Below are 72,089 nucleotides of genomic sequence, written 5' to 3' on the forward strand. Positions count from 1 at the left end.
TTCTTCTTCAAATTGGCACGGCCGTGCTATATATGGCACGGCCGTGCAGCTTCCTGGCACGACCGTGCTAAAAATAACACGGCCGTGCTGAATATGCTCTAGCACGGGGCTCATACTGAAGCTGACACGGGCACGGGCAACATCTGGCACGGCCGTGCTAATGGCCTGCACGGCCGTGCGGGTGCGTGGATACTGACACGGCCGTGCTATTGGCTTGCACGGCCGTGCTGCCTTGCCTGGGGTTGCTTGCTTATAGGCCAGCACGGGTGTGCCTATGGTAACACGGCCGTGCTGCCTGTGCTATGTAATCAATGCACGGCACTTGAACTTCCTTAACTCCTCGGACTCCGGTCAAGGCTAGCTCGGTTACGCATCAAGGGCTCGGGATCCGATTAAACTCGGTTGATATTACCTGAAAACTCATCAAAAACAAACTGAAAACCCGTGAAGCACGTAATATGGGGAACGTAAGCATAACAAGGTAATAATCGGCCAAAGCGGCCCCAAATACATCCAAAATCATCCTAAAATATGCTCTAAAGCGCGCCCTAAAGTGCGCTTGTCAAAACCCCCCAAGCTACACTTTTGCTAGTCCTCGAGCAAAAACCAAGGGATACACACACACAGGATCAAATAAACTATTGCCATTACATATAAATCCAATTTAGCACGGAATGAAGTCAATGGATCCTACTTAGAACAACCATGCACGGAATGAAAACTCACTCAAACAAGCAACGAGACACACAATCCAAGGTATCGTTGATCAAAATGCAAACAAAACCTAAACCAAGCATAGAGAACAAAGAAGTCATGCTTCCCTCTAAACCCAACCAAACCGGCCACGTCCTCCCCTTTTGCTTCAAATCACCACCCTAATTGGCCCCTCGTGATTCCTCGAAGGAACCGGAAAAAGTGATATTTTGAGGAAATAACAAAGGTATCCCGACATCTCGATTACGCATAATCTTTCCATAGGGTTGAAAGGTATCTCCCTCCACCGTTTGAGAACCGAACACCTCTAAAGTCTAAGGGTCTTAAAAGGGTTGTAATGTATTGGCAATGGGTAAGGTAGGTGAAAACAATTTAAAAAAGTGGGGTTAATTCCTAAATGAAGCGCAAGAATCACAATTCTCAAAAACAATTGTTCAAAAGATGTAATTCACTTTCCACAATCTCATTGATTCACATTCTTACACATCCCAAATTATCCATATAATACACACTCAAATGACCTCTTTCAAACTTCAAAACTTTATTTATGTGTCCTTGCCTTTTTCACAATCCGGACGGCTTTTCTCTTCTTCTTTTTTTTTCTTTTCTTTCTCTTTTTTTTTTATTGATGGCAAAAATGACTTTCACATTACATATTTACAATTAGGCTCACTTTCACACCTGCTCAAACCAACTATCAAACTTTATTTCTTGATTAGTAAACAATAAGCTCAACAAACCTATCTAGGTAAACACTTCACAACTAAGGGTTGGTAAAACATTGGCCATCGGGTTTGTAACACGGTTAACCAAGAATGGAATTAAAGCTCAACATGGTTAGCAAGTAAGATGATGTAAAAAGAAAATCAATTTGTAACAAAACAAAAGGAACAAAATAAGAAAAATGAAAAAGGTGCCCTCTTCCTCCCTTAAAAGTGTCAAGTCGGTCTCGGGAGCTACTAGTCAACACAAAGATCGAAAAATGCGTAATCAAGGATCCAAATATGCCACTCAACAAGAATGATGAAGGCTAGAACAAATAAACCTCACGGGATCTAACAAATAAAGCAACTACCAATCAAGGGGGTCAAATCCACAACCGGGAAGCGACTCCATCTTACCACAGCCCAAAGGCATAGAGTTTCACATGACAAAAGTGTTCTATTTCTACCCTTCGCCTAGACTCGTCCACATTGATCAACAATAGACTCGAACTGTGTATTCATCACTGGCTTAAGTGGAAATAGACATTCCATACACATTCATTCACATTTCGAATCCAACATGAACAATATTCCAAAATTTTATGCAATTAGACAAGTTTATCACGATCCAAAATTATAGGAAAAGACTATGAGGCAAATCATATAAACTAGACTACACATTCTCATAACAGAAGCTTTTCCTATATTGCACACATATATAAACAACTAAGTAATCTAAACAAGCTAAATGGCTCATAAAGAGGCATGAAAATCACATAATAATCCCAATAGACAAACAAGTGATCAATTGATATCAACATCAATGATCCCAGGTTCTTTAGAACCGATCAAACATCCTCGAACCATTCAACTTCTTCCTAAACTAAACTATCCTAAGCACACAAAAAAAGAAAAGATCTCACCAAATTTGCTTCCCGGGAGCTCCAATTAACGGCCATAACATCGTTCTTCAAACTCATGCCGCGTCTCGAATGTTCCCAATCTGCAAAAAGGAAAGACATACTAGCAAACAAGTTAAGGTTAGTCCAGGAAAGCAGTAAATCTTTTTTTTTTTTTTTTTTTTTTTTTTGTTTTAGAATGAATACAAGTAAGACTCCCCCCCCAAGCTAGAATCAAACATTGTCCTCAATGTTTATACATCAAGGACTTACAATAGTAAGGAGAGGGAGGTAACTAAAGGGAAAGGGAAAGGGATCATGAGCTAGGCCCGCCCGGGCCATAAGGGAAACGGGAGGCCATATCATCAACACTCCTCTTCAGGTCTCTGAAGGCGGAGGTCATATCCTCGTTCGACCGGCGCAAATCCGCTACCTCGAGCTTCAAGTCTTCCATTCCTTGGCGGACCCAGGCGAAGTCTTGCGCCGAGATCTGTTGGGCCGCATCCGGGCCACCCTCCTCGTCATAATCATCATCATCAGCATCGTCACCTCCTTGGCCCCCGTGGGCCTGCTCATCCCCCTGGTGAGGCTGGGGATTGCGGTCTACATACTCCGTGCCTCCGTCCTCGTGCCAGGCGAAGTCGGGGTCGAAGATCCAGTTGTCTTTGTTGTAAACCACCGTCCTCTCCGGATCGGGCAAGTAGGCGTATGGCTTGCCTGCTACGAGCCACAAATAGCAATCCGGCTGGGATGTCCCTTCAAGCCACTACATGGCTCTCAAGGTGCGCATATCAAGCCTCGTAGTGCCTGGGATAGCCTGCAATTCAGAAAAAATCAATCCCATTATATTGCGCAAGAATGGTGATCATGCCACCGATAGTAATATCACCCCTACCCCGGGCTACACCGTCGAGGTGGTCTAGTAACCACGCTCCATGTCTAGACGCCCGTCCCCACGGGTGAGGTGCCAAATAAACTGTAACTCCCTAATGGAGACTACACCCGAACTATCTCCTCTAGCAAAGATAGTAGAGGAGAAGGTCCTGTGGGACAACCGAAAGGCGGGATTGACGATGGAAGTCGCCTTATCCCTACGGGGATCTCTATCCATTTTCCCCGTGATTTTCCGCCAAAACAACCCGGAGTTGTAGTGTTTTGAGTGGCCATCCTTAGGACCATATTTCAGGTCGGATGTCCACCCAAAGGCGGCATTAACTTGGGCCACCGACATTTGAATGGTGCCCGAGTTCATTAGTTGAAAGGACAAGTACCGGGGTGAGTTATTCTCATCCCGATGCACGTACAAAGAAGACAAAAATTCGAGGGCAAGCCTCTTGTAAGTGAGAGCATGCATGGTAAGGAAAGAATCAAAATTGGTAAATGAAAATAGTTGAACCATGTCGCTTTCGATCCCTAGAGCCCTAGCGGCTAAAGGGTCGTAGAACTTGGTAGGCCGGATCGGTCGGTGGGATAATCCTACAAATTTGTCCAAAAAGGACGGGTTATTAAAAACAATACCCATGGTGTCCACCGTGGGTGGAACCATGGATGAGGATGCATCGTCCCGACCCGGTCTCCTAGTCGATGTCTTTGTTCTAGGCATGTTTGATTCAAGAAATTAAGCACAATATACCAATTAACAAGCAAGAAACTATCCTAGCATGCAATGTACTACCCTAACACTACTAGTTCACCCAAACTTGCAACAATAAAGCACAATTCAACAACAAATATTCAATAAAACGAATGAAATTGGACAAAAATTGCGAAAATCAATGAGTTTAAGAACGAATTCACCGAGGACTCCACGAAGTGGAGTTGTGGAGAGCTCAAAGAGTGCCGAATTTTGCGTCCAATCACTTGAAAAATTCTCCAATGCAAGGAGGGTGCCGAGATTTTGAAAGAAGAATATGGGGAATTAGGGTTTGATTTGAGGAATTGAGGGAGGAGGTTGGGGGTTTGGGTTAGTTTAGAGAGAAAAAGGGTAGGAAAGAGTGTTAGAGAGTTGGGAAATAATGAGAGAGTTTGAGTGAAATCGTGTTTAAAAAACACGAAAAACTATCCGGAACCCGCGCTGCACGGCCGTGCTATAATTGGCACGACCGTGCTGAGGTTTGGCACGGCCGTGCCGAATTTGGCACGGCCGTGTTGGCTTGGCAGGCTTTTTGCGAAATTGAGTTTCAGATGGCACGGCCGTGCTAAAATTGGCACGACCGTGCTATTACTTGACACGGCCGTGCTGAAAATGGCACGGCCGTGCTAGAATGTCAGTGGGCTTTTGAGGTTTGGCACGGCCGTGCAGATTGTGGCACGGCCGTGCTGGATTCTGGCACGGCCGTGCTGTCTGACGGCACGACCGTGCTGTCTGCTGCAGTCTGCAGGTTTTCTTTTCCTTCAAGGCACGCATCACTCTCTTCATTCCGACTTCTAACCAATCTTCTACCTGCACAAAAACACACAAGAGCACACAAAACTCACACAAATTAGGAGCTAAACCAACTACAAAACAAAAGAAACTACTCTAGTAAAATCAAGAAAATCGGGTTGCCTCCCGGAAGCGCTAAGTTTAACGTCGATAGCTTGACGCAACACATGAATTACAGGTTACCCATAATCAATACTTGCCATTGCAGTGGAGATAAGCTCATCATTCTCATTCTTGACAATAGTCACCGCCCCTTTCTTAGGTACTACAAACACAGGGGAAACCCTTCCTTGATGTGTTGGAAGGGGTTTAAGCTTTACCTTTGGTGCTTCATTAGCCTCCTTTGCAGTGGCCACATCTAATGCATCTAGAAATTGCTCCTCCATGTCCCTGTTTTCCTTGTTCTCATTCAACTCAAAATCATGATTAGTATAGAATAATTCGTTACGCATATCAGAGACAATGGAATCAACAGTGTCAACCATCATGCAATTATCAGAATTAGAACAAGGATAATTCATAGTTTTATTTAAATCAAAATCTAAAACCTCCTTTCTTACTTTCAATGAAATCTTGGCACCCTTTACATCAATAAGGGCCCCCGAAGTAGCTAGGAAAGGACGTCCTAGAATTATAGGTATATGAACATCCTCATCCATATCTAGGACCACAAAGTCAACAGGTATGACAAACTTCCCCACCCTTAGGGGAACATCTTCCACTTTACCCTTTGGAAATTTGATCGATCGATCGGCTAATTGAAGGGATATGTTAGTGGGAAGAAGTTCTCCTATATTTAATCGTTGATAAACAAAATATGGCATGAGACTAACACTAGCTCCAAGATCACACAAAGCATTATCAATATTCATTTTGTTTATAGCACAAGGGATTGAAAAGCTACCCGGATCTCCTAACTTAGGAGGCATTTTGTTCATTATTATAGCACTACAGTGTTCAGTGAGGTTAACAGTTTCTACCCCTTCACAGTTTCTTCTACCACTCAATATATCTTTTAAAAACCAAGCATAGTTAGGAATTTTCTTGATAGCATCAGTGAATGGTATAGAAAGGTGGACTTGCTTCAAAGTATCTAAAAACTTACCGAATTGAACATCCAACTTATGTCTCACAAACTTATGGGGGTAAGGAAGTTTTTGCAATAGATTGGGTTCTTTGACTTGTGTTACTTCCTTTTCATTTAAGACCTCTACAGTTTTATCATTCTCTCCGGTCCTCTCCTCCTCACTCTCTATAACAGTATCAGTGGTAGGTGTAGTCACATATTGACTCCTAGGGGGTACTACTTCATCGCTCCCCCTCAATGTCTTTCCACTCCTAGTGGTGATAGCATTTACAGAGTTTTTAGGGTCAATACCTTAAGGTGGGAGTTTTGACACTCCAACCCCATCCTTTATAGCACTAGCCAACTGAGAAATCTGGGTTTCAAGCATTTTATTATGTGTCATCACTTCATTAAACTTTTTATCACTGGTGGCCATGAAAGTGTTGAACATTTTGGTCTGTGCTTCCATCATCTCCTCCAAACTAGTCCTTTGCGATGGTCCTTGAGCATTGTAGTTGTCATTAGAGGCTCGGGAGCCACGCGCATTAGACTGTTGGGGATTTTGATTTTGGAAGTTGTTCCTGTTACCATTGTTATTCCAATTTCCCTTGTTATTGGCATTCATGTTCTGATTGTATTGCCCTTGATTACCTGCATTTTGTTGGTAATTATTTTGATTACCAAAATTACCATGTTGATTATAAGACCCTTGGGGATTTTGGTCCCTTTGGTTCCTGTTTCCCCACTGGTTTTGCTGTTGGTAGTCAGAATTATTACCCTGTTGATTATAATTGTTCCCTCTTTGATTAGGTAGTAAATATCTGTTATTGTCATTCCTAGGTCTATTATCATAAGACAAGGCATTGACTTGTTCATTATCACACTCATTACCATCATTATAGTTGGATTGAAATTGGGAATCTACGTTACAGGCAGAGGTATCATGGTCATAAGACCCACAGTTTTCACAGAATATACATCCAGCAGGCATATTATTAGAGTTAGAGTGCATACCTGCTCCCTTAGAATAGGATGGAAGATTTTGATGTGGTGGAGCGTTGAGCTTCTCTTTGATAATTGACATTTCCTTACCTAGATTTACAATTTGCGATGTCAAATTCCCGATTGCATTAAGATGGTCTACCGAATAGACCGCTCCTCCACTCTTGCTCATGGCCTCTCGCTCTCCATCTTGCCAATCCATGTGGTGTCGTACCACATCTTCTATGATATCAATGACTTCTTCTTCGGTTTTGTTCATAATGGGGCCACCTGCTCCCGCATCCAAACTGGTCTTCCCTTGAGGACTCAATCCTCCATAGAAAATCTGTAAAACTTGATATGTTGGGATTCCGTGGTGTGGGCACTCTCTTTGATACTCCTTGTACCTTTCCCATGCTTCGTAGATTGACTCCCCACTCCTTTGCCAAAATCCCTGGATCAAAGCTCTAGCATCAGCCGTCTTCTTTTGGGAATAAAATCTTCCCAAGAATGCTGTCGTGACATCATCCCAAGTGTGTAGAGAGTTCGGCTTCACCTCCTTCTCTAACCATTCGAGAGCTCTCCCAATAAGTGAAAAGGGGAAAAGCTTCAATCTCACGAACTCTTGATTCACCCCATTAACCTTGATGGTATTGCAGTACTTCTCAAATTCGTTCAAATGAGCCAAAGGGCTCTCATGCTTGGCACCACTAAACTGCCTTCTCTCGATGAGGGTGATCATAGCCGGCCGGATCTCGAAATCATTGGCCTCAGTAGTGGGTGGAGCAATCCCACTTGAAGCTCTATACGCCCCAGGAGTTCCCAACTCCTTAAGGGGTCGTGGTGCTGGCCGATTGGGTTGGCGCGGTATGTATGCCATTGGAACCTGTTGTGTGTTGTGTTCCTTTCCTTGAGAGTTTGATGACGTCAATCGAGATTTACGATTGCTCTTCAAAGTTCTTTCGATTTCTGGATCGAAGGGTATTAATTCTCTCTGTTTAGACCTGCGCATACACACTAACCAAACCAATTAAATAGCAGGGCTACAAGTGTAGCCAAAAGGGAAAAATATTTTTGTGCTTTTTTATGATGAACTAGACTCAAGAAATCAAAAAGCAATTAACAAACACCGTTCCCCGGCGACGGCGCCATTTTGACAAGGGTTAAATCGGTCGCTACAATCTAACTCTCAATCAAACAATACTTATACGAACACCCTATAACCAAGTACAATGGAAAATAAAGGTTCGGTCCACGAGGAACGAGAGTAATTGCAAATCAATCTTAAACCTAAGCTAGTTCGAAATCAATGGAAAATGGTGTTCTAAAATAATACTAATAAGATGGAATAAATCAATAAACTAAGACACTAGGGAGAGCGGGAATCCGCCTAACCATTGGTAACTAAGCAACAAGGAATCACAGAGACAAACGGGATATGCAAAGACTATAAGTCTGATCAATATCATGTGATAGGAAGACAACGGGAAATACTAAGCTTGGATTTCTCATGCACTTAACATTACTCGATACATAATCAAACCACATTCAATAATGAAATACTCAATTCACAATCTCTTGTTCAAATCAAGAATATCATGCAATCAAATTCAAGATTTTAGGTTAGCTACTCCTATTATAATGAATTAACATGCAATCGCATATAATCAATTTAATCACAATCCGTTTATCAAAATCAATCCTCAATTACATAGATTACCTAGGCCGGGTTTCATCCCGAAACCCTAGCTAGGAGACTACTCACACATATTCATAATCAAAGCAATAATGAATTCCAAAAGCATAATAGATATAAACATGAATTCTGATTAAGGAATAATAAAGCTTGATTAATAAACAAGAATGAATAATACCAATTGTATTGATGCGAATCAATGGAAAAGTTCAGAACTTTGATATCCGTCGTCAATGAATAATACAAAGAATCTTCGCAAATCTTGCTTCAAATCAATCCAAGAAAACTAAAATCTCTAGAAATATCTCTAAGAAAACTAATGAATCTCTAATACTAAGAACGTTCTCCAATAACTCTCTACAAAGGCTCTCAAAACTATCTCTAAAACTGTCTTTGGAATCCTCTTAAAGTTGGGCCTTATATACGTCTTCTAATGCGGAGAAGTCAAGCGCGCAGTTAACCCTGGATCAGCACGGCCGTGCTGTATTTGGCACGGCCGTGCTAGCTTGTCAGTAAGTAAACCAGATTTCTTCTTCAAATTGGCACGGCCGTGCTATATATGGTACGACCGTGCAGCTTCCTGGCACGGCCGTGCTAAAAATAACACGGTCGTGCTGAATATGCTCTAGCACGGGGCTCATACTGAAGCTGACACGGGCACGGGCAACATCTGGCACGGCCGTGCTAATGGCCTGCACGGCCGTGCGGGTGCGTGGATACTGACACGGCCGTGCTATTGGCTTGCACGGCCGTGCTGCCTTGCCTGGGGTTGCTTGCTTATAGGCCAGCACGAGTGTGCCTATGGTAACACGGCCGTGCTGCCTGTGCTATGTAAGCAATGCACGGCACTTGAACTTCCTTAACTCCTCGAACTCCGGTCAAGGCTAGCTCGGTTACGCATCAAGGGCTCGGGATCCGATTAAACTCGGTTGATATTACCTGAAAACACATCAAAAACAAACCGAAAACCCGTGAAGCACGTAATATGGGGAACGTAAGCATAACAAGGTAATAATCGGCCAAAGCGGCCCCAAATACATCCAAAATCATCCTAAAATATGCTCTAAAGCGCGCCCTAAAGTGCGCTTGTCATTTAGTAATCTACATCACTTATTCAAAGATAGGCCGTATTTGGACCAAAAAATTCTATTCTTTCCCCTACAAACTCTTCAAAATGTCCAATTTAATTCGTTTGTGTGCTTTAAATTTTTTTTATCCCATTTTAATTTATTTAATTTATATTCCATCCCCTTTTTATTTCGCTAAATATACTCAAAGATAGTTGATATATTGATCTTGTAAAGCAACTTCGGAGCTATAATTAATTATGAAAAACAGGATGTCCCGTTTAGCAAAGAGGTGTGTTTGTTGAAGCAAAAGGAGTTCATTGAATTTTTGGGTATGAGATTAGTTGATGAGCACGAGTAATATTTAGGAGTTCCTTATAGGACCTTATTTTTACTAATCTAATCTGTTTTGAACTTATTTTTCATAAATAAACCACTTAGTGGCCTGGATGATGCCCTGTGTTTGTTTCTCCTATTTTATTTTATTTTTTTTTTAAATTTTGGTTGGAAGATAGTGGATATATGTAGGGAATATTTCAAGCATTATCCCAAACTTGAATCTCACTGTGATCATACACTAAAGTACGGTGACGTCCAAAGGGAAAGAAGATAGAGCAAAAGAGTCGCCAACAAGTTTTAGGAACTTGTAAACCGTTCACAGGGTGAAGGTTACACCCCTTAACGATCCTAGAGATCGTTAACTCCAATAGGTCTGGAACCATGACTGGTAGTTCGGGGATGAAGGTACAAATCTAACCTAAAAGAGATTGAACCTGCCCTAATAATAGGACTCTAATTTATTCTGATCGTATTCATGTGCGCTTTCTGACTAACATGCAATCAATAGGATTAAACCTAAACCTGTTTATCTATGTTGGTTGAATATTAATGCACAAATAAATCTATTATTGGCGATCACTTGAATTATAATCATATTAACCTTCAACAAGATTATTAACTATCTTATTAAGAGTGATTACAAATACCAATTCTCTTTAAACATGGATAAAAGGTGTGATCAAGCAATATCAATAAATATATCAAGCAACATAATAATAATCATAACAATAATCATAACAATCATTATCATAATCATGTTAAAGCATAATATTAATAGCAAGATCCTAGACATGATACTAACAAGATTAATAACAAACCCTAGCATGTCACTAAACATATAAAAATCAAAGCTTTAGCCCTAACATGATACTAACATGATATTAGGAAAGAAAATAGAAGGAATCATAGAAATCATAATCGACATTATATTCTTTACCCTAAACATGATACTAGGAAACATTCTTTTAATCATTCTTGATATTAGAAATTACCCTAAACATGATACTAGGAAGATCAAAATGTCCTAACATGACACTAGAAATCATAACAACCTAGACATGATTTCTAAGAACCATAAAATCAATAAATCAATTAAAGCACTTACTTGGATGCCTCGTATCTCTTTCTAATAACAAAATACACACGTTAGTAACTTCAAGGAAAATAATAATAAAACAATTAAATTAAATAATTGAAATAAAGATTAGGGACCAAACCCTTAGAAATATCAAACCTTTCACGTCTAGGGTGAAGGCAACTTCGAACTTGGCTAGGTGTGTCTAGTGTTAATGTATGAGGAATTGTCTTTGTAAAAGGGTTGGTTTAGAAAGAGAGAGAGAATCAAGAAATTCTTGATGAGAGTAGGTGAGAAAAAAGAATTATAAAGAATTAGAATTGATGATTGAAAAAGGGGAGATATGAACTCTATTTATAAAGAAAAATGAGAGTCGAAGAATAAGAAAAGAATCCGAATTCGAATCGAAATAAAACTCGATGGACAGTAGTTTTTGCGGATTTTGTTTTTATCATATCTTTTGATCTAGAAGTCTAAATAAGGCATATAATATGTCGTTGGAAATATCTTTAAGTCTACTTTCTAAAAAAATTAAAATCAGATCAAAATCTTTTGTAGATAAAAATATATGGCCGAAATAGTAGGACAATGTCAGTTTTGGATAGAGTTTCATATCTCATTCATATCTTTTTCGTTATAGCTCGGATTTAATATTATAATATATCATTGGAAAGATAATTTAAAGATCTATCCAAACATATAAAATTTAGATAAAGATTATGAGGCACAAAAATAATATCTAACTGCCTTTGAACATCTTTAAATTCGAATAGAATTAGGATTTATGAAAAAGGAAAGTTTTAAAAAGGAAAAATTGCCCGGAATAATCCGACCTTTCCCTCATCCGCCCAAAATAATCCCACCTTTCGATTATTTTTAAATAATCCGACCTTTGTATATCATCCGCTTTAAATGGTCCCTACCGGTCATCTAACTTGTTATTACAAGTTACCATACACGTGTCAGTCTCTAATTTGTCAAAAAAAATTAAAATTTTTTTTGTTTAAAAATAGAAATAAAAAAAAATAGAAAAAAAAATTATAAATCTAAAAAAAAAAAACCAAAACCCAGATTCCGGCAACCCCAACCACCGGTTCCATACCCAATTTCGGCAACATCTCGTTTTCCCATCCCAATTCCGGCCACCAACGCCCTTCCCTTTCTCAAATCCGCCCAAACCCTTCCTCTCCCTCCCCGTTTCCGGCCCACTCGACCCCAGAAGCAGCCCACAAAACCACCAAAGCTGCGCTACTGAACTGCTGCTGCTCCCCTTTTCGCAAGCGCACCACCCACAAACCCGCTTCAAACGAACCACAATCAGTCGCACCACCCACCATAGCCGCGTCAACAACTACTAGAAGGCACCACAAATCAGCTGCTTCAAACGCCCTATAATTAGCTTCATAATCGCAAAGCCATCATAGCAACCCTCATAGGGGAGGGGGACGGTTTTGGTGGGATAAAATTGGGTAGAGGTGGAGGTTTCGGTGGGTGGGTGGGTTGGGTAAGGGAGGTGGTTTCGGTGGAGGGTTTGCCGGAGAGGGTGACTATTTTTGTTTGTTTTTTTTTTAAAGTTTTCAATAATTTTTTGATTATTTTTTTTATTTAGTTTTTTTTTTGGCCATTCACATATTGACACGTGTGCAACAAACCCCAAGTCACAAATGGTAACTTGTTTAGCCGGTTTCAAGTCACTTGGGACCATTAAGAGCGGATTGAATATAAAGGTCGGATTATTAAAAAATAATCAAAAGGTGGGATTATTTTGGGCGGATGAGGCAAAAGTCGGATTATTGGGGGCAATTTTTCCTTTTAAAAAAGGAAAGTTTTTATTTAACTCAAATTCTTTAATCTTATCTTTTCAAAAGGATAATTAAGATCTTTTAGAAACTTATAGAAGCTTCTAATTAATCCTAATTATTTTAGGAATAGGATTAAACCTTTGGACCCTCCACATGATCATTGGGTCGTAGGTAAAATCCGGTTTGGGCCCAGTTTAGTATTTTGGCCATAACTTCCTCATTATTCATCGGAATTGGGCTTATAATATATCGTTGGAAAGGTCTTTTCAAACTCCATCAAAATACACTATTATTGGACCCTTATCATGGACCAAACTAAATTGGAATGCACGTTTTTCATAAATAAGGTAAGAAAAGAAATATTTTTCAAAAATAGAAAGAAGAGATATTTTAATAAAAACATCCTCATCACTAGAATTTTCACACTTTCACTTTGTTCGATAATCAAATAATGTGAAAGGTATTCATCACTGGGTTTGGTTTTGGGGAGACACATTTGGGTGTCTACAGAAGCCCTCACTTTAACTGAGTTTGGAGAAACGCAAGTTTCGAAAACAAAAGTCAAAGTAGCGATAGGGAAAGAGAATGATTCAGAACGTTCTACGATCCTAAACTATTCTTGTAACGCCGATACCTGCAAACTAGCGTTAGTTAAAAAGATAAGAGAGTTAAGAAACAAGTATCTTGCACCGTCGAGCACACGTTTCTGAAGGTAACCGATTTGTTGTTGCGTTTGTCGTTGAGAAAACCTTCCACAATCTATGGAACGCCATCTTGATGTTTTGATGTTCACTCATCTATGAACAATAGAGCTTTTTTTGGAAGAAATATCCACGCGTCTCTGAACAAAAGAGCTTATTTTGAATGATATGTCCACGCGTCTCTAAACAAAGAGCTTTTGAATGATATGTCCACGCGTCTCTGAACAAAGAGCTTTTGAATGATATGTCCACGCGTCTCTGAACAAAGAGCTTTTGAATGATATGTCCACGCGTCTCAAAACAAAGAGCTTTTGAATGATATGTCCACGCGTCTCTGAACAAAGAGCTTTTGAATGATATGCCCACACGTCTCTGAACAAAAGAGCTTTGATGATATGCCCACGCGTCTCTGAGCAAAAGAGCTTTGATTATATGTCCACACGTCTCTGAACAAAAGAGCTTTGATGATATGTCCACGCGTCTCTGAACAAAAGACTTTGATATGTCCACGCGTCTCTAAACAAAAGATCTTGATGATATGTCCACGCGTCTCTGAACAAAAGAGCTTTGATGATATGTCCACGCGTCTCTGAACAAAAGAGCTTTGATGATATGTCCACGAGTCTCTGAACAAAAGAGCTCCGCGTCTCTGAATAAAAGAGCTTGAAAGAAATGTCCACGCGTTTCTGAACAAAAGAGCTTGAAAGGATTTTCCACGCGTCTTTGAACAATAGAGTTTTGATACTTGAATGTTTGTTGCGATAATATTCCGAAGAAAACTTCTGAAGACCAAAGCTTGTCGGTCTTTAAAGCTCGCTTGAACTTTGCTTCCTCTGTGCCAGTACGTTGGCGCTTTTGCTGCTTGTGAACGATTATGTCCGTGTCTCTGCTGTTTATGAACCAATACGTCGGTGTCTCTGTTATTTATGAACCAGTACGTCGGTGTCTCCGCGATGAGCCAATGCTTAGGCGCTTTAAGCTAAGTGAGACGATCTTTCGTCAGGTCGATCACTTATTGTGATTGTAATCAAGCCGACTACTTAATCATGTCAAATTGCTTATAGGGGCTAACTGGCGTACCAAGGAACCCGAAATTGCTTAAAGAGGTTGAAATAACTACTCTGAGTGGTTGAGCTCTGTCGCCGCTGCAATGCCTCTGGCGCCGTGATTTGGCTCTGTCGCCAGGCGCTGAAATCTGTTGCCAGACGCTAGATGTCGTTGTCTGGCACTGGAGTCGGGTCTTCCCTATTCTGCTCTTGCTGCTGCTGGGATGCACCTGTATTTATCTTTGACTTTAGGACTTTGCCAATTTCTTTAATTATTTCAGGGTTGACCTAAAGTTTAATGTCACTTGACTCATTGACTTGACACGACTCAAGGAATAAACTTGACTCGCTGTGATTGACTCGAGGTTGACTCGACTCGAAGTGAAATGACACGCGTGACTCATGACCCGTGTGTGCATTTTATTGTGATCGTGCGACTCGAAAATGCAAAAAAGCAAAAATTTTCTGTCATTTTTGTGGAGGGTACCGACTTTCTCCTGAAAAAGAAAGAAGCGAAGTTTTTGAAGGTGCATGTTGAATGAGCTTAGTCAAATGTCATTTGATACTATCTCTCAAGGTGCAAGGATTAACCCATCCTAGGCTATCTCAATTTTTGACTCAATGATGAAAGCATTTGGGTAACTTAGGCACGGAGGCTAAGCACTTCATACTTTGTGATACAATGATAAGTGATGTTGATATGACAAGGCATGCTTCAACGTTGTGTTAAGATTCCATGACAAAGGGTTCCTAAGGGAAGGTATATTTGGTCATGTATCTGTGATGTGTGTGAAAGTGATTCTAAAGTTAGGCCGCAAGAGCTAAATGTGTGGAAAAAAAATATTGAAAAGAGTCAAATGCTGGTGACTCTTAGGCTGGGTTGGCTAATGATGTAGGGATCAAGCCTCCAAGTCTAGCTCTAAGTGAAAAGGGATGAGCATAGGAGACCCCTTGATATGATCATTGTGTGAGTGTGGGAATGTGAATATGAATGCATTTTTATTACGGCCGCACCTCGACGTGAGGTTGCCTACGTATCCGTTAGGAATTAGGCCGAACGTAGCTCTAGCCGAACCTCGCACAAGTGTGTGTATACCTCAAAAAGGTCTTTTTAAGGGTTGTAACGTGGTTAGGCTAAAGGTTGAAGAAGAAGGGGATAAAAGGCTCAAGACCCTAGATAAGCCCCCAAGGTGTGCAACCTTGCTTTTTAATTTTTATATTTTTATGCTTGAGGCTTTCTACTCTTTTTTTAGCTCTCTTTTCCCTTTTTTTGCTTTAGCATTTTTTTTATTTTTATAAGTTTGGGAAATCCTAATCATGCGGTCTATCACTCACTTGGCCTTCATGTTTCTCAGGAACGGTACCAAGCACTCGATAAGAGACGCAATCTGAGACGTGTTCATATCAAAGACATTGGAACACTTGCCCTTTTGTACACTTTTATTATTATTATTTATTTATTTATTGCTATTTTAATCTTTTGAAGTCACTCAAGCCTTTTGAAGTTACATAAGTTACACACCATCCCATCCCAAGGTTAGGTAGATGTAGGTTGAAAAAATGAAGGGTCTATCGTTAGACGAGGCTCAAAGTGGTTTATCAAGAAAGTATTGCACATTTGAAGGTGAAAGGTGATATGATGTAGATACAAGGGGTGCCTCAAATCATTGGTATACCTTGTTCTTAGTTCGACAATGATTTTTTATTTTTTTTAATGCAATGCAACACAATGATCATATGCAAGGAAATAAATGCTCATTTTATTTAAAAAGTGAAAGGTAAAAATCAAAGTCTAAGAAATAAATTCAAGGAGGATGAAGGGTGCCTATGCTAGACTTATTGGGGAAAGGGTTTGAAAAAAATAAGAAGAAAGCATGAAATCTTGGTGAGAATCTTGCCTTATGCATGTGTTTCATCATTACCCTCATTTTTTTATTTGTCAATCACATGACTCAAACTCGATTCAACATGCAGGATGGAAGAAGGGAGGAATAATGAAGGTTGTGATATGGAGGGATCATGTAGAAAATGGAAAGGTGATGTAGGGGGAGAGATGTGAAAAATTAGGAGTAGAATGTACCCCCTACTCAAATGACGGAAAAGACCGACTCATGCATGAACCTAAGACATGGTCATGTTGACATATACTCAAAGTGTGTGATAAGACTAGTGACTAGTGAGTTTAGTGACATGTTAAGATTTGTGTCATGACCATGTGGCTAGAATATATGACTAGACTCGAACAAAGACTAAGTTAAGACCTCACGTATATGCATTAAATTGGACAGCCTATGGTATTTTAGTCATACCTTTTGATCTGTGACTCTAATTGGGATGAAACCAACGCCAAATTAAATATAAAACTCGGGGCTACAGATCCTTATGTTGTAAGACTAGTAGTTCTTCCTAGAACTCCGGCTATGACCAAAACAAGTTAACGCTTGTGCAGTATACGGGAATAAAAATCCGGGTTGACTTAAAGGGACTATGACTCGATTTTAGACATATTTATTAGCTCAAATTAATTAATTAAACAAAGTCCTTTATTCATTAATTATTTTATTAAGACTTTATTTACAAACACAAGTCAAACCAAACGGTTAGGAAAATCACATAGAGTATGCACAAGCAAAGAATGCACAAGTAGTCAAGTAGTCATAATATGATGCAATGAGTTTGCAACCTAACCAGAGCTCTAGTTCTCTAAAGTTCGAGATATGGGTTAGTCAAAAAGGGTCCATGGTTAATTGTCCGGATGCACTGCGCAGAAGCCTAACCGTGAAGGGTTGGCGCGAGTGGATGGGACACCGCGAGTTAAAAACTCGCTTCCATGGTTTGGTGAATTCAACATTCTCGGATGTACCCTTTGTTGCACAGAGCGTTCAATCAGGTAGATGGAGCATGAATTACCAGAGGGTTATGTCCATATGTAGAAAACATATGGGTTTCAGAAAAGTGAGAAAAACTCAATCAGGAAATAGGATCGAGCAAACAGTGCTAAAAACTGGTCAAAATTAGAATGCATATTTCTTGCTCGGTATTGGAAGAACTTGGCGCCAGCAAACAGAGGCCGGCGCCAACGATTTGGCTTTAGCGCCAGGCGAAAACTTTTGTCGCCAGGTGCTAAAGTCAAATCAGTGGCTCTAGACTCTGTTTCCAGACACTAGTTCCTACATGCCTCAGCAGCTTTCTGTGCTCGATAAAATATTCCAATTTCGCGCAGCATTATTTCGATTCTAGTTGTGAAAGATATTCCTCAAATTTCCTACGTGTAAAAATCCTATGTTTTAACTCATTACGGATGGTCTTTCCAATGAGATCTTTTTTATGCATATGACAATAATGGTAATCAAAATTACACACATGAAATACTTAGAACTTTTCGAGTCTCATCCACTCATTCTAAATCATTGCCAAAATAAATTTCAGGAATTAAAATAGAAAACCTCCCCAGTGGAATCGCCAAAGACTGTAGGGAATATTTCAAGCATTATCCCAAACTCGAACCCCACTTTGATCATACACTAAAGTACGGTGACGTCCAAAGGGAAAGAAGATAGAGCAAAAGAGTCGCCAACAAGTTTTAGGAACTTGTAAACCGTTCACAGGGTGAAGGTTACACCCCTTAACGATCCTAGAGATCGTTAACTCCAATAGGTCTGGAACCATGACTGGTAGTTCGGGGATGAAGGTACAAATCTAACCTAAAATAGATTGAACCTGCCCTAATAATAGGACTCTACTTTATTCTGATCGTATTCATGTGCGCTTTCTGACTAACATGCAATCAATAGGATTAAACCTAAACCTGTTTATCTATGTTGGTTGAATATTAATGCACAAATAAATCTATTATTGGCGATCACTTGAATTATAATCATATTAACCTTCAACAAGATTATTAACTATCTTATTAAGAGTGATTACAAATACCAATTCTCTTTAAACATGCATAAAAGGTGTGATCAAGCAATAACAATAAATATATCAAGAAACATAATAATAATCATAACAATCATTATCAAAATCATGTTAAAGCATTATATTAATAGCAAGATCCTAGACATGATACTAATATGATATTAGGAAAGAAAATAAAAGGCATCATAGAAATCATAATTGACATAATATTCTTTACCCTAAAAATGATACTAGGAAACATTCTTTTAATCATTCTTGATATTAGAAATTACCCTAAACATGATACTAGGAAGATCAAAACGTCCTAACATGACACTAGAAATCTTAACAACCTAGACATGATTTCTAAGAACCATAAAATCAATAAATCAATTAAAGCACTTACTTGGACGCCTCGTATCTCTTTCTAATAACAAAATACACACGTTAGTAACTTCAAGGAAAATAATAATAAAACAATTAAATTGAATAATTGAAATAAAGATTAGGGACCAAACCCTCAAAAATATCAAACCTTTCACGTCTAGGGCGAAGAAAATTTTGAACTTGGCTTTGTGTGTCTAGTGCTAATGTATGAGGAATTGTCTTTGTAAAAGGGTTGGTTTAGAAAGAGAGAGAGAGAATCAAGAAATTCTTGATAAGAGTTGGTGAGAAAAAAGAATTAGAAAGAATAAGAATTTATGATTGAAAAAGGGGAGATATGACCTCTATTTATAGAGAAAAAAGAGAGTCAAAGAATAAGAAAAGAATCCGAATTCGAATCGATATAAAACTCGATGGACAACAGTTTTTGCGGATTTTGTTTTTATCATATCTTTTGATCTAGAAGTCCAAATAAGGCATATAATATGTCGTTGGAAAGCTCTTGAAGTCTACTTTCCAACCCAATTAGAATAAGATTAAAATCTTTTGTAGATAAAAAGGTATGGCCGAAATAGTAGGACAATGTTAGTTTTGGATAGAGTTTCATATCTCATTCATATCTTTTTCTTATAGCTCGGATTTAATATTATAATATATCATTGGAAAGATAATTTAAAGATCTATCCAGCCATATAAAATTTGGATAAATATTATGAGGCACAAAAATAATATCTAACTTCCTTTGAACATCTTTAAATTCGAATAGAATCAGGATTTAAGAAAAAGGAAAATTTTAAAAAGGGAAAGTTTTTATTTAACTTAAATTCTTTAATCTTATCTTTTCAAAAGGATAATTAAGATCTTTTAGAAACTTATAGAAGCTTCTAATTTATCCTAATTAGTTTAGGAATAGGATTAAACCTTTGGACCCTCCACATGATAATTGGGTCGTAGGAAAAATCTGGTTTGGGCCCAATTTAGTATTTTGGCCATAACTTCCTCATTATTCATCGGAATTGGGCTTATAATATATCGTTGGAAAGGTATTTTCAAACTCCATCCAAATACACTATTATTGGACCCTTATCATGGACCAAACTAAACAAGAATGCACATTTTTCATAAATAAGGTAAGAAAAGAAATATTTTCAAAAAACAGAAAGAAGAGATGTTTTAATAAAAACATCTTCATCAATAGACTTTTCACACTTTCGCTTTGTTCGATAATCAAATGACGTGAAAGGTATTCATCACTGGGTTTGGTTTTGGGGAGACACATTTGGGTGTCTACAATATCACTTAAATATTTTTATCATATTTTTTTAAAAAAAATTATTATACATTAATGTTTGTATAGTACTTTTTCACATCTAAAAGATATTTTAATATGATATGAAAAGTTTATATAAATAAATGAAATTAATTATAAGAATCGTTTGAAGTATTTTTATTTTTTCTTGTAATGTTTGTTTCTCATTATTTGCATGAATTTCATTTATCTTGTAAAACATTAATCTTACTTTAAATGTTGTTAAACATACCAATCATGACATTCTTCATATTCAATTACATGAAACTTAATTAGCATATACTACATCTGATTTTTTTTAGTCGCAACTTTGAAATATTTTATATCTCTCAAATAATTCCCCAAAGTTACCACTAAAAAAAGATCGGAGGTAGTATTTGTTTTCAACTACCTCTAGCATATGTAGTGATAATGAAGAATTTTACACGAATCTCAAGAGTTTTGAGTGAATTTTTTATATCAACATGACTATAAAGCAAATAATGGAATATCATATTGAAATATAGCAAATCCTACATAATACACAATCATTAAACTAAAATGCAAATAATAGCATAAAAAACATATAGGTCATAATTAATTTGGGGTGATTTATTGTGTACATGTAAAATTAAGCATGCAAAATGCATCTATTGCATGCCAAATAAGATATAGGAAACAAATTCGTACTAACACAATCAGACCTAGTAGAATGTTTCTCCAAGACTCCAAGAGGTATGACCATTTAGTGTATCATTTCCTTGGTCTGATTTATAAGGAAGAATTTATTGAATACATATCGGTTACAAATTGAAGGGGTCAAAACAATTTAAAAATATTGTAATTGTTATAACTCTTCTTCTATCAAATTAAGCCCAACATAAATATAACCAGTTACAAAACTTAATTTGGGTGATGAAAATTGATCGATTGAATTAATTAATTTTTTTGAAACAATTGGTTTAATTAATTTTTTGAAACAATTGATTTAATTAATTTATTATATAATTTAATGTACACATGTTTATCATGTACATGTAATCTATTATGTGCTAATTTGATGATGACGTGGATAAATAAGAAAAAAAAAAGTGACACATGGCGATATGACACTCCTTGCCTTTGAGTTTAGTAATAATACTAGCATAGCACCCGTGCGGTGCACGACTTACAAATCTTATGACTTATATTCATTTCACAAAATTTTAAGATAAAACGATTTAATGAGTAATGATGAATTTACTTACATAGATGTCTTAATTATGCATTTTTAACCTCTTAAAATAATGATATCTACTTTAAAGACAAATTTTTTATTATTAAATTGAATGTAAAGTTTTTAAATATAATTCTACTCAATCAATGAACTGCTGATAATCAATCCCTACATTAAGTCATTTTTTTTCTCATTTCTACTTAATTCACTGATTTTTAAAAATGATTAAACTTTGTCCACTAACTCAATGTATACAAGACTTTTTTTGTGTGACTGACACGGCTGAAACACGCCAAAACATGAGTAACCCATGACCAAGTAATTAACCCCAAACTGACTGAGTGACCCTTGACCGATCGAATAACCCCTGACCAAGTAATCCCTGACCGACTGTAGGCGTCGTTCGAAGTGCGCCTACGTTAAAAGCATGTGTGAATATGCTTAGCACTCATAGGAAGTGGGAATTGACATATACGATTAGGGACAACAATTAGGGACAAAGCAAAGTAGGGAGCCTCCAACAATTTTTTAAGGAACTTGTAAACCGTTCACGGATCATAAAAGGCAACCACGAATAAGGGACAACGATAGGCAACAACGATTGACCCGTGAAGGTTACACCCCATTCATAATCCATGAGATTACTAACTCCATATGGTTCGGAACCACGAAAGGAGGATCGGGGATGATGGTACGAAGTGAGTCATGGAGTCACATTCGCCCGTATTGGCCTCTACTCGATTCTTATAGTGAAAATTGATTCCTGCGATCTCAAAGGCATACAAACAAAAATTCAATTTGCTCCAATCTATTATTAAGCTAAATTGGTTGAATATTAATGCAACACATAATTCTAAAAAATTAGTGTTAACTTGAATTAATAACAAGATTAAAAAGGAACCTAAACCGGTTGTCCAAATTATCTTATTAGGCGTGATTTTCAATTACATATTGCCTTTAAACATAAAATATGGTGATCATAATAATAATAGAATAAACATTAATATTGGAAGCAATTCAACAATAATAACGTTAGTCAAATCAATTAATAAATTAACCTAATCATGATACTAGCAATATAAAATAATATAAGTAATTAAATTAATCAATTACTCACATTCCGTGCGCTCCTTTATTGCTACATCATGAATAAATTGTTAGTAACTTCAATAAAAAAATATCAATCAAATGAAAATTAAATTAAATAAATATAGATTTATTTGGTCCAAACCCTCAATTATTTGTACCTTTCACGCCTTGGTTTAAGGACAAAACCTCGGGTATTGTATGAACTCCTTGGAGTGGTTAAGGAAGTATGATGTAATTAGGAATATAGGTTTGAGGCTTAGAATATGAGAGAAAGAGAAGAGAATGGTTTTTGGTGTAAAAGAGAGAAAGAGAGAAGGATTTGATGCCCCGAACTGTAGAAAGGGGGGTCGTATTTATAGGGAAATGAGCAGAGGGAACACACGGAACCTTAAAAAGATAAAAAACCCTAAAAATTAACACCGCGACACGGCAGAGAACACCATGACACAGTGCCAGGCACCGTCAGATGGGTGAAATTCTGTGACACGGTGGAACAGTGTGACGCGGGACAGAAACAATCCTACAGAGGATAAAACGCGTTTAGGGATTACGCGGAGAAAACACGGAGCAATCCCATGTCACTGGAAGTGCACCGTGACACGGGAAGACATGCCGTGACACGGTGGAGTTTTTGCCCAGATTCTTAAGCGCGCGGGAAAGAAAAGCGGAAAAGACACGGGAAAGTGCCGTGTCACGATGAAAAATCCCGTGTCATGGTACCATAACTCGTGCCACGTCATCATCTCCCGTGACACGGAGAATTTTCGCGTGAAAAGTATGCGAAAATAAGCATGAGAATTCCCATGTCACGGCAACAAAACCACTGTGACACATTAATGTAGACACCTAAAAATGTCTCCCCAAAACCAAACCCGTTGATGAACACCTTTCACCGCCATTATTGGTCGAGTTGAGTATTTAATCTTTGGAGTGCTTAAATCCATGTTCTATCCAATATATTTCATGAACCAATCCAATTTCTAGCTCATTTCCCTAAACCATAACCTATTTTTCACTTTTCGTGTCCACATCGCAAAACCGAGAGAAACTGATTTTATGGCTATAAAATTTTGATCCAATTATTATTTTTTTGGATAGGCCTTTAAATAAGCTTTCCAACCATATATCATAAGCCCAATTCCGAGCTATAACGAAAAAGATATGAGCAAAACATTAAACTCGGCCTAAAACCGATACCCTTCCACTAAAACGGCCATATCTTAAAATATAAATATCATTTTGACTTGATTATAATTTGGTTGGAAAGTAGACTTGATAATATTTCCAATGATATATTATATGCCTTATTCCGAATTACGGATCAAAAGTTATGATTATTTTAAGAACGGGTAAAAAACTTAAATTACCGCGCAGCAGCAAAAATGCCTTGACGCGGCAAAAGCTGACGTGTCACGGGGCTTATTCCCGTGACACGTGCCCATTTTTGTAATTACACACAATTTTATTCCGTGTCACGGATTTTTCACCGTGTCATGCTTCAATTTCCCGTGTCACGGTGCCCATTCCGTGTAATTTCCGCGTACTTTTTACACCGTGACACGGCATACTGCGCTGTGCCACGGTGAACAATGCCGTGTCACGGTATTTCTTCCCGTGTCACGGTGCACATCCCGTGCCACGGGATTGCTCCGTGTTTTCTCCGCGTAATCCCTAAATGCGTTTTCACTTCCCGTAACCTAATTATTTCCCGCGTCACTCAGTTTTTCCCCGTGTCACGGGATCTTCCCCCGTCTGACGGTGCCTGTCACCATGTCACGGTGCTCTTTGCCGTGAAACGGTATTATTTTTTAGGGTTTTTATCTTTTTAGGGTTCCGCGTGTTCCCTCTGCTCATTTTCCCTCTAAATAGGACCCCCCTTTCTGCAGTTCGGGGCACCAATAATCATTCTCTCTCACCTTACACCAAAAATCATTTTCTTCTCCCTCTTTAACCTAATTTATAGCCTCCTTATTCTTCCATAATAATTCCCCTAAGCACTCCAAGGAGTCTATACTTAACCCGAGGTTCCGTCCTTAAACCAAGGCGTGAAAGGTACAAATAACTGAAGGTTTGGACCAAATCAACTCTACTTTTTATTTAATTTAATTTCCATTTACTTTATATTTTTTTATTGAAGTTACTAACAGTTTATTCATGATGTAGCAATTTAAAGGAACGTGCTGAATGTAAATAATTAATTAAATTAATTACTCTTATTTTATTTTTATATTGCTAGTATCATGATTAGGTTATTTTATATTTGATTTGACTAACACTATTATTGATGTTATTCTATTATTATTTTGATCACCATATTGCTCTCAATATTGATGTTATTCTATTATTATTTTGATCACCATATTGCATGTTAAAGGGAATATGTAATTGAAAACCATGCCTAATAAGATAATTTGGACAACCGGTTTAGGTTCCTTTTTAATCTTGTTGTTTAATCAAGTGATCACAATATTTTAGAATTATGTGTTGCATTAATATTAAACCAATTTAGCATAATAATGGTTTGGAGCAAATTGAATCTTTGTTTGCATGCCTTTGAAATCGCAGGAATCACTTTTCACTATAAGAATCGAGTAGAGGCCAAATTTACGGTAGGCTGCTTCTTCGCAATCAGTCCTAGATGACTGATCTGGGCTCTGCTCGCCCGTCTACGCTCCGACCCAAAAAGCCGGGGTCCCCGGCCAGAACCACACGTGCAAGTTTCCCTGCATGTGGCTCGTCCGTGCTTTCCGAGACGCTGCCACTGGCAGTTGAATCATGTCATTTAGGTGATTGATTCCACCGAAATAAAAAGTATCCAACCTATATCCCATCTGGGCAATCTAAAAGCATCTTCTTTTTTGAGAGTTGTAAGATAAGCTAGGAAAGCGGTCCCCGGAGCGTAGGGCCGATCCCCGTGTGCTGGAGGGACGCGTAGTGGATAGAAATAGAATAAGGGGCTTTGAAGCCCAATGCTGGGCTACCCCCGAAGTTTCAAATGCCCGCGACAAGAAATGAATCAAATTTTTAGGATGACTGACCGTTCTGCTGTAAAAGCAACCTAAGCAGTGGTTGGCTAAGCCGTAACGCTGTCAAAGAAGTCTCGATTATCAGACCTAATCCGCCTTTCCGTGCCCTGAGAGTCTCTTCAGCCTAAAGCTTACATCCACCCTCACCCTCTTTAAAAGGCCGGCGGAAAGAGTGCTCTGCTCATCTTTCTTACGGCAGGCAAAGCCCAAAGGCTGCTATCCCAATAGGCCAGCGAGCGGAACGCCCCGACGACAGCCTTTCTTTTCCAAAGGAAAGTTTCAGTCTGGCCCGGCGGGTTTGCCTAGTGGAGAACGAAGAAAAATTCTGGACGGGCGAATGTGACTCCATGACTCACTTCGTACCATCATCCCTGATCCTCCTTTCGTGGTTCCGAACCATATGGAGTTAGTAATCTCATGGATTATGAATGGGGTGTAACCTTCACGGGTCAATTTTTATTGCCTTCATTTTCCCTTTATTCGTGGTTTCCTTTTATGATCCGTGAACGGTTTACATGTTCCTTAAAAACTTGTTGGCGGCTCCCTACTTTGCTTTGTCCCTAATCGTATGTCAATTCCCACTTCCTATGAGTGCCAAGCATATTCACAACATGCTTTTAACGTAGGCGCACTTCAAACGACGCCTACAGTTAAGAATTCCTATGTCACGGTACCAGGCCCCGTGCCACGTCACTTTTCCCCGTGATGCGGTGGTTTTGTTGCCTGCGCGACGATTCCAATTTTTTATGCGTTTTTAAAATTGCAATAACTTTTGATCTGTAACTCGGAATAAGGAATATAATATATCATTGGAAATCTTATCAATTATACTTTCCAACCCAATTATAATCAGGTCAAAATCATTTGTAGAGTTTACAGTATGGCCGTTTCAGTGGAAGGGTGTCGGTTTTAGGCCAAGTTTAGTGTTTTGCTCATATCTTTTTCGTTATAACTTGGAATTGGGATTATGATATATGGTTGGAAAGCTTATTTCAATTCATATCCAACTAAATAATAATTGGATCAAAATTATATATCCATAAAATCAGTTCAGCTCGATTTTTTGATGTGTATACGAAAAGTGGAAAATAGGTTATGGTTTAGGGAAATGAGCTAGGAAATGGATTGGTTTATGAAATGTATCGGATAGAACATGGATTTAAGCACTTCAAAGATTAAATACTCAACCCGACCAATAATGGTGGTGAAAGGTGTTCATCATCGAGTTTGGTTTTGGAGAGACATTTTTAGGTGTGTACACCAACCGAGTAACCTCTGACCAAAACATCTCGGCAACACGGTGTAGCCAACCAGATATGAAACTTTGTAAACTCAATATATGCTTGGAAAAATAATTTCTATTAGCAAAAAACATGATCATTGTACTAATATTGTATTTCGTAAGTCACAAATAATGTCATTTTTTTTCTCTATGGCCTCTAAAACACTTGAAATTTAACATGTAACTTCTAAAATAGGATTTTTTTATATTCACATATAGCATGAATATAGTCATATATTTTTAAAGACATTTGATATATATGTTTTTCATAATTTTTTGTATGAGGTCTGATGTACCATGCGACAGGGGTTACTCGAGTTGTCGGGGATACTCAAGTTACTCGGCCATGGGTTACTCGAGTTACTCCTGACCGAGTAACTCCTCAAGTAACCCTGACCGAGTAACTCCTCAAGTTACCCCTGATCGAGTAACCCCTCGAGTAATCAATGACCGAACCCCTCAAGTAACCCCTGACTAAGTAACCCCTAACTCCTTAAATAACCTTTAACAAAATTACTCGAGTATGTAAGCCGTGACCGAACTCCTTAAATAATCCTAACCTAGTAACTCGAGTAACCCCTGACCGAGTAACTCATGACTGAGTAACCCGTGACCGAGTAACCCCTCAAGCAACCCTAGAACCGAGTGAACCCCTCGAGTAACCTCTGTCCGAACCCCTTAAGTAACCCTGACCGAGTGACTCGAGTAACCCCTGAGTGAATAACTCGGGTAACTTCTAACAAACTGACTCGGGTAACCCCTGCCACATGGTGTGGCCTGCTGCACTAAAAAGTTGTTGTAGTTTTATTATTTATGTAAATATTAGTTCTCATATTTTTCTTTCTCTCGTGGAGAATAAAAAATATGAAATTATCTTGTCTCATCACCTACTATAAAAAATATGAAATTATCTTGTCTCATCACCTACTAAATTTTATCACATGATGAATCAACCTCATCACCACACACATATTGCATCTTCCACATCCAAATATTTGCACATTTAAAAAACTGAAAAGCCAGTGCTTAATTAGTATACTTTTTTTTCAAAAATTGTAACCTTTAGCTACATATGACCTTATAAGGATGCGTAGGCTTGCCCTTAATTATTTGATTACTTCACAATAATAATAATAATAATAATAATAATAATAAATAATAATAATAATAATAAATAATAATAATAATAATATTATATGTATTATTATTATTATTATTATTTATTATTATTATTATTATTATTATTATTATAATATATAATCACTTGATATTTTTATTGCACATACAAGTATATAATAGTGAAAAAAAATATTATATGTACACAGTTATAAGAGAAGTAAAAAAAAATGCATATTACTCTTACATATCACTCGTGACGACACAAAATGTGCAACGCATTTTCTATGTGACTGGCACATCGTGTGGCTGTTTGTAAAAAGCAATAGTAACACCTATGACACCGACAAGTTAACCCCTGTTTTACTAACATATTTAGAGTAGCCCCTTATTAACTTATTGAGTAACTCTTAAATAATTAACAAATAAAGTATCCCCTACAACACTCACAGTGTAACCACTATAACACATACTAATAAGTAGGCCCTATATTTTCCTCAAAAAAAAAAAAAGTAAGCCCTATATCATTAATTGAGTGACCCCTATAACACTAACTAAGTAACATTGATGAATAACTAACACAATCAAACTTTGCATACATCTCGATGCAACAATTTTACTTAGTTTTTATGTAATTTATATCAATAAAAATTATATTCTTTTTAATTATTAAACCTTATATCAAAAATGATAAAATATGAATTTATTACATTTATAAAAAAAAAGGTAAAATAAATAAACTACAATCAATTCTAATATCATAGATAGTGAAAAAAATTCTAACGTGTCAATTATGATAGAAAGAATGGAGTAATAATTAGTGTCGAACTCTATATTTAAAAATGAGAATTATAGTTTATATAGAATTATATATGAATCAACTTTTTAACAATTTGTAGATGTTATGCATGAGTGTGTTGGGACTTTAGTTGTGGAATAAATGGTTTATTTATAGGTTTAGCAAAAGTTTAAAATTTTGTTATAATAATTTAGAGATTTCGCATTTAGGAGTTTTGTAACAAAATATTGTAGCAAATCAATTATATATAGCATGTATAATTTTTTTAACAAAATATTATAGCAAATGAATTATATATAGCATGTATAATTTTTTTAAAAAAAAATTAATTATGATATACCTAAAATCATATGGTAGAAAATTAGTAAAGTCATTATAATTGTATCACAATTTACATTTATCTTTTTAAAGAACACACAATCTACATATTTATAAGCTTTTTACGGATCACAACATGTCTAATTGTTTAAACATAAGCTAGAAAGCACATTATTATGAAGTTTGATCTTATTATATTAAAATTGTTATAACTTTTCAATATATCAACTTTTGTAAAAATAAATTAATGCACAATTATAAAAAAAAAAAAAAAAAATAATGGTCAAAATAGTGAATTGGAGATCATTTAAATGTAACACTTAACAAAGTGGAGGTAGCTACTCCGTATTATATTTTTTAAATAAGATACATAATTTATAAACATTAGTATATCTACATTTAATATATAATCAAATATATCTTTTACTAATCCGTAATATAAACTTGATTTAAATATAAAAGATATGAATGGAGAGGCCAGAGTGAGATCCATGAAGAAACTTGAAAAAGTCATATCCCAGAAGTATAGTCTCAAGTTGAACTTTTAAGGATAAATAATTGGTTGAGTTGAGTTTCATAATATTAGCGAGGTTGACAACATAGCACAATTAGCTTCAACATCATTAGGAATGGTGTTTGTAGACATAGGAATAATGTGGGGAGGAAAAAAAATTAGATTGAACGAATAATCTACTCTAATATAGCTATACGTGTGCTAATAAGGAAACCTAAAATATAATGTACGGAGTACAGAATAACAAAATATACTCTCCTTGAATTAAGCAATCTAATGTAAAAATGATATGGATTAAATATATGCTGTCCATGAATAATATTAATTGAGAAACAATATGAAGAAAGTCAAGATATTATCTCTGAATATCTTTAATAATAGGATCTTTGACAATTATACATTTTATCAAAATAAAAAAAAATAAAAAAAAAACCTAAAACAGGGATATGTGGCAGCCATGAAGCTAGTGTACCCTCTTTTAGTATAATATATAGATAGATAGATTGATGAAATTACGGTGAACAAACACCATGGCCTTAATCTACACTTATGTGAGTCACAAGCCTATAACAATAACGATGATAGTAAAACTATTAAAGATTTAGACATTGACAATAATAAAATAAATTAGGTACCGTTCTAAATTAATTATTCAACGTAAAAAAAAATTCATAAACTTGACTTTATAATTATTATTGTTATTAGATTAAGGCTCGTGCCATGCACAGTAAGTCTAATTTTTTTTAAAAAATTAATTATATCCAACAAATAAAATTTGATAAAATATACAAATATATAGAAATTATAATGTCATAATATATATATATATATATATAATATATATATATATATATATATATATATATATATATATATATATATATATATATAGGCAAAGCAACAAATTATCTAAAAAAATGGATTTTTTTTAGTCTACCCGAACTCGAGAATTTTTCAGGCGGGGCTTGATCAGGTCTAGTGGCCATATTAGTGGATATTTATTTATAAATTACTTTTTAATAAACATCAAAAATCAATCAAACAGCAAACTAAAATCTCCACTAAAATTATTTGCAAAAGTGCAAACATACACAAAATTACAAATAATATGTTACCATTATATCTAAAAAATCATTTGTTAAACACAACATTTATTTTACAGTTGTATATCATTTTGTGATTATATGTATGTATAATAGCAAATTTCATAAACAAAATTATAATTAACTTGAATATATAGTTGTAGGGAATATTTCAAGCATCCCACACTTGAGCCCCACTGTGATCATATACTTAAGTATGGTGGCGTTCAAAGGGAAGGAAGCTAGAGCAAAAGAGTCGCCAACAACTGTTCACATGGTGAAGGTTACACCCCTTCATGATCCATGAGATTGCTAACTCCATAGTTGTTTTGAACCATGACTGGATATTCGGGGATGAAGGTATGAATTCAACCAAATAGAGATTGAATCTGCCCGAAAAATAGGTCTCTACTTTATTCTTCTCATATTCATGTGCGCTTTCTGACTAACATACAATCAATAATATATTAACCCTAAAGTTGTTTAATCTATGTTGGTTGAATATTAATGCACAAGCAGGACTACTATTTGCGATCCACTTGAACTATAATCATATTAGCCTAAACAAGATTATTAATTATCTTATTAAGCGTGATTACAAGTACAAATTCCCTTTAAACATGTATAAAAGGCGTGATCAAGCAATAACAATAATATATATCAAGCACCATAATAATAACAATAATGATCATCATAATAATAATATGGACATTTTGTGAGAAACTACCTAATAAAGCCTAAATTTTTTAAGAAACTACCGAATAAAAAAAATGTTGTAAGAAACTAACAAATAAAAGATAAATGTTGTAATACAATACCTTTGACCAAAATTCCACCGTTGACTTAATTTTAGGATGTTGGTCTACCCTAGAACACCCCCAAAACCACCGTGAGGGTTGGTTTTCAAGGTGATAAGGTTATTTTTGGGGTGGTTGGAGGATATTTCGAGTTGGTGAGGGTAGATTAGTGCTTCGGGATGGTGGTTTTAGGGTTAGAGGTGGTGGTTTTGGTGTTTAAAGGTTGTTTAGATGCGGGAGACGATTTCAAGCAAGTTGTGTTAGTTTTGGGAATGAAAGCGATGGTTTTGGGATGGTTTTGAGGCCGATCAACAATGAAAATTCGGTGTATGTAGTATTTTACAACATTTTACCTTTTCTAAGGTATTTTTTTACAACATTTTACCTTTATTAGGTAGTTTATTACAACATTTTTTTTATTAGGTAGTTTATCACAAAATATTAGTTTTAGGTAGTTTTTGACAAAAAGCCCTATATATCAATAAAGCAGAATAATATTAGCAAGATCCTAGGCATGATACTAACAAGATTAATAACAAATCCTAGCATTCCACTAAACAATAAATATCAAAAGCTTCAACCTTAACATGATACTAACATGATATTAAAAAAGCATAGGAAGAACCCTAAACATGATACTAGAAATCATAATGATATCCTAACATGGTATTAGGAATTAAAATAATTAAAGTATGATTTCTATATCAAAAGAATAACAATTAAATTACTTACTTAGATGCCTCGTCTCTCTTTCTAATAAAAAAAATACACGCGTTAGTAACTTCAAAGAAAATATTAAATCAAACAACTAATTTAAATAATTGAAATAGAGATTCAGGACCAAACCCTCAGAAATTATCAACCTTTCACATCTAGGGAGAAGGCAAATTCGAAATTGGCTAGATGTGTCTAGAACTAATGTATGCAGAATTTTGTAAAATGGAAGGTTTAGAAAAAGAATAGAGAGGGAGTAAGCTTCTAGCTTTTAGAGATAGAGAATAGAGATTGTTGATTGATGGTGATTTGAAAACGGAGGCCAAGGACCCTATTTATAGAAAAAATAGTCCGGAAATCGAAAGAAAAGAGATCGAGTTCCATTCGGAATAAAAGACCTCCTGTCGCCAGACGATAGGGACCAGCGCCAGGCGACAGGCAACAGCGCCAGGCGACAGACTCTGTCAACTTGCGACAGACTCCATCATTTGACGCTATTTAAAAAATAAAACGCGCTTTGCACGGAATCCTTTTCCTAGTATAATTAAGTAATTAAAATCCGCGTTAAACAGTTTTAAGATCAGATTTATCATAAAACACTTTTTTTTATTCCAAATAAAACTCTTTAAAATAACAATTATTAATCCTAATTCCATTAGAATTTTAAAAGAAATTTCTAGATTATTCTAGAAGACTAAAGTCAATCCTAATAACTTTAGAAATAATAATTAATAGGCCCTCCTCTAGATCATTGGGCCACATATAAAATTTATCATTTCGGCCCCAATTAGTATTTTGGCCATAGTTTCCTCATTATCCATCGGAATTGGGCTTATAATATATCGTTGGAAAGCTCTTTTCGAGCCCAATCCAACTACATTACTATTGGACCCTTACCATTGATGAAACTAAATTGGACTGGCTATTTTCATAAATAGAGCACATTTTCAAAAAAAACATAAAGAGAGATATTTAACCGCATCACTAGACACCTGAAGTGATACGTGTCACATCCTGGTATAAGACAAGTGTTGAAGCATAAAGGTTTTGATGATGAGGAACTTAAACTAAAGCAAACTTGACTAATAAAGGTTTTCAAGTGTTTGATTAGTTTAGGTGAAGTTGATCATAGTGATGGAAGAAGTAGCTGGAACTAAGAAGACATGAAGAGATCTTTATCAAAGAAGTTAAACAAATTAGAAGAAGATTTATCTAACAAGAACTAGTTCTCTAACAAGAACTGAGTTCCCTAACAGGAACTTGAAGACAGCAAGCTTAAGTTCTTTGGCGGAATTTAATAAGCTTGGAGCTTAAGTAATCTACCTGAACAAAGGCGCGGCGCATCAATTATTTTAGTTAAGGGTTTTATCTTCTAGATTATTGTTAATATGTTAAGTAGGTTATTGCACGAAATTTATTAGAGGCGTGACAAGTTGGCTTGGTAAATAAAATAATACGGAAAGTAATAAAAGATAGATTTTAGGAAAAGATTTTCTAAAATGTTTTATTTCCTTTAAATCGGGTTGTTAAAAAGATAATTATTTTTAACAAAATAACTTTTTATCTTTATTTTCCGAAAAAGATTTTATTCACTTGATTTACATAATACCGTGTTTTAAAGATAAGTTAAGTTAACTTATTTATCTGTTAGGAAACCTACTTACTATACGAGTGTTACTTGTATAAATAGTGGAGAGTAAAATGGTTTTAGGATTTTGTGAGTTTATGCGTGAAGAAATCATTGTGCTATAATTGAGTAAGTTTACCAAGCTTCTAACTTGTCATATTAGTTTCGAATTTCGTGCATTGCTTACCTATCATACTTGGTGTCGTACACTTGTATTAGGTTGAGTTATTTGGGTGAGTTTATTGTTTATTTTACACACAGTTTTGTAAGCTTCTTGGTGAGGCTGAGAGTTTTGTACTTTGGCAGTACATGTAGTACTTTGGTGGTACTAGTGAATCTAAGTGTGGTGCTAAGGTTGGGTAGGATAGGGTCCTATCAAGTAGCAAGTCCAGTGAGGATCTTGTGAAACTAAAGGTCCGTGTCTAATAGGTTGTAACTTGGTGTTTGCCCTATTATAGTAAAGTTTGTGTGTTTGAAATCCCTAAGGCAGGGTCGAGGTTTTACTTCCAGTTGGGCCCTGGAAGGTTTCCTCGTAAAATCTGTGTGTGCTAGCAAGTTCCTATATGCATTGTTTATTAATCCGCAAAAAGTAGTCATTAGGAACTTAATACAATTCACCCCGCCTCTTGTATTAATCGTCTCAACTAACAATTGGTATCAGAGCAAGTTTCTCACGTGTAAGCAAATAACTTTGCTAAGTAAGTTCCTGGAGAGATGAATTATAAGGAGAAACTTGAAGAAGGGTATTCCACCCAACGTCCACCCATGTTCAATGGTAAGTTTTACACCTATTGGAAGAACAAGATGGAGATCTTTATCAAAGCTGAAAATTACCAGGTTTGGCGTGTTATTGAAACTGGTGATTTTGAAATAACTGCAACCAATGACAAGAACGAGGTAGTTGCTAAACTTATTTCTGATTATTATAAGGAAGACTATCAGAAACTTGAATTAATTGCTTTAGCTGTAATGTATTTGCACTGTGGACTTGGACCTCATGAACATAATCGTATCATGGGATGCAAGTCTGCTAAACAAATTTGGGATCTACTAGAGGTAACTCATGAAGGTACCAATGAGGTAAAACGTTCTAAAATTGATTTATTGATGTCTAGATATGAAAGGTTTGAAATGCAATCAAAGGAATCAATAGAGGAAATGTTTACTAGGTTCAATGATATTATTAATGAATTGAACTCCCTTGGCAGACACATTCCTATTGATGAACAGGCTAGGAAGATCTTAAGAAGCCTACCACAAGATGAATGATGGAGATCCAAGGTTATTGCCATGCAAGAAGCCAAGGACTTCACGAAGTTTAACATGGAATAACTAGCTGGATCATTGATGACTCATGAACTTCACCTGAGTTCCAACTCTGAAAGTTCCAAGAACAAGAGTCTTGCTCTTAAGGCTCAAGACTCAGAAGAGTCGAAAGCTGATGAGGAAGAAATGGCAATTCTAGTTAGAAAATTCAAAAGGATGATGAACTACAAGAAGTTTTATAGGAACAAGAAGTATGCAAGTTCCAGAAACACAACTTGTTTTAAATGTGGGTCTAAAGATCACTTCATCAAAGATTGTCTTCTACTAGACGGTGAGAAAGTAAAGACAAAGGGCAAGGAGCAATCCAAAGAGTCAAGAGTTTATAAGCCTTTCTTCACCAAGGACAATGTGAAGAAAGCCATGATAGCTTCGTGGGGAGATTCAGATTCAGATTCTGAGGAAGATCAACTGTCAGAAGAAGCTGCACATCTATGCTTGATGGCAAAAACTGATGAAAAGGCAAAACTGAAGGAACTAGAATCTGAGGTATGGTTTTCTCAAAAAGAACTTAGACATTTCTCTAAAGAAAACTTAATATTTGTTGTTTTAGAAATTCAAGAAGAATTGAAAGAATTGCACAGAGCTAAACAATAAAGTGATGAAGCTTTGGTAACTTATAAAGAAAACAATGAGTGGGTCGATAATATGAAATTTGAAATTCAATATAGATTCTTTAGTCTGTTTGATGACAACAATTATTTGAAAGAAACTATAGACAGGTTGAAACATGATAATATAATGTTAAATGTGGAACTATCCTTGATGAAACTCTGTCTTGAAACTCCTGATTCTGAAGTTCCTCCAATTGCTCAATATCCGAATTTTGAAAAACTAAAATCTGATTTGGAAGATATAAAAGCGGATAGGGCAAGACTTGAGGGGGAACTTGAGAAAGCCAGGAAAGGTAAACAACCTATAGACTACAGAGTTCCAGATTGGATCACTAAAGCCCAAACCAAGAGAACAGAAGGTTTGGGTTTCAAAAAGAAGTCCAAAAGGAAAGGAAGTATTTTGTCCTGCATAGTAGTATTGTTTGTTATTTCTGTGGCAAAACTAGACACAAACAGGTTAAGTGTCTATAGGGAATATTTCAAGCATTAATCCCTAGCTTGAACCCCACTGTGATCATACACTAAAGTATGTGGCGTCCAAAGGGAAAGAAGATAGAGCAAAAGAGTCGCCAACAAGTTTTAGGAACTTGTAAACCGTTCACGAGCTGAAGGTTACACCCCTTAACGATCCAGGAGATCGTTAACTCCAATAGGTCTGGAACCATGACTGGTAGTTCGGGGATGAAGGTACAAATCCAACCTAAAAGAGATTGAACCTGCCCTAATAATATGCCTCTACTTTATTTTGATCGTATTCATGTACGCTTTCTAACTAACGTGCAATCAATAGGATTAACCCTAAACCTGTTCATCTGTGTTGGTTAAATATAATGCATAAATAAAACTATTATTGGCGATCACTTGAATTATAATCAAATTAACCCTAACAATTATAATTATAATAAATAATAATAATAATATTCATAATCATCATAAATTATAACAATTATAATCATATTTAAAATAATCACGTTAAAGCATAATAATAATAGCAAGATCCTAGGAATGATACCAACAAGATTGATAACAAGCCCTAGCATGTCACTAACCATATAAAAATCAAAGCTTTAACCCTAACATGATACTAACATCATAAATATTAGAAAAGAAAATAAAAGGCATCATACTTTTAATCATACTTGGTATTAAAGTCACCCTAAACATGATACTAGGAAGATCAAAACGCCCTAACATGACACTAGGAATCATAATAACAACCTAGACATGATTTCTATATCATAATAACAATGTAAACAATTAAAGCACTTACTTTGATGCCTCGCACCTCTTTCTAATAACAAAATACACTCGTTAGTAACTTCAAGGAAAATAAAAAAACAAACAACAATTAAATTAAATAATTGAAAAAGAGATTTGGGACCAAACCCTCATAAATTAAACCTTTCACGTCTAGGGCGAAGGCAACTTCAAACTATCCTAGGTGTGTCTAGTGCTAATGTATGAGGAATTTTATTTGTAAAAGGGTTGGTTTAGAAAGAGAGAGAGAATCAAGAATTTCTAAAGAAAATTAAAAAGAATAAGAATTGATGATAATTGATGAAAACTGATGATGAAAACGGAGTTTTTAGAATGCTATTTATAAAGAAAATTAGCTAAAAAGATAAAATATCAAAAAAGAGTTCTGACGAGTAAAACCAGGTTAGCGCCAGACGCTGACATTAGCGCCAGGCGCTAACGCTAGCGCCAGGCGCCAAGCTTAACGTCAGGCGCTAAGGCTGGCGTTTGACGCTGACTAAGTTTTTGACGCGTTTTCTTAAAACCAGATAGAAATTTCCGTACAGGAGGATAAAATCGTATTTTCCTCAAAAATGTTCTTTTATTCTAATTAAAACTCTAAAAACTCAACAAAAGTCAATTTATCAATGCTAATTGAATTAGGAATGAAAAGAACCTTCTAGAAGAATCTAGAAGACTAAAACCGTTCCTAATTGCATTAGGAATGATACATCCATATTAGGCTCTTTTCTAGATCATTGGGCCGCAAATGAGGGTCAAACCGGGCCTAGTTCAGTAAATTGGCCATAACTTCCTCAATATTCATCGGAATTGGGCTTATAATATATCGTTGGAAAGCTCTTTTCAAACCCTATCCAACTAAACTACTATTGGACCCATATCATGGATCAACCAAACTGTACTGGCTGTTTTCTAAAAATAGGTTTTAAAAAACAAAGAGAAGAGAAAATAAATTAAAACTATCCGCAACACTAAACTTTCCACACTTTCACTTCATTCGATTATGATTTGACGTGAAAGGTACTTATCACCGGGTTTGATTTTTGGGAGACACAAATGGGTGTCTACAGAAGCCCCCACTTTGACTGAGTTTGGAGAAACGCAAGTTTCGAAAACAAAAGTCAAAGTATCGATAGGGACGGAGAATTATTCAGAACGTTTTGCGATCCTAAATCACTCTTGCAACGCCGATACCTGCAAACTAGCGTTAGTTAAACAGAAAAGAGAGTTAAGAAACGCGTATCTTGTACCGTCGAGCACACGTCTCTGAAAGTAACCGATTTGTTGCTGTATTACTGTTTTGATGACCTCCTGCAAGCTAGAGAATGCCATCCCTCTTGAAAATTGCTATGCTTGTAACTGCTTCCAATTCTGCCATGATAATCTTCCGCAAACCAGGGAACACTATCGAAGATTGCTTCGCTTGAAACGATCCTCTTCCACTTTATGACCATCTTCCACATCTTAGGGAACACGATCGAAGACAACTTCGCTTGAAATTACCTTCAGTTGTTTGTGACAACTCTCCACAATCTAGGGAACGCCATCTTGTTGTTTCAATGTTCACTCGTCTCTGAACAAAGAGCTTTTGGATATGTTCACACGTCTCTGAACAAAGAGCTTTTGAATGATATACCCACGCGTCTCTGGAGCAAAAGAGCTTGATGATATGTCCACGCGTCTCTAAACAAAGAGCATGATAATAGGATGCCCACGCGTGTCTGAGCAAAAGAGCTTGAAAGAAATGTTCACGCGTCACTGAACAAAAGAGCTTGATAATATGTCCACGCGTCTCTGAACAAAGAGCTTTTGAATAATATGTCCACGCGTCTCTAAACAATAGAGCTTTTGAATAATATGTCCACGCGTCTCTGAACAAAGAGCTTAAATACTTGAATGTTTGTTGCGATAATATTCCGAAGAAAAATTTCCGAAGACCAACGCTTGTCGATTTCTAAAGCTTGCTTGAACTTTGCTTCCGTTATGCCAGTACGTCGACGATTTGCTACTTGTGAACAATTATGTAGGTGTCTCTGCTGTTTATGAACCAGTATGTCGGTGTCTCTGCGATGAGCCAATGCTTAGGCGCTTTAAGCTAAGTGAGACGATCTTTCATCGGGTCGATCACTTATTGCGATTGTAATCAAACCGACTACTTAATCATGTCAAATTGCTTATAGGGGCTAACTGGCGTACCAAGGAACCCGAAATTGCTGTATGAGGTCAAAATCACCTTTCTGAGAGGCTTCGAGCTTTGTCGCTGCTGAAATATCTCTGGCGTCAAGAATTGACTTTGTCGCCAGACGCTAAAAACTATTGCCAGACGCTAGATGTTTTCATCTGGCGCTGGAGTAGGGTTGACCTAAGGTTTAGCGTTGCTTGACTCATTGCTGTATATGTATTTATATGTTTGACTATAGGACTTTGCTAATATCTTTAATTATCCTAGGGTTGACCTAAGGTTTAGCGTTGCTTGACTCATTGAATTGACACGACTCAAGGTATAAACTTGATTCACTGTGATTGACTTAATCGAGGTTGACTCAACTCGATGTGACTCGTGTGTGCGTAGTGTTGACTCATGAAACTCGATATGTACATGACTTGAAATGCAGAAAAACAAAAATTTCCGTCATTTTTGTGGTGAGTACCGACTTTCTCCCAAAAAAGAAAGACGCGAAAAAAGAATCGAAGTGTTTGAAGGTGCATGTTGAATGAGCTTAGTCAAATGTTGTGCAAGGATTAATTCATCTTAGGCTTTCTCAATTGTTGATTCCATGATGAAAGTATTTGGGTAACTTAGACACGGAGGCTAAGCACTTTATACTTCGTGATGCAATGACAATTATGATTGATAAGTGATGTTGATATGACAAGGCATGCTTCAGCGTTGTGTTAAGATTCCATGACAAAGGGTTCCTAAAGGGAAAGTATATTTGGTCATGTATCTGTGATGTGTGTGATAGTGACACTAAAGTTAGGCCGCAAGGGCTAAGTGTGTGGGAAAATATATTAAAAAGAGTCAAATGGTGGTGACTCTTAGGCTAGGTAAGCTAATGGTGTAAGGATCAAGCCCCCAAGTCTAGCTCTAAGTAAATAGGGATGAGCATAGGAGATCCCTTGATATGATCAGGATGTGTGAATGTGAATGTAAATGCATGTTTATTACGGCCGCACCTCGATGTGAGGTTGCCTACGTATCCGTTAGGAATCAGGCCGAACGTAGCTCTAGCCGAACCTCGCACAAGTATGTGTATACCTCAAAAAGGTCTTTTTAAGGGTTTTAACGTGGTTAAGCTAAAGGTTATAGAAGAAGGGGATAAAGGCTCAAGACCCTAAATAAGCCCCCAAGGTGTACAAATTTGCTTTTGAAATATTTGTATTTTCATGCTTGAGCCTTTTTACTCTTTTTTTAGCTTTATTTATTTAGTTTTTTCTTTAGCATTTTTTTTATAAGTGTGGGCAATCCCGATCATGCGGTCTATCACTCACTTGGCAATCCAATGTCTTTGATATGAAAATATCACTCACATGTTCTTATCAAAGATATTTTCATATCAAAGAAATTGGAACACTTACCCTTTTGTACACTTTATTTATTTATTTTTCTATTTTTGCTATTTTAATCTTTTGAAGTAACTCAAGCTTTTTTTTTTTTTTTTTTTTTTTTTTTTTTTTTTTTTTTTTTTTTTTTTTGAAAATTGCATAAGTTGCACACCATCCTATCCCAAGGTTAGGTAGATTTAGGTTGAAGAAAGAAAGGTCTATCGTTAGATGACGCTCAGAGTGGTTTATGAAGAAAGGGGTTGTAAATTAGAAGGGTGAAAGACAATATGATGTGGCTACAAGGGGTGCCTCAAATCATTGGTATACCTTGTGCTTAGTTTGACATGGATTTTTATTTTTTTTTATTTTTTTATTTTTTTGCAATGCAATGATCATATGTAAGGAAATAACTGCTCATTTTATTTAAAAAAAAGTAAGGAGTAAAAATCAAACTCTAAGAAATAAATTCAAGGAGGATGAAGGGTGCCTAAGCTAGACTTATTGGGGAAAGGGTTTGAAAAAAAAGAAGAAGAAGGCATGAAATCTTGGTGAGAAACTTGCCTTGTGCATTTGTTTCATCATTACCCTCATTTTTTTAATAATAAAACAAACAACAATTAAATTAAATAATTGAAAGAGAGATTTGGGACCAAACCCTCAGAAATTAAAGCTTTCACGTCTAAGGCGAAGGCATGATAAGTGACTTTTGTGTCACTTTTAGGGTGTTTATTGAGTCGCTTTTCCGGCTTATTTCAATAATTAAGCTCATTTTATCCTTTATTTCTATTATTTTGCTTATTCTTGTCTTTTAACTTTTTATTTGATTATTTTGTAGTTTTTAGTTTAATTTAGATTAACTTAGTTTTATTAATTCCTAGTTTCTCTCTTTTTATTTATTTTTCTTTTAGTTTCTAGTTTGTTTTCTTTATTTTATGTTATTTCATTTAGTTTTATTATTTATTTAGTTTTAGCATTTTATTTTATTTTACTTTATTTATCTTATTTTATTTTATTTTATTTTATTTTATATTTTAAAAATCCCCTCGTGTTGTTTTTGGTTGTAGGTGTTTTCGGGTCCTTGGTCGATCGGGTTCAAGGTCCGAGGTTCGAGGCACAAAATTGAACCAAGCTCCACCACTGCTTTCCCCCAACAACACCAACACCAACTGCCACATCAACCAACCAAACCAACCTCAGCAATGCACCACCAATCCACAACCACACACATCACCACCAAATACCAACAAAAACCTCCTGAACCACCAACACCCCGCTCCATTCCCCCCATTTAATCCACTTCCAGCCACGCAACTCACAGCGCAACCAACCCTCTGCTCCCTCACTCAACTCAGCGCAACCAACCTACTGCTCCCAGCTTCCTCACGTATTCCCACACCTCCAATCACCACCACACAAACCACCAGCCTCCTACAGCAGCACTGCCCAGCCACGCAACATCTGTCGCCACCCTCACTTAACCACCATTTGCAACCTCACGCACCTAGAAACACCAAATCAACAACCAATTCCCAATCATCGCTCCCACAAAAACCAATTAACCACCATTTCACACCCCCTGAACCACCGTCCACCAAAACCCGTATCAACCAACACCAACACCAACACCACCGCAACAACCGATTCCCCTGCTCCCTCACTTCACGCAACAACAACAACCACCCAAATCACCACCAAACCACTCACCAATTAAACCCCTCAACTCACAGCAGCAACGCGACCGCATAGCCCTGTCTGAAAGCGCACAAATTGGAGTCCAAAATCAAAGTTGAGGCAGTAAGTTTGCGCGACCTGTGCGCGACTTCTGTGCGGGCGCGCAATTGTGGGTCAATCACGAGCTTTTCACGTGATTTTTATGAAAATTGGACGGCCATGATTCCTTCAATTAATCCAAAGGCCGAGAATTTGGTGATGCTAGATGATGCGTGATGGTGATGAAAGTTCAGAGCAGCCACGAAGAGAAGGGGATTTGGGGTCTGATGGATTCGTGGGTTTAAGGGGGAATTGGGGATTTTTGGTTTTCTTTTCTTTTTATTTTTTTTAGTTTTGTTATTTTTATTTATTTTAATTAGTTTAATTTCTATTTTATTTTCTTTTATTTTATTTTCTTAGCTTGTATTATAAATACCCCTTTGGGGTTATTTTCTCATAACTTTAAATCAACATTTTATTTTAGATAGATTAGATTAGTTTAGCCTATATTTCTCTCTCTTAGGGTTAGATTAGGATTTTCTCTCTCTAGTTTTAGGAGTAGTTGTAGAGAGAGAAAGCTTGAATTCCATGGAGTTTTTAAGAGGTTGAAGATGCAACTTTGTGGAACTTCTTCTCATCTATTCAATGAGCATTTTCTAACTTTCTCTCATCTTTATTGCTTTGCTTAATTCTTAGTTTTTTGCTTTTTGTTTGTTGATTTGAGTAGATTAATTAGTTTATTTGTTTAATCTTGTTTTTATTCTTATTTTACCTTGTTTTCCATGTCTTTCTTCATTATGTTAGCTTAGGTCTTGTTCTAGGGAATTGGATGAAGGTTATATTAATGAATTGAATGATTGATTGTGATTAGTATGAAATTGTTTCTTGATTATTGTGTATGGGTGATGCTTTTGTGGACTAGAATCTTTCTAGCTAATCGATTCTATGCTCTTATTTGTGCTTTCAATCAATTGTGCGAGAGTGAGTTGGTTGAGAGCCCTAAATTCTTCCATACCTTTGCTAGGCTAGTTGCATGAGAGTGAATTAGTTTAGTAGGATAATTAACATGCTTAATTGTGCGAGAGTGAGTTAAATGTGTTGATGTTCCTAATCAAGGTCATTTTCATCTATTTGTATGATGTTTAATACATTGATGTGATTGGATTCCACTTTCCCTAGTTTTAGTTGTTTGTTCTTAGTCGTGTTTAGTTTAACCTCTCTCTATCTCACGACCTTTCCTAGTGGTCTAGTTGGCACAAATTAATACACTTATTCCTTTTGGGTTCGACCCTTTACTTGCCACTAACTAGTTTAGTGTAAGTTTAGGTATTATAAATTTCTAATTTGGTTAGGATTAGTAGTCCCAACGACCTACTTTTACCCGCGATCAAATTTTAGCGCCGTTGCCGGGGACTAAGGCGTTCATTAGTTTGTGTTGATTACATTAGCTAGGTTTTTGTATATTATTTGATTTTTGTTTGCTTTTCTTTGTTATTTGTATAAAAATGGCATGCTTATCTTTTCCTCAATTTGATGGTGAACCCTTCTATGCTTACTTTGAAAGACTAGATGGTTTTCTTAGTTACCATGGGTGTTCTCTTAGTGATGCTTGTGGTATAGCTTATTGGGGAATGAATGAGTATACTAGGGGAATGGTTGAGGACATGAATAATGGTAGATTTTGTCATTTGTCTATGCATGATGCTTGGGATTTCTTCACATGCACTAGTAGAAAAAAAGCATTAGGCACCCCCCATATGGCACCGGTTCAGCCTAAACCGGTGCCAAAAACCGATCTAGAATTGGGCGGCTTTTTACCAAAGGAGAAAAGGCACCGGTTCAGCCTGAACCGGTGCCAAAAACAAAAAAGGCACCGGTTTGAACCGGTGTCAAATTCAAAACTAAAAAACCCGCGTCTTTTCCTCTTTTCTTCCTCTCTTTCTCTTTCCTCCCCTTCCCTTCATTCATTCATCCCTTAGCTTCTTTCGTTCTCACTCAGAGTAGTCGTGCCTCCACCTTTTCCCTCCACCACAGCCGCCACCTTCACCGGCGCTTTTAGGTGTCGAAAACCACCGCCGTGAATCTCCCTGCCCTGCCCTGCCCTCCACCGCCTTTCTCTGTGCGAAACAAACAACAACAGCTGCAGCGCGCACCGCCTCCACCTCCACCAGCGTGCACCGCCTCCACCTCCACCAGCGCGCACCGCCTCCTCCACCAGCGAGGGTCTTTTCATAAACAAACAAACAACAACAGCTGCAGCGCGCACCGCCTCCACCTCCACCAGCGTGCACCGCCTCCACCTCCACCAGCGCGCACCGCCTCCTCCACCAGCGAGGGTCTTTTCATTCTCTCATCCCCTTAGCTTCTTTCACCTCCAACTAATTTAGGGTAAGTTCATCTTTTCAAGTTAATTGGTTCATCTTATTTTAGATTAAAATTGTGCTTAGATTGTATATGAAATGCAAAGAAAATTAATGGGTTCATCTTATTTTAGATTAAAATTGTGCTACATTGTTGGGATTAAAATTGTATGTTTGTGCTACATTGCTGGCTGTGAAATTTGTTTATGATGCCTTGTTTTGGGGAGTTTGGTTTTTGATAATTGAATCAGTTTAAGGATTTATTACTGAATTTTATTGCTTTGGATTCGATTTCAGCTGAATTCTGGCAAAGTTCTTGCTGTTGGACCTGGCCTTCGTGACAAGACGGGGAATCATATTCCTGTTGCTGTCAAAGAAGGGGATACCGTGAATACGGAGGAACTACAGTGAAGCTTGGAGAAAAAGAGTGAGTTTATTTTTCTCCATGCACTTTTCTTTTTGTTCCAGATGGTGATTTCTTAGTCAAATTATTGTCATTGAATGCTTTGACTCTTGATCCTCGATTGAATATATTAGTAATTTTGCATTACCTTGTTCCTTAGTCGAGTTTTTGTATGTTTTAATGTGTATATTAGTGACCTTGCTTCTAATTAGTTGTGAATAAATTAGAAAATTGTGAATAAATTAGAGAATTGTGATTACATTATAGATTTGTGAATAATTTAGAGAATTGTGATTAAATTAGAGAATTGTGCATAAATTAGAGAAATAGTGATATTGCCACTTAATTAGTTGTGAACAAATTAGAGAATTGTGAATACATTAGAGATTTGTGAATATATTAGAGAATTAGTGACGTTGCTAATTTTTGTTTTTTTAATATATAGATTCATATGTGAATTGAAGCAAGAGTTTAATTAGCTACATATTCGGGCTATTTTGAGTAAAAAGCATCATAAACCTTAATAAAATGCTCTCCTATACAATTTTAGGGCTTACACACATAGAACTACCCAACATTGACATGTTATGAGAAAGAAATAGTTCATTTGATAAGTAATGTAGAAAATGGGCTACATAGAAGTCATATAAGCCCTATTTGGGCCATGTTGAGTAAAATGCGTTGTTAAACTTCTTGAAATGCTATATTGATGTTATTTCTAGTCTTAGACACCTAATATTATCCAACAATGACATGTTATGAGAAACAAAAAGGCTATTTCACAAGAAAGGTAGAAAATGGGCTGAATAGAAGTCATATGGGCCATATTAGGGTCATTTTGTGTTAATATGCTCTTTTGATGTGATTTCTTTCCTTATACACCTATAACTAGATAATATTGACATGTAATGAGATAAATAAAGTTCATTTAATAAGAAATGTAGGAAATGGGAAAACTAAGGTCATATAGGCCATATTCGGGTCATAAACCTTAACAAAATGCTCTCCTATACAATTTTAGGTCTTACACACATACAACTATCCAATATTGACATATTATGAGAAAGAAATAGTTCATTTGATAAGAAATGTAGTAAATGGGCTATATAGAAGTCATATAGGTAATATTTGATAAAATACATATTGTTTGCCTAATTAATTATTTTTAAAATAATGTTTTTGTATTTCAAGTTTTGCAAGGTCCAAAATGATGGTCCGTTGACAATTAAGGAGCTTAATGAAGTTCGTGACATGTTGGCGTCTTTTATCACCTTCAACATGTAAATGGCATTGTAATTGTAAAATATTCATTATATATGTACTTACTATTATTTGTATATGTAAGCAACTTTTTTTTTTGTATTGCGTTTGGGAATATTTATATCTATATATATAATTGAATTCTTGTTTCTAATATTATTTTTGTATCTAGCTTATTGTAATAATTAATAATATTATTATTATTAGTTATTATAATAATAAAATTATTAATTATTATATTTAATATAATTGCTGGAATTACAGGTTATTATTATTGCAGGTTTTTTTTTTAAATATTATTGCACGATGGAAAAAAAAAATCGAAAAAAAAAATTGGTTAATAGGCACCGGTTAGGCAGCAACCGGTGCCTAAACTATTTACCACCCAAAAAAAAAAATGGCGGGAAAGCAGTTTTAGGCACCGGTTAACCGGTGCCTATTTCACCCTATGGCACCGGTTAACCGGTGCCTATTACACCCTATGGCACCGGTTTTGAACCGGTGCCAAAAACCATGTTTTTGGCACCCCAACATAGGCAGCGGTTCAAACCGGTGCCTTAGACCGGGTTTGAATCGCTGCCAATTGCCTTTTTTCACCTAGTGATGGTTTGCTAGGGATTCTTTTGATAGAGAATCTCATGTTTCTTGCTTTGATTCTCAATGCCAAGATTCTTTTAATTTTTGCATGAATTCTCTTGATACTTCTTATGTGCCTTGTGATGATCCAAGTATGCAAGTTGACCCCTTTCCCCCTTATGCTCATTTTGATGAGGTTTGTGCTAATTTTGATGATGTGCAATTTGACTTTGATCATGAACCTCAACCCAATAACATTGATGCCCAAATTCTCTCTCAAATGCAATATATCACCCAACAACTCCAAGAGCTTCAAGAGGAACAAAAATTGAGAGAAGTGAGGCTTCCCCAAGTGATGAGTGCTATGTTTGATTTAGATGGACGTGAGGCACCTCACTTGGAGTTTGAGAGTGTTGTTGAGAATGATGTAGGGCAAGGGTGTGAAGGTGAGGGGAGATTTTCTTGTGATGAGAGGATTTTTGAGGATTTTGATCCTTTTCCTTCCCCATTTGAGCTTGAATGCCATCCTTCCCCTTATTCACCCCCTTTGAGAGCTTCCCTTGGTGAGGATGTGAGTGAGCCATCTTCATGTTTGAATGAGGGAGTTCATGAGGATGATGATGGTGAGTTTGAGAAATCAAGAGAGATTGAGAGTCCCTTGAGTGGTGGTGGAGGAGTTGTGAATGAAGAAAATGTCGATTTTGAGGTTTCCAACCCCCTTCCCCATCTTGATGAGTCTACCTTGCATGTTTGTGACCCTCCTATCCATGAGTCTTTGGACTCATTTGAGGTTATGGCTAGTATTTTCATTGAAGGTGTAACAAATCATTATAGCCTTTTGAGAGAGTTCATTGGCAATGCTTCATGGGAAAGGGATGAGTTTGAGATAAACCTTTATCCTTTCATGCATGGTTTAGAGACTCTAGGCTTTGAGAATATTCAGGGAGTTGTTGTTCATCGTTGTGATAGAGAGGAGGATGAGGTTGTTTCTATTGGAGAGTTTTTGTTTGAGGGAGATGTGAGTCATGAGTGTTCTTTTGAGGATTCTATGATTGATTTTCATGCCCTCATTGGTGATGTGAGGCTTTGTGAGACCATTGTTTCTCCTCCCCTTCCTCATGTCCTTTTCTCAAGGAAATTTGACCACATATCCTACCATCCCATGTTCCTCCCTTCTTTTGTCAAAGAGCCTCTTGAGGACCTTCTCTTGTTTGATGAGACTTTTCCTTTTCATCCTCCTATTGTTGAGGAAATGGGTGATTGTGCCACCCAAAAATATTTTGAGGAGGTTTTGCCATTTTATTCTTTCCTTTTTTTTTCTTCTTTCTCTTCCTATTTTCTTGATTTTTCTTCTTTCTTTTGGCATCTTCCTCCTCACTTACGTGCAATAATCTTGGTGCACATCCTCCTCCCGTCATTTGCCTACTTGTTATCATATGAAATGTGTAGTAGTGCATTTGATAAGCTCTTGCATTCGTTGCAATATTATTTACTAGAGTGGTCTCTCTTGGACGTTAAACAAGCCTTTCTCGGGAAGTAACCTGGGGTTTTTATTGCTTTCATTTTCTTTTCTTTTTAGATTAGATTTTCTCTCATGGAAATGTTTGTGTGTTTTTTTTTGCTAGGTATATAACTTGATATACACTTATGCATTGGTTTGGATCAAGAATCAAGGAAGTTTAATGCCTATTTTTGCTACCATATGGAAATCGAGATTCAATTCAAGAAGAAATTGGCTTTGAAAGGTTAAATTGGTTCATTTGCGGGTAATTACACCCACTACTATCCGGTAATATCTTTCCTAGCTCTTTCTCTAATGGTTGGTGACTCGTTGGACTTGTGTTGGTTTGTTGGATTGATTTCTTTCTTTTCCCCTCCCATGGATTATTTTGTTTATATTTGAGTATATTGTCTCACTCAAGCTTGGGGGGAGGGTATTCTATCATGTTTGGTGGGATGTTGATTCATTTATGTCATGCACTTGAGTATATGTATTTCCATGTCTTTTCTTTTATTTTGAAAAATCCAAAAAGATTTTTGTTTACTTTCAAGGTAATTTTGGCAAAATGTGTTTTGTTTGTTCTTATTTTGGACATTTTGTTTTAGGACTTGAATCCTTGAATGTTTTTCTTCCTAAGTGGTAAATGTATGCACGGTTTGAGAGTGTTATTGGTAAACTCTAGGATACTATATGCTAAGGTAGTCGGGTTAAGAACTTTAAGGGGTCCATGAAGCCTTAGTTCACGGGAATGTGGTAAGATGGAGTTTCTCTCTATAGTGAATATGAAACCCTTGGTTGGTATTTGTTTGGTTATCATCCCTTGTGAGCTTCATTTGTTCTAGCCTTCATCACCTTGTAGAGCGGCTATTTAGGATCCTTGACTATACATGTCTTAATCCTTGTTTTGACCTCTAGCTCCCAAGATCGTGACCAAGCCACTCTAGGGGAGGAAAAGGGCACCTTTTCTCATTTTTCTTTATCTTCTTTTTATTTGGTTACAAATTTGGTTTTCTATTTTTTCATCGACCTACTTATTAACCAATTTGAGCCTAATGTTTCCCGCTCTTGTTTAAACCGCATTACAAACCCAATGGCCTATGTTTACCAACCCTTTTAGTTAGGGAAGCATTGTCATGTGAGGTTTGAGTTTTGAGAGTGTTGATCATGAGCAAGAAAACTTTGTGAATTGGTTTAAGTAACACTACACCAAAATCTAGTATAAGAAACGCAAGATATAAAACGGTTAGCTTTGATGACCATTCTCTAAAACTATATAGAACGTATATGTCTTACAACCGTTTTATAAGTAAAAGAATATAGAACTGTTACCTACCTAACCGTTCATCATTGTTTTCACACATTAAAAAAATTATTGAATTAAAAATAATTAAAAAGATGGAGAACGTTCCTCTTTTGAAACCGTTGAATATAGTAATTATATTGCCACCCATTTTGGCCATTGATAATTATTCCTTTTTATTTAAATTTTTGTATTTGAATCAGTTTTAATTCCAGCAACGAGAAATTACTTTTTAAAAAGATAAAGTTAAACAAACCACCCAAAAACCTTTCCCTTCTTGTATCAATGTATGCTCAGCTTCAACCGCCGCCTCTTATTTTCTGGGTTTTTTTTTTTTTTTTGTTTGCTCACACATTAATCTTAACCTCTTTCATTAGAAATATCACCACTCTATCCCCTATTATCACCGAGATGCAATCAAATAGAGATGTTGAAGAGAAAAGGAAACAATATCTACGGTAGTAATATGCCTCGTTATTAATTGGGGAATTTCAAGTACAATTATCCCATTAATTAGCTTTTGTATTGAATTTTCTAAGTAAAATGTTTCAATTTTAGAACCTAATTTTGTTAGTTAGAGTAATCTTCCATTTGATTGTTTGTTTGATTAATCAAGGATTTCATCATTCATGTGTTTAATTGGTTGATTTTGCTGTGTTCTGCGGTAACTTGATGTGCGGAATCAAAAAGCGTTGAAGTTGAGCAAGATAATTGAAATTTGCCACTAATTACTATGCATAAGAGCAACGAAACTTGGTAATCAATTTTTTTTCTTTTTATATTGATTATTAGATAGTTGAATATCATAATTTCGCTGTATATTTCTCCTATCTGCATTTTAATTCCAATATATCCAATTCATGTATTACATTTTAGTGATTATTAGTACCGTACTATGTGTATGTATCGCACTTTTCTTTTAATTGATTGATTGCGAATTCCTTTGTGTAGTCTTTTATACTTCGTATAAGTGAGTTTTATTTCTTCAAATTTGAGATTAATATTCTTGATTGAAATGGTTTTTTTTTCTTAGAAATTAATTCTAATCATATATTTAGTTTGAATTTTCACTTATACAATTTTGTAATTTGTTTTGCAGCTTTACGAGTATAAAAAAAAGGAGTACTAGAATTGTAAGAAGAATGAAAGTTTTTTATTTTTTTATTTTTTTTATCTTTGTTGTTCTTGTTATAGTAAATGATGAATTTCTTGCAGTTATTAGTTTGCAAAATATAATTGTACGGTCTTTGGAATTTTTTTTCCAATTTTAAATTTGATCTCATTGTATTTACTTTTTTTTTTCCAATTTTAAATTCGATCTCATTGTATTTACTTTTTGAATTTATCCTTTTTTTTTTCCAATTTACCTTTTGAATTTTATCCTAGAAATATACGAAGTAGCTGTAAATCTATGGAAAAGATTCTCAATTAAGTACATAATTATTAATTTTTTTTTTAATAATATATGAGGAATAGAGAACGATTAGGTTACATAACAGCTCTCTTAATATCAAGGCAAACAGAACGGTTAAGTAGGATAACTGTTGTTTATTCCTTCTTTCTTAGACCCGTTCTCTAAACTTTATTATTCAACATATAAAACGTCTCTATTATTCAACATATAAAACGTCTCTTAGACCCGTTCTCTAAACTTTATACATCGCTTAGCAGAAGAACGACTGTAAGGAGTTCTATAAAGCCTCTTTTTACTGTTCTCTAATCCCTTTTTTGTAGTAGTGTAAGGTCTTGAAAGTTGAGCTTGAAAAGAATATGTAAAAAAGTTTGAGAAGAAAGATGCAATTCAAGAAAATCAAGGAAGTTTCAAGAAAAAGCCTTCCATAGTTAAAAAAGGCAAGGACATTGTAGACACCCATTTGTGTCTCCCCAAAACCAAACCCAGTGATGAGTACCTTTCATGTCAAATCATAATCGAATAGAGTGAAAGTGTGGAAAGTCCAGTGTTGCGGATAGTTTTAATTTCTTTTCTCTTTTCTCTGTTTTTGAAAACTTATTTTAAGAAAACAGCCAATCCAATTTGGTTGGTCCATGATATGAGTCCAATAGTAGTGTAGTGGGATGGGGCTTGACAAGAGCCTTACAACGATATATTATAAGACCAATTCCGATGAATATTGAGGAAGTTATGACCAATTTACTAAACTGGGCCCGGTTTGAGCTTATATGCGGCCCAATGATCTAGGGGAGGGCCTAATATGATTTATCATTCCTAATGCAATAAGGAATGGTTTTAGTCTTCTAGATTCTTCTAGAAGGTTCTTTTCATTCCTAATTCAATTAGCATTGATAAATTGACTTTTGTTGACTTTTCAGAGTTTTAATTAAAATCAAAAAGCATTTTCGAGGAAAAGATACGATTTTATCCTCCAGTACGGCAAACTTATCTGATTTTCGAAAACGCGTTATAAACAAGCCTGACGCCTGACTCCAGGCATTGGCGCCTAGAACTAGGCCTGGCACTTGGCGCTAGCCATTGGCGCCTGGTGCTAGCCATTGGCGCCTGGCGCCAATCAGCTATTGCTTGCCCCAGCTCTGTTTTGCGTGCGCCAGCTCTGTTTTACGTGCGCCAAGTGCTCTATTTTGATATTTTATCTTTTTGGGTGATTTCTCTATAAATAATTTATTAAAAACTCCATTTTCATTCGCCAATTCTCACGAATATTCACCTACAATCAGTTTTCATACGCACTTAATTCTCTCATTCTCTTCTCCTTGATTATTTCATCTCTCTCTCTCTTTTTTTAACCTCGCTTTTCAAATACAAAATTCCGCATTCATTAGATCTAGAAACACCTAGCCATATTCGAAGTTGCCTTTGCCCTAGACGTGAAAGGTTTAATTTCTGAGGGTTTGGTCCCAAATCTCTCTTTCAATTATTTAATTTGATTGTTTTATTACTATTTTCCTTGAAGTTACTAACTTGTGTATTTTGTTATTAGAAAGAGGTACGAAGCATCAAAGTAAGTACTTTAATTGACTTATTGATGTTATGATGTAGAAATCATGTTTATATTGTTATTATGATATTCCTAGTATCATGTTTAGGGAAAGAGTTATAATATCAAATATGCTTATTATGATTCCTGCGATGCTTCCTATGTTCTTCCTAATATTTATGATTATTAGTATCATGTTAGGGTTAAAGATTTGACTTTTATGGCTTAGTGACATGCTAGGGTTTGTTATTAATCTTGTTAGTATCATGCCTAGGATCTTACTATTATTATTATGCTTTAATATTAACATGAACAGGATTATGATTATAATGTTATTGTCATGATATTTATTGATTATTATTATGTTTCTTGATATTTATTTTTTATTGTTTGATCACGCCTTTTTTATGCATGTTTAAAGGGAATTGATACTTGTAATCACGCTTAATAAGATAATTAATAATCTTGTTTAGGGTTAATTGTGATTATAATTTCAAGTGATCGACATTAATAGTTTATGTGTGCATTAATATTCAACCAACATAGATTAAACATGTTTAAGGTAAACCTATTGATTGCATGTTAGTCAAAAAGCGCACATGAATAAGATTAGAATAAAGTAGAGGCATATTATTAGGGCAGGTTCAATCTCTTTTAGGTTGGATTTGTACCTTCATCCCCGATCCCTTATTTGGTTCTAGACCTTATGGAGTTGACGATCTCTTAGATCGTTAAGGGGTGTAACCTTCACCCTGTGAACGGTTTACAAGTTCCTAAAACTTGTTGGCGACTCTTTTGCTCTCTCTTCTTCCCTTTTGGACGCCACCGTACTTTAGTGTATGATCACAGTGGGGTTCAAGCTAGGGGTTTAACGCTTGAAATTTATGCCCTACAGTTTTTGGCGACTCCACCAGGGAGGATTTTTATTTTAATTCCTGAATTTATTTCGGCAATGATTAGAATGAGTGGATGAGACTCGAAACGTTCTAAGTATTTCATGTGCGTAATTTTTATTAACATTATTGTCATATGCATAAAAAAGATCTCATTGGAAAGACTATCCGTTACATAGGAAATTTGAGAAATATCTTTCACAACTAGGACCGATATAACACCGCGCAAAACTGGAAAATTTTATCGAGCGCAGAACGCTGCTGAGGCATGTGGGAAGTAGCGCCAGGGGCCAGAGCTTGGCGCCAGACTTTTAGCCGTAGCGCCAGACGCTAGTATTGGCGCCAGGCGCTACAGTTAAAAACTGGCCCCAGTCTCTGATTGCTGGCGCCAATTTCCGCCAATACCGAGCCAGAAATATGCGTTCTAATTTCGACTGGTTTTTCGTATTGTTTACTCGATCCTACTTCCTGATTGAATTTTTTTTCTCACTTTTCTGAAACCCATATGTGTTCTACATATGGACATAACCCTCTGGGAATTCATACTCCATGTACCCGATTTAACGCTCCGTGCAACAAAGGGTACATCCGAGATTGTTGAATTCACCAAACCATGGAAGCGAGTTTTTTCTAAAAGCTCGCGGTCCCATCCACTCGTGCCAACTCTTCATGGTTAGGCTTCCGCGCGGTGCATCCGGAAAGTTAACCATGGACCCTCTATTGACTAAACCATATCCCGAACTTTAGAGAACTAGAGCCATGGTTAGGTTGCAAACTCATTGCATCATATTGTGCCTACTGGACTAATTGTGCATTATTTGTTGTGCATATATTCAATGTTTTCTTAACCGTTTGTTTGACTTGTGTTAAGACTAAATAAACTAATTAATGACTAAAGGACTTTGTTTAATTAATTAATTAATTAATTTGATCGAATAAATAAATATAAAATCGAGTCATAGTTCCTTTAAGTCAACCCGGATTTTTATTCCCGTATATTGCACAAACGTCAACTTGTTTTGGTCATATCTAGAGTTATAGGAAGAACTACGAGTTGTAAAACCTATGGATCTGTAGCCCGGAGTTTTATCTTTAATTTGGCGTTGGTTTCATCCAAATCAAAGTCACAGATAAAAAGTTATGACTAAAATACCACATTCTGTCCAGTTTAATGCATATACGTGAAGTCTTTGCTTGAGTCTAGTCACATAGTCTAGCCACATGGTCATGACAAGAGTCTTAACATGTCACCTAAACTAACTAGTCTTGGCACACACTTTGAGTACACATCACCATGACCGTGTCTTAGGTTCATGCATGAGTCGGTTTTTTTTTTTCCGTCATTTGAGTTGGGGGGTACATTCTATTCCTAATTCTTCATATCCCTCCACCTTCATCATCTTTTTCTTTTTTCACATTCTATTCCAATATTTCTTCACTTCCTCCATCCTTTGCCTGTTTAATAAAGCTTGAGTCAAATAATTAATAATAAATATCCCCAAATTCCTTGTCCACAGTACTTGGTTGAGGAGAGAAGGGAGATTAATCAAGGACAACCTCTTTGTTCAAGTCTCACTTTTTGGTAAACCGATTCGTCAAAAGAGGAAGGCTAAGAAGATAATGGCAACTCAAGAGGAAGTTAATGAACTTAGGAGTCAATTGACTAACGTGACTAAGACACTGAAGTTACTCACACTCAAGATCGATGATCCCGTGAAGCAACAACAAATGAGTCTCATGCAAGAAAGTTTGAGCAAACTATCTAGTGACTATAAATTTCAGGGCATGAGTTCACAAGGGGTCTCGCTAGACAAGGAACTTCTTCCACATAAGTTCAACGCCACTGACATCCCTAAATTCAAGGCAACAGATAACCCTTACTTCCATCTAAGAGCTTTTGAAACTATAATGAGAATTAAGGGTATCGATAAGAAGGTTTTCCCCTCTCTGTTCCCACTATCAATCTCTCAAAACCGTTTGCCAACAATGGTTCTTCTCCCTTGACAAGGAGAAAACCTCTACATGGGAATCGATAGTGAACACTTTCGTTGATAGGTACAAGTGCAATATCCAAGTTGAAACCGACCATAGGCAACTTGAGATGCTAAGACAAAAAGAGAATGAAGGCTTTACTTCTTTCTTTAATAAATGGAGGGAAACTTCCGCCATGATGATTGAGGTCCCACCGAAAAGGAGTCTGTGAGGATGTTTATCAAGAATCTCCAAGAAAAGTATTCAAAGCACTTAAAATAACAACATAACTGAAAAACTTTCAAGGCCGTTTATGACATCGGAATTGAAATCGAAGACGACCTCGCAAAGCAAAAAGCTACTAACAATAGTAACCACGGTGTCTGGAAAGGAAAGAAGAACGACAATCATTCTTCTTCCGAAAATGCCCACTCTAGTAATAATGTTAGTACCTTTGACCATAATAGTGTCTTATCCATGGACAATCAAGGATCTAAAAGGAAACCCAGGTGAGAGTTCACACCCATTGGAATGACCTACGATGCTGCTTTCGATCGTCTCTATGATCGAGGATTAATCAAACCTATTGGCCCTACCGAGGATCCAACACCAGAAAATTGATCTTCGAGATGGAATCCAAACTCTTATTGCAAGTACCATCGAGGGCGCGGTTATACTACTAATGAATGCTACAGGTTTCAAAACCTCATTCAAGATCTCATAGAGGCAAATAAGATCTCATTGCCTCTAGCTAGCGAGAAGACTGGGTGATGATGAAGCTAATGACACAAGACAAGAGGCGAGGTTCAACGACAGGATTTCATGACCTTTTTTTTTTCTATTTCTTTTTCATTTTTTCCTTTCCCCAATAAGTCTAGCATAGGCACCTTTTCTTTTCCTTTAGATTAATTTTGTAGTTTTTTTTTTTCTTTTCCCCTTTTTAATAAAATGAGCATTTATTTCCTTGTATATGATCATTTCATTATATTGCATTAAAAAAATAAAACCATGTCGAACTAAGCACAAGGTATACCAATGATTTGAGGCACCCCTTGTAGCCACATCATATCTCCTTTTACTTTTCAATTTTACAATCCTTTCTTCATAAATCACTTTGAGCCTCGTCTAATGATAGACCTTTCTTTTTTCAACCTACATCTACCTAACCTTGGGATGGGATGGTGTGCAACTTATGCAATTTCTAAAAAGCTTGAGTGATTTCAAAAGATCAAAATAAATAGAAAGCAATAGCAAAGATAAGCAAAAGTAAAAATAATCATAAAAGTGTACAAAAGGGTAAGTGTTCCAATGTCTTTGATATGAAAATATCTTTGATAAGAACACGTCTCAAATTGCGTCTCTTATCGAGTGGTCGGTACCATGCCTGAGAAACATGAATGCCAAGTGAGTGATAGACCGCATGATCGCAATTGCCCACACTTATAAAAATAAAATAGATGCTAAAGCAAGATAAAAGAGAGCTAAAAAAGAGTAGAAACTCAAGCATAAAATTATAAAGATTCAAAAGCAAAGTTAGACACCTTGGGGGCTTATCTAAGGTCTTGAGTCTTTATCCCCTTCTTCTTCAAACCTTTAGCCTAACCACGTTACAACCCTTAAAAAGACCTTTTTGAGGTATACACTCTTTTGCGAGGTTTGGCTAGCTACGTTCGGCCTGATTCCTAGCGGATACGTAGGCAACCTCACATTGAGGTGTGGCCGTAATAAACATGCATTCATATTCACATTCACACACTTGCACCATGATCATATCAAGGGATTTCTCATCCCTATTCACTTAGAGCTAGACTTGGGGGCTTGATCCCTACATCATTACCTTACCTAGCCTAAGAGTCACCACCATTTGACTCTTTTAACAAATAATATTTTTCCACACACTTAGCCCTTGCGGCCTAACTTTAGTGTTACTATCACACACCGCACAGATTCATGACCAAATATACCTTCCCTTAGGAACCCTTTGTCATGGAATCTTAACACAACGTTGAAGCATGCCTTGTCATATCAACATCACTCATCAATCATAATTGTCATCGCATCACAAAGGACGAAGTTCTTAGCCTCCGTGCCTAAGTTACCCAAATACTTTCATCATTGAGTCAATAATTGAGATAGCCTAGGATGAATTAATCCTTGAACCTTGAGAGATAGTATCAAACAACATTTGACTAAGTTCATTCAACATGCACCTTCAAAAACTTTTGATTTTCTTCCGCGTCTTTCTTTTTCGGGAGAAAGTCGGTACCCTCCACAAAAACGACGGAAAATTTTTGCTTTTTTGCATTTTCGAGTCGCACGATCACATTACAATGCACACACGGGTCATGAGTCACATGTGTCATTTCACTTTGAGTCGAGTAAACCTCGAGTCAGTTAATCATATCGAGTCAAGTTTATACCTTGAGTCGTTTCAAGTCGATGAGTCAAGCAACATTAAACCTTAGGTCAACCCTAAGATGGTTAAAGAGATTGACAAAGTTCTATAGTCTAAAATAAATACAGGTGCAGCAGAACAGGGAAGACCCTACTCCAATTCTTGGCGCCAGAGATATCTCAGCAATGATAGAGCTCGAAGCCTCTCAGAAAGGTGATTTTGTCCTCATACATCAATTTCGGGTTCCTTAATACGCCAGTTAGCCCCTATAAGCAACTTGACATGATTAAGTAATCGGTTTGATTACAATCACAATAACTGGTCGACCTGATGAAAGATCGTCTCACTTAGCTTAAAGCGCCTAAGAATTGGCTCATCATGGAAACACTGACATACTGGTTTTAGCAGAAGCAAAGTTCAGGCGAGCTTTAGAGATCAATAAACGTTGGTCTTCGGAAATTTCTTCTTCAGAATATTATCGCAACAAACATTCAAGTATCAAAGCTCTTCGTCCAGAGACACGTGGGCATATCATTCAAGCTCTATTGTTCAGAGACGCGTGGACATATCATCAAAGCTCTTATATTCAGAGACGAGTGAACATTGAAATAGTAAGACGACATTCCCTAAGATTGTGGAGGTTGTCACCAAAGATTTGAAAAGATAGCACAAGATGGGTGGTCTTCGACGACATTCGCTTAGATTGTGGAGGTTGTCACCAAAGATTTGAGAAGATAGCACGAGATGGGCGGTCTTCGACGACATTCGCTAAGATTGTTGAGGTTGTCACCCAAGATTTGATAAGATAGCACGAGATGGGCGGTCTTCGACGGCATTCGCTAAGATTGTGGGGGTTGTCACCAAAGATTTGAGAAGATAGCACGAGATGGGCAGTCTTCGACGACATTCGCTAAGATTGTGGAGGTTGTCACCCAAGATTTGAGAAGATAGCACGAGATGGGCGGTCTTTGACGGCGTTCGCTAAGATTGTGGAGGTTGTCACCAAGATATGAAAAGAGCGGTTCATGATGAGGTGGTCTTCGACGACTTTTGCTATGAGTGGAAAGGTTGTCACCATGATTCAAGAAAAGGCTCGAGATGTAGCAACATTGATCGACGGCGTTCCCTAGATTGCGGAAGATCGTCAAAACAAACAGCAAGATGGCGTTCCATAGATTGTGGAAAGTTGTCAAAAAGCAACTGAAGGTGATTTCAAGAGAAATAATCTTCGATAGTATTCCCTTGGACGTGGAATATTATAATTGCAGATGAGGATTGTTTCAAGAGAGGCAATCTTCGATGGTATTCCCCTGGACGTGGAATATTATCAATGCGAAGGAGGATCGTTTCAGGCGCAGCAATATTCTCATTTGGAAGCAGTTACGGGCGTAACGGTTTTCAAGCGGGATGGAATTCTCTAGCTTGCAGAAGGTCATCAAAACAACAGTAAAGCGGCAGCAAATCAGTTACTTTCAGAGACGTGTGTTCGACGGTGTTAGATACGCATTACTTAACTCTTTTATATGTTTAACTAACACTAGTTTGTAGGTATCAGCGTTACAAGAGTGGTTTAGGATCGCAGAACGTTCTAAATCATTCTCCGTCCCTATCGATACTTTGACTTTTGTTTTCGAAACTCGCGTTTCTCCAAACTCAGTCAAAGTGGGGGCTTCTGTAGACACCCATTTGTGTCTCCCCAAAACCAAACTCAGTGATGAGTACCTTTCATGTCGAATCATAATCGAATGAAGTGAAAGTGTGGGAAGTCTAGTGTTGCGGATAGTTTTAATTTCTTTTCTCTTCTCTCTGTTTTTGAAAACTTATTTTAAGAAAAAAGAAAATCCAGTTTGTTTGGTCCATGATATGAGTCCAATAGTAGTGTAGTTGGATGGGGCTTGACAAGAGCTTTCCAACGATATATTATAAGACCAATTCCGATGAATATTAAGGAAGTTATGACCAATTTACTAAACTGGGCCCGGTTTGAGCTTATATGCGGCCCAATGATCTAGGGGAGGGCCTAATATGATTTATCATTCCTAATGCAATAAGGAATGGTTTTAGTCTTCTAAATTCTTCTAGAAGGTTCTTTTCATTCCTAATTCAATTAGCATTGATAAATTGACTTATGTTGACTTTTCAGAGTTTTAATTAAAATCAAAAAGCATTTTCGAGGAAAAGATACGATTTTATCCTCCAGTACGACAAACTTATCTGATTTTCGAAAACGCGTTAAAAACAGGCCTGACGCCTGACTCCATGCATTGGCGCCTGGAACCAGGCCTGGCGCCTGGTGCTAGCCATTGGCGCTTGGCGCCAATCAGCTAGTGCTGGCACCAGCTCTGTTTTGCGTGCGCCAGCTCTGTTTTACGTGCGCCAAGTTCTCTGTTTTGATATTTTATCTTTTTGGCTGATTTCTCTATAAATAACGTATTAAAAACTCCGTTTTCATTCACCAATTCTCACGAATATGCACCTACAATCAGTTTTCATACGCAATCTTTAATTCTCTCATTCTCTTCTCCTTGATTATTTCATCTCTCTGTCTCTCTTTTTTTAACCTCGCTTTTCAAATACAAAATTCCGCATTCATTAGATCTAGAAACACCTAGCCATATCCGAAGTTGCCTTTGCCCTAGACGTGAAAGGTTTAATTTCTGAGGGTTTGGTCCCAAATATCTCTTTCAATTATTTAATTTGATTGTTTTATTACTATTTTCCTTGAAGTTACTAACTTGTGTATTTTGTTATTAGAAAGAGGTACGAAGCAGCAAAGTAAGTACTTTAATTGACTAATTGATGTTATGATGTAGAAATCATGTTTATATTGTTATTATGATATTCCTAGTATCATGTTTAGGGAAAGAGTTATAATATCAAATATGCTTATTATGATTCCTGCGATGCTTCCTATGTTCTTCCTAATATTTATGATTATTAGTATCATGTTAGGGTTAAAGATTTGACTTTTATGGCTTAGTGACATGCTAGGGTTTGTTATTAATCTTGTTAGTATCATGCCTAGGATCTTACTATTATTATTATGCTTTAATATTAACATGAACAGGATTATGATTATAATGTTATTGTCATGATATTTATTGATTATTATTATGTTTCTTGATATTTATTTTTTATTGTTTGATCACGCCTTTTTTATGCATGTTTAAAGGGAATTGATACTTGTAATCACGCTTAATAAGATAATTAATAATCTTGTTTAGGGTTAATTGTGATTATAATTTCAAGTGATCGCCATTAATAGTTTATGTGTGCATTAATATTCAACCAACATAGATTAAACATGTTTAAGGTAAACCTATTGATTGCATGTTAGTCAAAAAGCGCACATGAATACGATTAGAATAAAGTAGAGGCATATTATTAGGGCAGGTTCAATCTCTTTTAGGTTGGATTTGTACCTTCATCCCCGATCCCTTATTTGGTTCTAGACCTTATGGAGTTGACGATCTCTTAGATCGTTAAGGGGTGTAACCTTCACCCTGTGAACGGTTTACAAGTTCCTAAAACTTGTTGGCGACTCTTTTGCTCTCTCTTCTTCCCTTTTGGACGCCACCGTACTTTAGTGTATGATCACAGTGGGGTTCAAGCTAGGGGTTTAACGCTTGAAATTTATTCCCTATAGACATCAAATAAGAGCTAAAAAAAAAATTGGAAAAGAAACAAAAAAAATCACAAAATTATTTTAGTTTAGTTTCGTTTTCTTTCCTAGTTTAAGCATTGAGGACAATGCTTCGTTCAAGCTTGGGGGGAGCGTTACTTCGGTTTTGGTATATATTGTGTTAGTGTTGAATAAGCTTGGGGGAGATGGCATTATTGGTATTTTTGTTTGATATTTTGTTAATTCTTGAGTTTGCTTTTGAGAGTAGGCCACTCTTTTGCTTCACTTAGGAAATATCACCAAAATTTTCAATGTTTTACCCCGCCTTAACCCTTAGCCTTACGTTACAACCAAATAAAAGACCCTTAGACTCTATTGGGATTAGGTCAAAGAACAGTGGAGGGAGATAGACTTCAAACCTATGGAGAGAGTATGCATAGTTGAGATGTCGGGATTACATTCTCAAAGTTTTTCATTTCTTTATCTTTTCCCGGTTTCTTTGTGGAATCACGAGAAACTAGCTTAAGGGTTGATTTGAAGCTATTGGAGAGAAAGCGGCCCGATTGGTTGGGGATAGGGTGGATTGTGTCACCATTAGTTCTATATGCTTAGCATATGTTATGTTTCAATCAACCATTGACATCTTGGAACGTGCATACATTTGTCTATTTAGAAAGGTTTGCATTCATTGCTGCTTGTTCCTATCTCTCGTCCAAATATGAACTTTGTGTTTTCTTTATTTTTTTATGTTTCTTTTTCTTTTCTTTTTATTGCCTTGCCTTGGTTTTTGTTTAGAGTTGTGGGTTAAACTCTTAGGACAACCTCACGAGAGCACACTCGTCCTCTAGGTCAATCTAGGGGTTTAAAGGGCTTGTCTTTAGTTGCTAAAATTGACCGTGATTCCTACAAAAGTGAGTTAGTGTACATTCTTGTCTCCTTTAGTGTCTTAGATTTGCTTGAATAAATCACTCTCCTTCTCCCGTGTTTCATGTTAATTTGCTCAAGGACGAGCAAAAGGTTAGCTTGGGGGAGTTTGATAAGTGACTTTTATGTCACTTTTAGGGTGTTTATTGAGTTGCTTTTCCGGCTTATTTCAATAATTAAGCTCATTTTATCCTTTATTTATATTATTTTGCTTATTCTCGTCTTTTATCTTTTTATTTGAGTATTTTGTAGTTTTTAGTTTAATTTAGATTAACTTAGTTTTATTAATTCCTAGTTTCTCACTTTTTATTTATTTTTCTTTTAGTTTCTAGTTTGTTTTCTTTATTTTATGTTATTTCATTTAATTTTATTATTTATTTAGTTTTATTTATCTTATTTTATTTTACTTTATTTATCTTATTTTATTTTATTTTATTTTATTTTATCGGTTAAAAATCCCCTCGTGTTGTTTTTGGTTGTAGGTGTTTTCAGGTCCTTGGTCGATCGGGTCCAAGGTCGAGGTTCGAGGCACAAAATTGAACCAAGCTCCACCACTGCTTTCCCCCAACAACACCAACACCAACTGCCACATCAACCAACCAAACCAGCCTCAGCAATCCACCACCAATCCACAACCACGCACATCACCACCAAATACCAATAACAACCTTCTAAACCACCAACACCCGCTCCATTCCCCCCCCCCCCATTTAATCCACTTCCAGCCACGCAACTCACAGCGCAACCAACCTTCTGCTCCCTCACTCAACTCAGCGCAACCAACCTACTGCTCCCAGCTTCCTCACGTATTCCTACACCTCCAATCACCACCACGCAAACTACCAGCCTCCTACAGCAGCACTGCCTAGCCACGCAACATATGCCGCCACCCTCACTTAACCACCATTTGCAACCTCACGCACCTAGCAACACCAAATCAACAACTAATTCCCAACCATCGCTCCCACAACAACCAATTAACCACCATTTCACACCCCCTGATCCACCGTCCACCAAAACCCGTATCAACCAACACCAACACCAACACCACCGCAACAACCGATTCCCCTACTCCCTCACTTCACGTAACAAAAACAACGACCCAAATCACCACCAAACCACTCACCAATTAAACCCTTCAACTCAAAGCAGCAACGCGACCGCGTAGCCCTATCAGAAAGCGCACAAATTGGAGTCCAAAAATCAGAGTTGAGGCAGTAAGTTTGCGCGACCTGTGCGCGACTTCTGTGCGGACGCGCAATTGTGGGTCATCATGAGCTTTTAACGTGATTTTTATGAAAATTGGACGGCCATGATTCCTTCAATAAGTCCAAAGGCCAAGAATTTGGTGATGCTAGATGACGCGTGATGGTGATGAAAGTTCAGAGCAGCCACAAAGAGAAGGGGATTTGGGGTCTGATGGATTCGTGGGTTTAAGGGGGAATTGGGGATATTTGGTTTTCTTTTCTTTTTATTTTTTTTTAGTTTTGTTATTTTTATTTATTTTAAGTAGTTTAATTTCCATTTTATTTTCTTTTATTTTATTTTCTTAGCTTGTATTATAAATACCCCTTTGGGGTTATTTTCTCATAACTTTAAATCAACATTTTATTTTAGATAGATTAGATTAGTTTAGCCTATATTTTCTCTCTCTTAGGTTTAGATTAGGATTTTCTCTCTCTAGTTTTAGGAGTAGTTGTAGAGAGAGAAAGCTTGGATTTCCATGGAGTTTTTGAGAGGTTGAAGAAGCAACTTTGTGGAACTTTTTCTCATCTATTCAATGAGCATTTTCTAACTTTCTCTCATCTTTATTTCTTTGCTTAATTCTTAGTTTTTTGCTTTTTGTTTGTTGATTTGAGTAGATTAATTAGTTTATTTGTTTAATCTTGTTTTTATTCTTATTTTACCTTGTTTTCCACGTCTTTCTTCATTATGTTAGCTTAGGTCTTGTTATAGGGAATTGGATGAAGGTTATATTAATGAATTGAATGATTGATTGTGATTAGTATGAAATTGTTTCTTGATTATTGTGTATGGGTGATGCTTTTGTGGACTAGAATCTTTCTAGCTAATCGATTCTATGCTCTTAATTGTGCTTTCAATCAATTGTGCGAGAGTGAGTTGGTTGAGAGCCCTAAATTCTTCCATACCTTTGCTAGGCTAGTTGCATGAGAGTGAATTAGTTTAGTAGGATAATTAACATGCTTAATTGTGCAAGAGTGAGTAAAATGTGTTGATGTTCCTAATCAAGGTCATTTTCATCTATTTGTATGATGTTTAATACATTGATGTGTTGGATTCCACTTTCCCTAGTTTTAATTGTTTGTTCTTAGTCGTGTTTAGTTTAACCTCTCTCTATCTCAGGACATTTCCTAGTAGTCTAGTTGGCACAAATTAATACACTTAGTCCTTTTGGGTTCGACCCTTTACTTGCCACTAACTAGTTTAGTGTAAGTTTAGGTATTATAAATTTCTAATTTGGTTAGGGTTAGTAGTCCCAACGACCTACTTTTACCCGCGATCAAGGCAACTTCGAACTATGCTAGGTGTGTCTAGTGCTAATGTATGAGGAATTTTATTTGTAAAAGGGTTGGTTTAGAAAGTGAGAGATAATAATCAAGAATTTCTTGATGAGAGTTGATGAGAATTAAAAAGAATAAGAATTGATGAAAACGGAGTTTTTAGAACGCTATTTATGAAGACAATTAGCCAAATAGATAAAATATCAAAACAGAGTTCTGACGCGTTGTAGACACCCATTTGTGTCTCCCTAAAATCAAACCCAGTGATGAGTACGTTTCACGTCAAATCATAATCGAATAAGGCGAAAGTGTGGAAAGTCTAGTGTTGTGGAAAGTTTTATTTTCTTTTCTCTTATCTCTGTTTTTGAAAACTTATTTTAAGAAAACAGCCAATCCAGTTTGGTTGGTCCATGATATGGGTCCAATAGTAGTGTAGTTTGATGGGGTTGCAAAGACCTTTCCAACGATATATTATAAGCCAAATTCCGATGAATATTGAGGAAGTTATGGCCAATTTACTAAACTTGGCCCGGTTTGAGCTTTATGTACGGCCCAATGATCTAGAGGAGGGCCTAATATGATTTATCATTCCTAATGCAATTAGGAATGGTTTTAGTCTTCTAGAATCTTCTAGAAGATTCTTTTCATTCCTAATTCAGTTAGCATTGATAAATTGACTTTTGACTTTTCAGAGTTTTAATCAAAATCAAAAAGCATTTTCGAGGAAATTATATGATTTTATCCTCATGTACGGCAAACTTATCTGATTTTCAAAAACGCGTTAAAATCAGGCTTGGCGCCTGGAACCAGGCCTGGCGCTAGTATTGGTGCCTGGCGCCAGCTAGCCAAGGGTGGCGCCAGCTCTGTTTTTTATGCACCAGACTCTGTTTCGTTTAATTTATCTTTTTGGCTGATTTTCTCTATAAATATCGTATTGAAAACTCCGTTTTCATTCACCAATTCTCATCTACATTCATCAACAATCAGTTTTCATTCGCAATCATTAATTCTCAATTCTCTCATTCATTCATCGTTCTTCTCTAAACTTTGCTTTTTCATATAAAATTCCGCATTCGCAAGATCTAGAAACACCTAGCCATATTCGAAGTTGCCTTCGCCCTAGACGTGAAAGGTTTAATTTCTGAGGGTTTGGTCCCAAATCTCTCTTTCAATTATTTAATTATTGTTTGTTTATTATTTTCTTTGAAGTTACTAACGCGTGTATTTTGTTATTAGAAAGAGGTACGAGGCATCAAAGTAAGTGCTTTAATGATTTTATTGATATTATGATGTAGAAATCATGTTTATATTGTTATTATGATATTCCTAGTATCATGTTTAGGGTAATTATAATATCAAATATATTAAATATGATTCCTACGACGCTTCCTATGTTCTTCCAAATATTTATGATTATTAGTATCATGTTAGGGTTAAAGATTTGATTTTTATGGCTTAGTGACATGCTAAGGCTTGTTATTAATCTTGTTAGTATCATGCCTAGGATCTTGCTATTATTATTATGCTTTAATATTAACATGATTATGATTATGATTATAATTTTTATAATTTATGATGATTATGATTCTTCTTCTTCTTCTTCTTATTATTATTATTATTATTATTATTATTATTATTATTATTATTATTATTATTATTATTATTATTATTATTATTATTATTATTATTTTGATGATGATTATTTATGATCATGATTGATTATGTTGCTTGATGCTTATTTATTATTTTTTGCTTGATCACGCCTTTTATGCATGGTTAAAGGGAATTTGTACTTGTAATCACGCTTAATAAGATAATTAATAATCTTGTTAGGGTTAATTATGATTATAATTCAAGTGATCGCTAATAATAGATTTATTTGTGCATTAAATTCAACCAACATAGATAAACAGGTTTGGGGTTAATCCTATTGATTGCATGTTAATTAAAAAGCGCACATGAATACGATCAGAATAAAGTAGAGGCCTATTATTAGGGCAGGTTCAATCTCTTTTAGGTTGGATTTGTACCTTCATCCCCGAACCCTTATTTGGTTCTAGTCCTTATGGAGTTGACGAGCTCTTGGATCGTTAAGGGGTGTAACCTTCACCCTGTGACCGGTTTTTCGTATTGTTTCCTCGATCCTACTTCCTGATTGAATTTTTTCCCACTTTTCTGAAACCCATATGTGTTCAACATATGGACATAACCCTGGAAATTCATGCTCCATCTACCCGATTGAACACTCCGTGCAACAAAGGGTACATCCGAGATGTTAAATTCATCAAACCATGGAAGCGAGCTTTTTCTAAAACTCGCGGTGTCCCATCCACTCGCGCCAACCCTTCACGGTTAGGCTTTCGCGCGGTGTATCCGGACAATTAACCATGGACCCTCTATTGACTAAACCATATCCCAAACTTAAGAGAACTAGAGCCATGGTTAGGTTGCAAACTCATTGCATCATATTGTGCCTACTTGACTAAGTGTGCATTATTTGTTGTGCATATATATTCTATCTTAACCGTTTGTTGACTTGTGTCGAGACTAAAGAACTTTGCCCATCTATTTAAATAATTAATTAATTTGAGTCATTAAAGTCTAATATTTTAATCGAAATTGACCTAGTACGACTTTAGGCATACCCCGATTGACTAATAATACCGAAAACAGTCCCAGACCGAAGCTCCAATATTGGCGCCAAGGTCTGAGCTGTAGCGCCACACTATGAAGTGTAGCGCCTGACGACAGCTCTGTCGTCTGGCGCCAAGCTCCATGGTGTGACGCCAGTCCTGTCGTGTGGCCGACAGTTCGGATTACTGGTGAAGTCATCACCTAGTGTCTAATTAACCAGTTTGCTAATTAATTCGGTTAATTTTCGCTGTCAATAATACCTTGTCGAGTCATTAATCGAGTCTTAGTCACATAGTCTAGCCACATGGTTATGACACGAGTCTCAACATGTCACCTACACTCACTAGTCTTAGCACACACTTTGAGTATATGTCACCATGGCCATGTCTTAGGTTCATGCATGAGTCGGTCTTTCCGTCATTTGAGTTGGGGGTACATTCTACTCCTAATTCTTCATATCCCTCCATCTAAATCTTCTTCACATTCTATTCCAATCTTTCTTCACTTCCTCCATCCATTGCATGTTGAATAAAGCTTGAGTCAAATAATTAACAATAAATATCCCGAAATTCCTTTTCCACAGTACTTGGTCGAGGAGAGAAGGGCGATTAATCAAGGACAACCTCTTTATTCAGGTCACACTTTTTGATAAACCGATTCATCAAAATAGGAAGGCTAAGAAGATAATGGCAACTCAAGAAGAAGTCAATGATCTTAAGAACCAACTGGCTACCGTGACTGAGACAATGAAGCTTCTCGCACTCAAGATCGATGACCCCGTGAAGCAACAACAGATGGACCTCATGCAAGAGAGATTAAGCAAGTTGTCTAGCGATTACCAGTTTCAAGAGCTTACATCACAAGGGGTCTCGGTGGACAAAGATCATCTTCCACAGAAGTTCAATGCCAACGACATCCCAAAATTCAAGGCAACGGATAATCCTTACTTTCATCTAAGAGCCTGTGAAACCATAATGAGTATTAAGGGTATCGATAAGAAGGTTTTCCCCTCTCTGTTCTCACTATCTCTTGAAACCGTTTGCCAACAATGGTAATTATCCCTTGACAAGGAGAAAACCTCTACCTGGGAATCGATAGTAAACGCTTTCCTTGATAGATACAAGTGCAATATTCAAGTTGAAATCGATCATAGACAACTTGAGATGCTAAGACAAAAAGAGAATGAAGGCTTTACTTATTTCTTTAATAAATGGAGGGAAACTTCCGCCAAGATGATTGAGGTCCCCACCGAAAAGGAGTCTGTGAGGATGTTTATCAAGAATCTTCAAGAGAAGTATTCAAAGCATTTAAAATATCAACACAATTTGAATACTTTCAAGGCCGTTTATGACATCGGAAATGAAATCGAAGACAACCTCGCAAAGCAAAAAGCTACTAACAATAGTAACCACGGTGTCTGGAAAGGAAAGAAGAACGACAATCCTTCTTCTTTCGAAAATGCCCACTCTAGTAATAATGTTAGTACCTTTGACCATAATAGTGTCTTAGCCATGGACAATCAAGGATCTAAAAGGAAACCCAGGCGAGAATTCACACCCATTGGAACGACCTACGATGCTGATTTCGATCGTCTCTATGATCGAGGATTAACCAAACCTATTGGCCCTACCGAGGATCCAACACCAGAAAATCGATCTTCGAGATGGAATCCAAACTCCTATTGCAAGTACCATCGAGGGCGCGGTCATACTAATGATGAATGCTACAGGTTTCAAAACCTCATTCAAGATCTCATAGAGGCAAATAAGATCCCATTGCCTCTAGCCAGCGAGAAGACTGGATGATGTCGGAGCAAACAACACAGGACAAGAGGCGAGCTTCAACGACAAGATTTCATGACCTCTTTTTCTATTTCTTTTTCATTTTTACACTTTCCCCAATAAGTCTAGCATAGGCACCTTTTCCTTTCCTTAGATTAATTTTGTAGATTCTTTATTTTCTTTTAATAAAATGAGCATTTGTTTCCTTATATATGATCATTTCATTACATTACATTGCAAAAAAACAAAAAAAATCCATGTCGAATTCAGCACAAGGTATACCAATGATTTGAGGCACCCCTTGTAGCCACATCATATCTCCTTTCACCTTTCAAATATACAATCCTTTCTTCATAAGCCACTTTGAGCCTCGTCTAACGATAGACCTTTCTTTTTTCAACCTACATCTACCTAACCTTGGGATGGGATGGTGTGTAACTTATGCAATTCTAAAAAGCTTGAGTGATTTCAAAAGATCAAAATAAATATCAAAAATAAGCATAAGCAAAAAATGAAAACAAGTGTACAAAAGGGCAAGTGTTCCAATGTCTTTGATATGAAAATATCTTCAATAAGAACACGTCTCAGATTGCGTCTCTTATTAAGTGCTCGGTACCGTGCCTGAGAAACATGAATTCCAAGTGAGTGATAGACCGCATGATCGGGATTGCCCACACTTACAAAAATAAAAATAAATGCTAAAGCAAAAAGAGCTAATAAGAGTAGAAACTCAAGCATAAAATTATAAAGATTCAACAGCAAAGTTGCACACCTTGGGGGCTTATCTAGGGTCTTGAGCCTTTATCCCCTTCTTCTATAAACTTTAGCCTAACCGCGTTACAACCCTTAAAAAGACCTTTTGAGGTATACACACTTGTGCGAGGTTCGGCTAGAGCTACGTTCGGCCTGATTCCTAACGGATACGTAGGCAACCTCACATCGAGGTGCGGCCGTAATAAACATGCATTCATATTCACATTCACACACTTTCACCATGATCATATAAAGGGATATCCAATGCTCATCCCTATTCACTTAGAGCTAGACTTGGGGGCTTGATGCCTACATCATTAGCTTACCTAGCCTAAGAGTCACCATTATTTGACTCTTTTAACAAATAATATCTTTCCACACACTTAGCTCTTTTATCTTAGCTTTAGTTTCACTATCACACACATCACAGATACATGACCAAATACTTCTCTTAGGAACCCTTTGTCATGAAATCTCAACATTGAAGTATGTCTTGTCATATCAACATCACTCATCAAGCATAATCATCATTGCATCGAAGTATGAAGTGCTTAGCCTCCGTGCCTAAGTTATCTAAATACTTTCATTATCGAGTCAACTAGGATGTATTAATCCTTTCACCTTGAGAGATAGTATCAAATGACATTTGACTAAGCTCATTCAATATGCACCTTCAAAAAATCTTCGATTCTTTTTTTGCGTATTTCTTTTTCGGGAGAAAGTCGGTACCCTCCACAAAAATGACGGAAAATTTTTGTTTTTTGCATTTTTCGAGTCGCACAATCATAATACAATGCACACACGAGTCATATACACATTGAGTCATGTCATATCACCTTGATTTGAGTCTAACACATGTTTCAAACACTTTGAGTCGAGTCAACCTCGAGTCAATCACAGCGAGTCAAGTTCATAACTTGAGTCGTGTCAAGTCGATGAGTCAAGCAATTGTAAACCTTAGGTCAACCCTAAGATAATTAAAGATATTGGAAAAGTTCTATAGTCAAAATAAATACAGGTGCAGCAGAATAGGGAAGACCCCACTCCAATTCCTGGCGCCAGAGATATCTCAGCAGCGACAGAACAGCGATTTTGGGTTCCTTGGTACGCCAGTTAACCCCTATAAGCAACTTGACATGATTAAGTAGTAAGTTTGATTACAATCGCAATAAGTGATTGACCTGATGAAAGATCGTCTCACTTAGCTTAAGCGCCTAAGTATTGGCTCATTACAAGCACCAAAGCATCGGTTCAAAAGCAAGCACTTAAACGGCAATGTTTCCAAATATGGATTGTCGCGCATTCTGATAAAACGACAAAGTTTTCCAAAAAATGGATTGTCATCCCCAACTGACAATATTTCCAAAAATGGATTGTCGTGCATCTTCTTCAACGACAATTTTTCCAAAGATTGGATTATCATCTCTGGCAAAGTTTCCAAGCGTGGATTGTCGTGCTCCTTCTTTTTTTGGCAAGTTTTTCCAAGTTCGGATTGTCATACATTCATGAATCTTTGGCAAGTTTTCCGAGATTGGATTGTCATACACCCAGTTCCCTATGGAAAAATTTCCAAAGGATTGTTGTAGGTCTCTATTCATCATAAAATTCGGCAAAGTTCCTCAACGTGGATTGTCATTCATTTCAGTAAGTGGAAAATTTTCCCGAAGTGGATTGTCGGTCGACTCTTTTTTGCAAATGTTCCAAGACGCGGATTTTCAAGTGTGGCAATATTTTCCTAAAAGGATTGTCGCATAGCGTTGGCAAATTTCCAAGGTGGATTGCTTTCAAGAGTTATATTCCAAGATGTGGATTGTCGAACGTAGCAAAGTTCTTATGAAAGATTATTACGAAGCATTGGCAACTTTTCCAAAGATTGGATTTTGGCAAATTTTTCGAGATACGGATTGTCGCTTCATCGTGGCAACATTTCCAAGGATAGATTGTTACGTGGCATTGACAACTTTCCCTAAATCGGATTGTCATACATCATACAAGAGTTGTGTTGGCAACTATTCCCAAAGAAAAGAGGATTGTCATCACAGCAAAGGCACCGACATACTGGTTCACAAGCAGCAAAGCGCCGACATACTAGCATAGCAGGATTAAGGATAAAAGCAGTGATC

The 72,089-nt window shown here is 36.7% G+C and overlaps 1 protein-coding gene across 1 annotated transcript; it reads left to right on the forward strand.

The window, feature by feature from the left end:
- Positions 1 to 35,014: 35,014 nt before the first annotated feature.
- Positions 35,015 to 35,587, forward strand: LOC110709957 (nucleolar protein of 40 kDa-like). Its single transcript, XM_021888206.1, has one exon. It carries the CDS (start codon positions 35,015 to 35,017, stop codon positions 35,585 to 35,587), a length of 573 nt encoding a protein of 190 aa, XP_021743898.1.
- The last annotated feature ends 36,502 nt before the right edge of the window (positions 35,588 to 72,089 follow it).

The sequence above is a fragment of the Chenopodium quinoa genome, unplaced genomic scaffold (genome assembly GCF_001683475.1).
Source record: "Chenopodium quinoa cultivar QQ74 unplaced genomic scaffold, ASM168347v1, whole genome shotgun sequence".
Taxonomy (NCBI): domain Eukaryota; kingdom Viridiplantae; phylum Streptophyta; class Magnoliopsida; order Caryophyllales; family Amaranthaceae; genus Chenopodium; species Chenopodium quinoa.

Bases quoted from the DNA above. Each gene is read 5' to 3' on its own strand.
- LOC110709957 (XM_021888206.1), top strand. From the start codon at position 35,015: ATGACTCATGAACTTCACCTGAGTTCCAACTCTGAAAGTTCCAAGAAC.